This window comes from Drosophila arizonae, chromosome X (assembly GCF_054131065.1).
Source record: "Drosophila arizonae isolate 15081-1271.41 chromosome X, UAZ_ARI_1.0, whole genome shotgun sequence".
Taxonomy (NCBI): domain Eukaryota; kingdom Metazoa; phylum Arthropoda; class Insecta; order Diptera; family Drosophilidae; genus Drosophila; species Drosophila arizonae.
This window is the reverse complement of record NC_142927.1, coordinates 8,025,632-8,097,720: the sequence shown is the minus strand read 5'-3', so window position 1 is coordinate 8,097,720 and position 72,089 is coordinate 8,025,632. Positions and strand designations below refer to the sequence as shown.

Genomic DNA, 72,089 nt, shown 5'->3' with positions numbered 1-72,089 from the left:
GAAATTGATCAACATTTTGGCATTTGTGTTGGCTGCAACCACACGGATTCCATTATTGTAATCAACTTTATGCATAAAACAATAGTAAATAACAAAAGGCGTAAAAACAACAATAAAACGAGCTGATAAAACAAGAATCTAGTGCATAGATAATTTTGCGTTCTGTTTATTGCTTTTGGCTGGGCTCCACAATTTAAATAAATATTTTCACATGATTTCCAATAGTTTATTTCTCTTTTTCTCTCTCTGTCTCTCTCTCTCTCTCTCTCTCTGTCTCTTTTTTTAAAGTGCATGTGTCATCAACATGGAAATTGAAGGCAAATCAAAATAGTTAAAGGAATCACGCGTTGCACGAATTCGAATACGCTTATGTGCATGAGCGAGGTGTGTTTCAAGAGTTACCCGAATGTCGTCTGCAAAGGCAAATGAAACTGAGTGAAAGAGAGAAAACACAAAGAGCCATGAATGGAAGCCAGAAGGGAATTCAACATACTGCATTCCCTCTCAATGCACCTCGCCTATGTTAGCTTGATATAGATTCAGATTTAAATGTTCAGATTTAAATGTTTGCTAACTAACCAAACTCTAGCCAAGCTGCAGCCATAGTGAACCCTTTGTTATGCAGACTGCTTAAAGTTGAAACTGCTTTCAGAAGTTTCCCATTCAATGCTCAAGCATGGCTTGTGTTACACCTACGGATTATACACAAAAATTCGAGCTTTAACTGGATCAAATCGAGGCATCTATTCAATTGGAATCTATTGCTGCAGGTAAGTTTCAGGTAAATTTAATTGATTTGTATGATATAACAAATAGGACAATATTTCACAGAGATTGTTAGCCAAAATCTATAATCTAATTACATTCTCGATAGAGTATTTGTGAAATGGAAATGGGAAATGGGGAAACTCGAGTCCCGGAAATTGTGTGGACACACCAAAAATGCAAATTTGTGAATATAGCACAAAAATGCGCAAATAAATTTGTGGCCATGCTTAAAATCATAAATAAATGTATAAAGCCGAAAATGCGTCAGGCTTTCAGCATTGACAGCAACAACAACAAAAACAGCAGCAACAACAACAGCAGCAGAGAGCAATAAAAACAAAACATTTGCCCAGCTAATTGACTAAAGTGCCAAGTATTTCCGAATTTGTATATAAATACATATATATGCATACTATATACATATGTATATGTATGCGTGTGTATTTAGTGTATGAAATATAACTCTCTTGACCCATTTTAATGACAGTTGATGCAGAAGTCAACTATGAAATGTGAAAACAAAAATTATATAACATTTGTGTGTATTTACACAAAGAATATTTTAGTTATATAATTACACTTGAAAGCAGAAAACAAGTGAACATGCTCTAGTGGGGTGTGCTCGACTAGGAGATACGCTAAGCACTCGGCAGTGTTGGTTTTCCAACCATCCGGATGTCTTATGCAATCAAAACTAATAGACTTGTTCCGCTCTAGCTGTTGTGCAAAGGAATAGCTGTGCTCATACGGACGGATAGTTTGACCTTCTGCTGGACAGTCGGGCGGAGAGACTGGCAGATAGACGAATGTATAAAGAGCCAGTTGGTCGCATGGCAGGGCAATCGGACGGACAGACCGATGGACCGACGGATCGACACGGCTCTTCATCGTGATCAAGTCTATATATGTATATTGTGGGATTTTCTGCATAAACTTTCGTCAGTCACATACCATTTCACCCAAAGAATATACCGTAAAATTCCATGTTCTATGAGCTCAGAACATAAAAACATTGGGCTTAGTCATAAGCTTGCAAAGAGTAAGAGAAAGTTAGAGAAAGAGACAGAGTGAGAGAGAGAGAGAGAGGGACACACAGAGAGATAGAGAGAGACAGAGAGAGGCAGAGACACAGAGAGAAGGAGAGACAGAAAGGTAGTCAGAAACAGAGCGAAAACTACATTTGAAAATAAAAACGTTTGCTACACAAATTCGCTCAAAACGAATATGAGATTCATTGCAATTTAGAGTAGGTAAGGGCAGGTGGTAAATGGGTCAATCATATTTGAGGCCTGCCAAGATTAGCTTAAATTATTGAAATCATTATTGAAATTGATGAGAAATGGGATTAGGTTTCCAGATTGAGTGCATCGAAGCCCATTGACGTAAACAAAGCGAACGATAAGAGCATGTTTTATAGATCATGTAGCTGACAGAGAGAAACAGGCTCATAAAATGCTGCCAGCATTTGTTGGGCTAAAACAGTTGCGTGGGCTACTTTCTGCTGTCTGTGTGTGTGTGTGGGTGTGTGTGTGTGTGGTGCGGCGGTTGGTTGGGCATGTGTCGGTCGCTGCATATGAATAATGGAAGGCCGCATAAAAAATGCAACCGAAAAATTATGCAAATATGCAAATAAATATCTCTAAAACATTTGTTTCAATTTCCCCAGCCCGTGCCAGCGCCAGCGCCAGCAGCATGCCACAAGCGGATGCGCCACCGGATGCTCTACAAACGATTGCCAGCGTGTGTGTATTTGTGTGTGGTTGTTCGACAAAGTGAATGCACAAAAGATTTTCATGTATGTGTGTGTGTGTGTGTGTGTGTGGCCCATAAATTTACAGCAATGCCATGAAATTTAGCTGCGTGCCACACACCCAACCACTCAACCACCCAACCAGCCAACCACCCAACCACCAACCCACTATCCGACAGCGATTGTGATTTGCCTCAAAGCGGCGCACGGAGGCATTGCGTGAAGGCATGTTGCAAAAATGTGTTGCATACTTTTGTGCATAGTCGTCGATTGGCATCATTAAGTCGTAAATGTGGGCAGCAGCGGGGCGTGGCAATAGCTGCAGCCGCTGCTGCACTGGCAGCGTAGTTTGGGGCTGCCCTCGCATCGGCGGCTTGCCACATCATTTAATGCTCATTAAAATAAAAGCAACGCAATATTCTTTTGCACACACCCAGTGTACCACCACCACCACCAGTGCACCACCCCTGCACCACCCCTGCGCCAACCCAGCACACAGGCCAAGCGCACCGCTCTGTCTGCAGCAGCTCGCATCACTTGACATTTTGCGGTGTTTTAATTTGACGCACGTTCAAGTGCTTCAGAATTGCCAACGCCAGCGACAGCGACAGCGTCAAAGCCAGCTGCGACGCCAACTGCGACAGCGACAGCGGCAGAGAAACTCGTCGAAATGTTTTGCACTCATTTCTGTGCCACATGAGCCACAGCTCGTAGGCTACGAGCGCAGCGATTAATGCCATAGATTGCGATTTCGAATGTAAACCTCTTAAGGGATTACAACAGATTTTTAGTTAAGGAACACAATAATTGGCAACTGCTGCGCCACTCGCCAGCATCCAGGCTGAACAGCCAAAAAGAAGCAAAGAAGAAGCACCAGCTCAGCGAGAGCCAACGAAAAAAAAAAAAAAAAAAAACATCAAGTTACGTCGAGCTATAAAGAACAGGCAGGAAGAGAAGAAAACTGTGGATGCATTCGCTGCCTGATAAAGGAGAACGATTTTTACGATGCACTTGAAATATTAATAGAAGAGGTGGGTTCGAAGAGTTTTATGTCTGTTTGAGAGAAACTGGAAGTAGCATTAAATGATGATTAAGAGTTTATCAAGCTTGGCCGAGTTAATTTATCATCATGATAGATTCAGGAATCGATGCTAACTCAAGTGTGATCAAATGCTGTTCAACCAGACCAAGAATCAAATGAAGATGTATAGAAACGAAGCTTTATAGAAACCAAAAATAAATAAATAATGATGTCTCTAGATTAGACTTAATGTCTCTCTATTTCAAGATTTTCAAGAGAAGAATATAGTATAATAGAATATAAGAAACTGTTAAATAGATTATTCACAAACTGGATGAATATGTAACGAGAAAAAGTTTATAAAAATGAAAAATAAAACTGTTTTCCAAAGGGTAAATAGTTGTAAATCTATTAATATCAGAGGAATTTTTAACAAGAAAAAATATAGATTTATTCCAAAGAATTATCCATAGCTGATCGAACATAAAATCAAGGGAATCCGAGTCATAGCGTCTGCTTTAAAATAGTTTGTATGTGTATATAGAAACACTATGGCATGGTATATAGCAGATGCAGCTGATTCTGACAGTTATACATTTATATATTAAAGTCGTCTGTGTTGAATGCGGTCGTCTGTAGCTGTTGATAAGTGGCAGCCGCATTCAATCAACTAGCTGCCAGATGCTGGTTGCTTCTGCATCCGGAACATTCATTTATGTCAATGCCACAAAGCACAGTTCACTCTGCATGTGCTTGTGTGTGTGTGTGTGTGCCTCTATGTGTAAGCGCAAATATTCGTACTGCATTGACAGTGGCAAGAAAATTGAGTTTACGACTTGGCGCACTCCTGCGACTGTCAGTCATAACTTGGCCAGGATACATTAGCGAGATAGGCGCCAGGCTTTTGCTTTATTCATTTGAATGCCATCGACATGGACAGAGGCGTTTGTGGCTTTTGGTGAGTGTATGTGTGTGTGTGTGCGGGGGGAGGGAGGCGGAGCGCATGAGGCGCGCGAGTTGAGCATTAGGCGGCGTCTTTTTATCGCCTTTTCATCGAGGTTATCCTGCATATTGCATGAGCTGCTGCCATATGGAAATTTATGTGTGTGGGCGAAACACACATGCATTATATATACACACACACACACATGTGTAGATATATATATATATTTATATAGAGACATCGTTTAAATTTGAACGTGTGTTTCAGCACTCGAGCAGCAGCAGCAAGCCACAAACATATCCTTATCGATGCTGCTGCTGCTGCTGCTGTCGCTGCCAATTTCAGCCAGCAGCAAATGTTGCAATGCGAGTGTGTGTGTGTGTGTGTGTTTGTGTGTGTGGCCGCACTCAGTTATAGATTTCTTAGGGGACTCTGTTTATTATCCTTTTTTATATCCTTTCGCCTGGGTTTTTTATTTATTGATGTTGTACATTTGAGTTAAGGGCAAACGGCATCGTCGCATTCGTTTGCCATAACCGATGCCGTTTTTCTTTACTCCATCGCTTCACACACACACACGCGCACACACTGAGAATGAGAGAGAGCCATATATGTATATGAACGTCCATAACTAGGACACGTGGCATGGACCACAGCTCCAGCTACAGCTTCAACTTCAGCTCGGGCAATTGGGGGCTCTAGCGGCCCATATGAAACAGTAATACAAATATTGCGCATACGCCATGTTCGCCCCGGCGACAACAAAGTAGCCCTGACCATATGGTATGTATGTGTGTGTGACTGCCTGTCTGTCTGTCTTTCGCTGTGTGTCTCACTGTGGGTGAGCGAATGTGTGTGTGTGTGTGTGCGTGCTGGAAAGCGATCAAAAGTCAACGGCAACTGCCATATATATTGAACTTGCCGAGCAATGGCAGCAACCGTAACGGTTCCGGTTACGGTTACAGTTACGGCAACAGTAAAGTTGTTTGCTTTAAAACTTGTTTGCCTGCAGGCCAAGCTCCACACACCTCCCCGAACACACCGAACTCCAACTGTCTCACACACACAACAACTCGTTCGCTCCAACGCCTGAATGCAATTCCAAATGGGATTCGACACAAACTGTTCCACTCGGCAAGACGTTCCCCACACACACACACACACACACACACACACACACACACACACACACACATCCGCTCTATCTCACACTCGATCTCACAGTGCCACACTCTAAGCGATGTGCTACATAAATTGCAATATTTTATCTACAGCGCTGAAACAAATACTTGATATCGATATACATACATACATACATATATACATATATATACTATATATATATACTATATATATTGGCTGTTGGCTGTTGTAATATTAAGTTATATTTCATGAACTATCTTCCTTAGATTAGAAGACCTGTTCAAGGAATATTGCGAATTTAGAAATTTCATGGCTTAAGTATATTTATGTATATGTATGTATACATATATTTATATTTATTCAATTCTTATGTCTTATGCCAACAAATTCGAATATATTGTATGCTCTTCTGCAAGGCTGTGCAATGGCTCATCTTCGATGTTCGCCTTCTCTAAACAAAGCAATGGAGCAACGCATCTATATCATATTCTTGGACAGATGATGCCACGGCCAACATATTAGGTAGGCCTGTTCAGTCTGTGTCTGTGCTCAGTGGGAAGATCATGGCAGGACGACGCTGTGCTTCGATTGAGCAGATGAAGACGACATCGAATCTGCTTCTACTACTCAATGGCTGAGTATGAGTAAATGGGCTACTCTTAAAAAAATTTAATCTGCTTTTTATTTTTTATTTTAATTTAATTTCATTTATTTATATATTTATTATTATTATTTTTTATTGTAAAAAATAATGATTTGTTTTTTTTTAATAAAAATTGATGAGTAATAATTATTTATTATTTTATCATATAAATTAAATTTAAATTAAATACAAAATATCAATTTCATATGCATACAATGTACATAATTTAGAATATAATAAAATATATATAATATTTAAAATATAATAATAATATATTTTTAAGTGGGTCAACTACATTTAATAATTTTTTACAGAAAAAATGAATAATACGAATCAATTTTTAAGTTATTTAAAATAAGAACCATATATATACAGTAAAATCCGGTTATAATGACACTCAAGGGGGCCGTTGTTATACCCGGAAGTCGCTATAACCGTACATAAAAGTTTGTCTGGGGACCAGAACTTTCGTCGCTATAACCGTACAGAGGCATTAAGCGGAGTCGTTATAACCGAATTGTATATATAAAATTTTTTTAAATTTTTTTTATTACATTTGATACAATATAATATATTAGATTAATTTATTTATTTATTTTATTGTATTTATTTACTTTTTTTTTTTCTTTTATTTTATGTCTCAATCTCGTAGATCTCAAGAGCTTTTTATGATATTTTATTTTCTATTCTTTTTTTTTTTTTTATTTCATGATTATTATTATATATATTTATTTTTTACTCTTTTTTAGAATCTAGAATTCAAAATCCAACAATATTTTTTATGGTATTATTTGCTTACTTCGAATGAATACAATAATCAATCAGTCCATCCGAAACATACATACATATGCATATAGTTTCCCATCGACATGAAAACACTCGCTGAGCAAAGCGAAAACGTCAGCTGTGAATTATTGTCATTTCGAATTGATTATTATTGTTTGTGCACCTTTTTGGCAAGAATACAAATTCGATAAACGGAACGTTGGTAGCCAAAGCATTTCAATGAAGTTGTTATTCACATGCTCTCAAAAAAGGTGTTGCCAAACATTAATTTGCTGCAGCTTTCGCACGTCATTCAGTGCGGACTATGTGTAAATCAAATGAAATGAACTTAATTTGACTTCCTGGCAATTCAAGCAGAGGATAGCGAGAAGACGTCGGAGAGCGTTTGGTTTTATTGCATAAATATCGTGTGTCTGCTCGAAGCCATATTTAAAGTTCCTAACAATTGTCGAGTCCTGCCAATCAATCAATATTTGCTGTTCTGGCCAGGCTATTGATATTGCGAATACCAAAATCGGACAGCTGCAGGCGCTGCGAGCGCCACTGCCATTCGTCCTGATCCACTTGACATGCACTACAAATGGTGGCAAAGTCAAATTCATAATTGATTCAATTTTAATTGCAGCATTGGCACAAAACTGCATCTGAAAGCTGAAAGCTGAGCTCTGAGCGTTGCATGAAATCAAACTGAAACTGAAACTGAAAATGAAACGGAAACGGAAGCGGAAATGGCAACCAAACCAAACATGACAGCCTCGTTTGTCCGCCGGCGGCAATCGATTTCATCAATAGCACACACGCACACACACACACACACACACACACACATACTCACACACATTATATATACATACATATACACACCCACACAGACTTGACTTTCATTTAGCTTTAAGACACAATTCTTTCGGCCAAAGTCGAGGCGTTCCAGTCTAAAACTCTTAATTCAGATTTAGAAAGCAATTTAATCAGAGCGAGTATGAATGTTGCAATCAAGCCTTACCGACTGCGTAATACTCACTCTTAACTTATTATTCCCATCTATTTGACTTCAACTCTCTGCTCTCACATAGATTGATCTCTGTCATACTTAACTTCACCTCAATGGCAATATGACGTCACAATTCCACACTCAAAGAGTGTTTTTGTTGTATGTAACCAGCATGGTTTCCATTTGGCCAATAAAGTTGTTGAGTCCGGCTAACTCGTGACGAATTGAAGCGTTTACGTTGGCTACATTAAAAGTTTTTAAAACGGTTTTCTTTCTCCCATCAAGCTTCATGTTAAACAATCATAAATATTATGGAAAGTTAAGTGAATAGTTGTGAATCGCTGTGAATATGTATGAATATATATGGGGTCAGTTGATTTCAAGTGAAAACTGTCGCTAGGATTTCCATATACAGCTCGGCTATTTTCTCAAGCTGCTCTGCTTTGTTTCCTTTGTGCCAACTGAATTGAAAATGTTATAAATAAATGCTTAACCCAAACAGTTGAGCGGCATAGTTTGCACACAGTTGCTATATGTAGATATATCTAGATGTCTATAGCCACTTCCTTCGGACTCTCTGACTAACCATACTCGCTAGTGCCCTCTCCCTCTCTCTCTCTCTCTCTCTCTCTCTCTCTCTTTCGCTCTTTGTATGTGTCTCTCGCTGATGTTTGCATTTGTGCTGCAGCTGAATCACATTTAATATTGGCTTGTCACGTGAATTTAACTGTGCCACGGCTGGTCGTCGTCGACTGAGTTTTCATTTCGCTTTGCAAAATGCAAAAACCAAAAATAAAAGAAAAATAAAAAAAAATAAAAATAAAAATAAAAGAAAAAAATTCCTAAATATTGAAATATTGATATCATATTGATCATACGTTCCGGTTTGGATACTCTACCGATATATTTCAATAATGAAATGATTGAATCTATATAAGCGATATATACATATGTATAATAATTGAATAATATATAATTTATAATTATAATATAAATCGGGAAATGGAGCGTTGTCCGTAACGCCGTAATATAATATAGTACTAGTAATAACAGCAAATTTTCCTATACAAACAGATATCTAACATAAATATATATATATATGTACAGTAGAATTCGGTTATAGCGACTTCGCGTATAGCGTTCATATGTTTATTGCGACGAGAATCCTGGTCTCCAGACAAAGGTGTCTGAGCAAACTTGCTTATAACGATTTCCGGTCTATACGACGGACCCTCGAGAATCTTTCTAACCATTCAACTATACATATATCAATTTATACAGGGCTGTCCCTTTTCGACGGATCCTACAAACTTGCCTATATTCGACGGACCCATGTTTATTTATTTATTTTTAATTATTTATTTATAATTATTATTATTATTTTTTGTTTTTTGTTTTTTTTTAATAAAGTAAGAGACAAATTTTTTTATTTTGATGTTAACAATCATTTTATTTGGTTCAAGTAAATTTTTTGTCATCGCTTTTTTAATATGATATCTGTACCGCGTATTGAGCCCTTCTCTGTTTAAAGATATAGGCTTGTATAGAATAGGTTTGTGTACACCCTAGGCTCAAAGGCAAACACAGTGATCAATTCGCAATACTTTTAGTTAGAGTACTGAAATCAATTGATATTTGAAACATTGAACACAGCATACAGTGCGCGCCATTTAGTTAGTTTTATTTGTATTTTTATTTCGCATTTTATTTCGAATTTGATTGATGCAGAAATACATAGATCGATACCTTTTGCAGTTGGGTAGAACAAGGCGAACTAATTCAGGTAAATCGTTTTTAATTTGTCACCTTTTCGCATTTCACTTAACCGGACTAAAGCCGAGCGAGGCCACTGGACAAGGCATGGCCGACCGCATTAAAGCCAAATTGCGAAATGCATTAAATTGCTCAGGCAGAGTGCGCTCAAAGGGAATTTTCAATTTGGCGCCCGATTGGCAAATAGTATCCAAAGGTATGCAAGCGCACCTGCTGCTGCTGCCAACTGTCTCGAGCTCAGCTGCGAAATGCAGCGAACTTTGCTTCAACACAAATTGCACAATTTAATTGAAGTTTGCATTTATTTCATTTTACTTTATTTTTTCTTTTTTTTTTCGGAAGTTTACGCTTTAAATAAATTATGCACAGCTGCTGGACGATGTGATTGGAGCTGATATTAAGTGAAGGTATATGTACAATGTATACATACATATATATGCAGAGCAAGAGAAGATATATGTAAGGCGAAGAATTTGGTGGACAACTCGAAGCAATTCAAGGCAGTGAAGTTCTTAAGATGAGTAAGAAATGAGCTGAGGACCAAATAATTCTTTGCTTAGGTCAAAAACAATGAAAAATATTACAGTCGGGCGTAATACTCAGGAATAGCTTAATCCCTTGCGTTAAAGGAGTAAGAAATTCGTAAATTGTACCATTTGGCATTTATGGTCTACAGCTGAGGAAATTAATCGGTAATTAATCGGTAATTAAATTAATCGGCAGTATTTTGTCATCGATTGACGAAGATGAAATTATAGATATATATGAAATTATAGATTATATATATATAAGCCTTTGCGGCTCCCGGACGTGGATAAGCATTTTCCGATTTGTCACGCCCTTGGTGGGCGTATAGGAAAAATGTTAATACTAGCAGACGTGGTGCATTGAGTTAGTATATTCAAACTTTCTCTAATGGCGAAATAGTTAGCTTTTATACGGGCGGACAAACGGACGGACATTGCACAAAAATGGATTTAGGTACTCAATGAGTAAAAGACAAGTAAGAACGTTGCAGTCAGGCGTTACCGACTGCGGAATACTCATTCACATCCCTTCAGCAAAATAGTAGCTAAGTTTAGCTATTGTATAAAAATCGATTTGTCACGCCCCTAATGGGCGTTGACATATAATTTTAGAGACTGATTGGACTTAATAAAATTATACCATGCTCATGTGCAATTTTATCGTTCTAGCTAAATCGGAGATATACCCGAGTATATGCTCCAAATTTGAAGTCTCAAAAACCAATATACTCACACAAAACCAATATACTCATTTCACTTTCGTGAAAGAGTATAAAAAAGAAATTCAAATTGAAGGAATTCATAAAGAAGCAAAAAAAAAAAAAAACACAAATATACAATTCGTATATAGGGTAAAGAGGGCGTGTAAACATGAGAGGGAGGGGGGAAAAGGGAAGAGCAGTGTGTAAAACTACAAAGTGGACGATTCGTAGCAAATGGACTGCAAGAATAGATAGCAAACTTTTCAGATATGTTCGCAGCCTCAAGTCAATTGAGGCAAATAAGCTTGAGCTAATCCCTTGGAATACTTGAAATGAGCTCAATATGCAGGCAAATCAATTTATCAAACAATTAACCAGCTTTAAAACGTAAAATGCCAAAAATGAGCTTTGCATAAGCGCCAAAGGAGATAACCAATATTTTCGTACTATTAAGCTGTAAGTAGTGAAAGTTACAGAAATAGCAAATAAATCGCAAACAATGTTTAAAATTGTGTAGGTAACATCAAAAGTATTTGCAACAGTAAAAGTGAGCAAAGGACCAAGGCTAGTCAGGGCTCGATTTGGGTGCTCTATATGGCTAGCTCTATAGCTTCTTCTCCAGATATCTTTGGCAGCAAAGACTCAGGCAGCATCGAAAAAGTTGAGTACTTAAAATTTGCCAGATATGAAAAACTTCAGGATTAAAGCAACACAAAATTGCAAAAAAAAAAAAAACTTTAATTCAAGTTCAGTTCGAGTCCAATTAAATTCCGAGTAAATGGAATCTTTGGCGCATGTTGGAGAAATGACCCAAAGTTGATTTCCAAAGAGAGCGAAACAAAAGTGAAGGAAAGGCAGCCGCACAAAAAGTAGAAATTGTATTATGTGAGTGTTTTTAATGTGGGTGCAGCTGGACGGGGACGCGGGACGCGGGCTACGGAACACGGGGCTGGGATACGGTCCAGATTAGTGGGCGATATCGTGACAAAGTAGCCCAAAGCGAAAGCCAAACAGCAAAGTCAACCAGTTCGCTTGAGTGACAGAGGCTATCAGTGCGTTTCGATCACAGTCACAGAATAGCGATGTGAATGTGAATGTGAATGTGAATGCGAACCTGAATGGGATTGTGAATGTGGAAAAACCCATGTCACGACAGCTGACTGCAAAGCAATAGCACCAACAACAGCAACAACAACAACAACAACAACAGCAGCAGCAGCCAACAAGAGTGCCAAAATAAATAAATTAAATTGTTGAAAAATGCTGCAAGTTTTCGTATTTTCATTTGTTGTCGCTAGCCTTTTCCCACCTGCCTGCTGCCACCCGCCCTCGGCTGCCTCCGCCCGCCTCCTGCCCATCGAAGTTGCATACGAAATCGAAGTGAAAACGAAACTTGGCAAAGTTGATTTGCTGCACGTGTGCGTTGCCAGCAACGACGCGACGTGGCAAAGGAGTCCGCCCATCCGTGCACTCATTAGCTACATACATACATACATACATATGCGATTCAATTATTATCGAGCCCGAGAGCACGTCTCTCCAGCACAAACAAACACACGGGCCAAGCCAGAATGTCTACAGCATTTGATTTCAAAAACGAATTACACGTAAATTAATGCAAGCGAAGCAAGAAAACGAAACAAAAGCAAATAACAACAACAAAGTAACAATCGATAACACGACTCGGCGATGCCCTAGTGTACTTTATCTATCTTTATATTATATTTATACATGAACTGATAGCCTAAAACCAATTTAAAATAGACACTCAGCACATAATGGTTCCGTAATCTCTGTAGCTGCCAGCAGGAGGCGTGGCAAACCTCATAAAGTCCATAGATTTCTGAGCAGATCAACAAGTATGTATTAATATGTCAGACAGGTGAGAAACTGTCTTTTAGATTAGACGCCACAGGGCAACGACCAGTACAGCATGGATCACTCAACTAGCTAGATCAACAGACCTTCGAGCCAACCTCAACAGCAGTCCAAATGCTATATTTTACGGAGAAATTATAAAAATTTATATAATGCGGAAACTTCATACACTATATGGTTAGAGAATATTCTATAAAAATTTTTTTCTTTTAAATTCTTTTCTTGAGATTTTAATTAAAACATAATCTGTTTATATTCATCATCGTTCATTCATAAGGGCATTATTTTAAATTTATTTAAATTCTTAATAACTATTGTCTAATTTTCCCCATCTGAATTCCAAAAATAGTCATATATTCAGTAAACTTTAGATATAGTTGATCCGCATTTACAAAAATCTTGGGGTAATGCACATTTGGTAGGTCTGTAAAGACAGCAAACTTCGCAGGATAATCACTGCAGTTGTGAGTAACAAGAGATAGAGATTAACATGCTAGATCGCTGTAGCTCTCACTCATCTCAGGGCTCTCCAGATCACAGTAGCTAATTCATGTTAGCCCTGTGTACATTTGAGCTACCAGCTCAGGTCACAGGTCATCACAATTTAAGTTGCTGTGGAATCCGTCTATGCTTCTTCTACACAGTGTGAGACACTCGCAATAATTTATTCATAATCAGGGCAGACTGAGCACCATGATTGAAGCTGAGATATGCTCAGCAGTTAATTTGAATGGACGCATTATTCAATCGCCATCAATTGAGGCATCAAATTTGTTGCGAAACGTAAGCGAAATTGTTTTTCGGAAACACATGAGCGCAACAATTCATAATAATTGTGCTTGGCACGTCAACTAATTAAGTCAATTTATCATTAGCCTGCACAAATTTCAATGCAGTCGCCCATTTGCCATTGCCATTGCCGTTGCCGTTGCCATTACACTCAGACATTGACATCTTGGCCTTGCCAGCGACAACGACAACGCCATCGTCGATGGCAATGCCGATGCCAACGCCATCGTAGACGTCCTCGTCGTCATCTCTAATGGCAGCTCGTTAAATTTATTGCGCATACGCCCCCGTGTACCTGGAAGCGGTTGCGGCGATTTGTGAAGCTTCACGAGCTGCTTTAAATGTTAAACGCGCAAATTACGGCGCACGTGCCACAGCCATTGACTGCCACACAAGCTTTGACACACACACACACACACACACACACACACATACTCGCACACACACACACGCACACGCACACAGATACACGCATCCACTTATTGAAGGCGTTGCAACCTGGCAGCCTCTTGCTTTTGACGGCAAACAAATGCTTTGATATTTATTGCCAGCCAGCCATTCAGTCAGTCTGGCTGACGCACTGCACCAAGCGCGCTGAGAGATAGCGAGAAACAGAGAGTGAGAGAGAAAGAAAACGAAAGAAAGAGAGGGAGACAGAGAGCGAGAGAGAGAGAGAGAGAGAGAGAGAGAGTCAGAATGGCACTTAAAGTTTAAGTTAAGGGCATAGTTAGGTCTTTGCCATTGGCCATTGTCTGTTTAGCTTGGGGGTGTCGTGGGCGTGGCTGTGACCATTTGCAATAGAGCAAGCATAGATATACTAAATAGTTGGCATCAATCAATGCTTTTATCAATTTCTTAAATATAATATCTATGCATCTATTTAAGTCAAATCAAGGGCTTCTCTTTGAAAAAAAAATAAAAAAAATAAATAAATACATACAATTTCAAATATAGAAGAATATTTACTTCGAAAATAATAAATATCCAAGCTGAAAAGCAATAGCTAACCTTCCTTAGGTATACATCAAAATCAAAATAAAAAAAAAAAATAAAAAAAAAAATGTTTAAGGGAAGTAAAGCACAATAAATAAAAATAAATAAATATTTTATATTGAGGTAAAGGTGCAAAAGCATTTGGTAAGATATGCAATATTAAAACCTATTTATTTATTTAGACACAAAAAAAAAAAAAAATATTTTACAGGAAACAATTTCAAGAATTTTATTAATATGAAAATTGCGAAAAATTGTAGTTTTTCCAGGCGCAGGGTATATTTGAGTAGAGCAATGGAATAATGACAGCTTCGTAATCATAGAATACATGAGAGCTAGATAGAGAGATTAAGAGAGACAGAGAGACAGGGAGACAGAGAAACGAGAACTGAAGGCAATCTATTTAATGAATTTGTATTTGCATATCACTCAAACATCCATAAGCACATATGAAGCCAATATACCCTCTCGGCTGGCTCAGTGTAGGGAACGGAACAATAAACACTTGGTCGAGCTCTCAGTTGATGTGTTGAGTGATGAGAGCGAAAGGAAATGATTGCTTGTTCAGCAGTTTGAATTCACATAGATACACTATGCACTATATATGCTTGTGTGTGCGTGTGTGTGCGTGTATTACATGTATATGTATTACAGCTAGTGCTTGGGCATTAATTAGATCGTTCAACATTTTCATGCATTTTTGAATGGACGAATGGAGGGCTGGGGCAGGGAGAGCGAGAGGGGCTGCGGCGCCTGTCGACAGACCTTTTAACCCTTATCACATAACTGGGATTCGGGCAAACGGTTTAGGGGGCTAACAACGCACTAACGGGTCACGCTCGAATTGCCCTTGGCAAGCATTTTTGGTATTTTTGGTAATTTGCTGCTTTCGGCTTCGGCTTGATTTGGCGTGCTTCGGCTTCTCGGCTCCGGCTTTTGCTTTAGCTTCGGCATGGGCATTGGCTTTGGCATTGGCTTTGGCTTTGCTTTGTTGCTTTTAGCCACATTTGGAGTCCGTTGTTTGCCGTGTTATTATGTGCATCCTGTGCGTTCCGGGCCCTGTAATTTATTTATGGCCACATAATAAATCTGTGCATAAGACATTGCCCGCCCAGCGGCCAGCGGCCACCAGCCAGCGGAATGACTCTCTCGGCTGACCAGCAGCCCGGTCTGGGCTGGGTGTTTGTTTGGCTTGGCTTTGTTCGCGCTCCGTGCGTCTTCTGCTGCTGGACGTTGCTGGCGTTGTATCTTTTAATGTTTTCCTTTCTCTTTATGCTTTATTGCAGTGTCATTTGCGCAAACTGTTGTTAATAGCCATGCGGTGACAAACGAATCCGGCCAGCAGAGCTCGGCTCCGGCAGCATACAGCAGCAGCAGCAGCAGCAGCAGCAGCTGTACAGTGGGTCAAACAGGGCATACATACGCACTGAGTACGACGCTATATATGTATATCGAGTTGGGCTTACACAATCAACAAACGAAATCAGACACAAAAAATCTTCAGCTTCTATAATTCTCAAGGGAAGAAAACACAGACGGAAGAGCGGACGAATCAAACCAGAGTAATTCTCACTCCCTTCCCTGAATATGCCCTGTAGTACTCTAGATCAAATCAAGACTCCCAATATTGAATATTTGAATGATGTAGCTATAGAGTAAAGCTGAAAACTTTTGAGTCCTTCAATCAAGTTTAGTTTTAAAGCGCTTTCGCTTCATATTGCTCTCATTTGGCCTGGTTAAATACACAAGGTCTTTCCATCTAAAGCTTAAGCCAGTCGAGCAGTTTGTAGTTTTAGACAATGTTTATAATACCTGCGCATCGCTGGAATTGATTATATTGATGGGCTAGACGAAGTATTACATTGTAAATATCAGAGCATCCGATTAGCGAGCACGTGGAGTGCTTGGCTCTCTGACTTGGTCACTCGGTGACTTTGACAGCGATTCATGAAAGCCGCAGTCCAAATCGATAATGAGCCTGACTTTATTTCTGCTGACTCAGTCGCCGACGAGTGCCAGAGTGCCGGAGCTAGTTTGGACTCATAATTGCAAGTGGAGCAGAATCAACGCGCACGGTGGATCATGAGGGTGGCCCGCAACTGCTCTGTTCTAATTACTATCTTTATCATTAATCATCATCATTATCATTCGGTTACTTCTTTATGCACCACAAAATGATTTGCCTTGGCTGTATTCAGTTTTGCAATTTATGTCTACATACATATTATGCTGGTCAATGTACAGGGTATATTTGAATAACCTACACATACATATACATATGTATGTATGTATTCAAAAACAGTCTACTTCGCCCCACTTAGAAGGCAACGAATGTCAACAATTGTGGTTCTTCCCCGATTTTACAAACTCACTATGCACGCAACCGCTTAACTGATAAGAAAAAGGCGAGTCTAGCACATGAACTTATGAAACCAGTGCATTTTGATTATATGAATGTGCATTGCTATCGATGCAATAGATTGTTGCAAAATGACTCGGGAAGTTCATGTCAAATGAATACTAGTGTAGTCGTATAGCAAATTCTCTTAAATTGATATACAAATATATGTATATAAAATGAGCATATTGGTTTTGTGTAATTCGAAAGACTTTTCAAATATGAATAGCTATAGCCATATCTGTCCTGAAAATTATATACATATGTATATTAATTGAATTTCTTTTAAATTTTACAAATTTATTCTGATGTACGTAACTATAGCCTTATAGCTAAAAGCTCACAATTAAAACATGTTTTTAGAGTATTGACTGCAGTTGATAGCATTGATCAAGAGTTCTGTCATTCCAGAAGAGTATTCATAGCAGTGTTATTGCAAGTGCGTAGATCCGCGCTAGATTGAACAGATTGCACTATTGATAGGATCTATCGTATTCGCATATACACGCGCTGGCCTATAAAACGAGCTGAGCCCAGGCAGACTGCCCATAGTGCTGTTTGTAATTTGGCGCGATGCGATTGTTAAACGTTTTCATTTTAGGACTTATCGGGGTTTCCCTGCCTTTCCATAGTGCGAGTCAGAGATGTAATCTCCTTACAATTTCTCCATTACCACCATTAACAGTAACGCAGCTGGGATCAAAGCATTGGGTGTCGGTCACGGGGCCAATATTAACACTTGAAAGCTCGGAGTCTGTTGATCTATATTGCGAAAGTGGATTTAAATATTATATTCCGTATGTACTCAAAATATTCAACATATTCTTCCTAACCAGTTTGAAAAGAAATTGATCGATGTTCTTCTTTATTAAATTGATAGCTCATATGGGCGTTACGAGGAATTTAATGCGAATCGCACTACAATTAGTTGTAAGCGCAACAGATTTATTTTGCTTGACCACTCGAGCGAGCCAGAAGTTGAAAGTGTAAGTTGCCGTGACAATGCCATTTCTCCCATATTTGAGAGCCGTACGAGTATGCCGAATTGCGAGGGCTACATGAGTCTGGTTGTTGGCCGGGCTTTCGAGGAATTTGGTTCACTAAAAAGGTTCGCCATATGCTACGATATCGATAAGCAGCAGCTTAAGTATATCAGCTATACGGCATATACCAAGTGGCTTGAACCGGTAAGAGCAATGAATCGCAATGGCTTTCCGAGCCATAAATGCACTAACGCTATCTTGCCAACAGACTCAGGCTGGCCAGCTCAACCGATTGGGCCTAGACATTGAAGTGATCTATAGCCAGCATCTCTTCAAGCCGTACGGGTAGGTTAAGGCCAATGATGCGTCAGTTGATAAATTTGACATTTGATCCCGTTGCAGGTCGGAGAGCGTAGAAGCCGCGTTCCGCGACGACAGACGGCTGATGTCGCTGTTCGGTGCCAAGACATTCGAATATGCCACCCTCATACAGGATGAGCCTCTCAGCAGTGGGCAAGGCGAGTTTAAGGAAATGCTCTCAATTATTTGGCTACGCGCTCTGCTCAACGGCAATTGGCGCCATTTCCTGAATGCACTGAAGTCGGCAAGCATAAATGCTAAATATGATGTAAATGTCGGTGTCTCCGGGACCATTAGCCTGCCCACGACGATAGCCTGCAATGATAGCCGCCAGCTGTCCGTCGAACTGGACTCCGGCTACACCGTCACGGTGCCGGCTCTCATCTGGGCCCAGGTGCGCGCAGTGGCGCCCAATGCGAATGTGACGGAGGAGTTCGTAATCATAGCCCACAATTCGCCCTTCGTGAGTACACGCCCACATTCGCTGATCATTCGTTGAGGCATTAACCAATTTGCAGTTGAAGATCGACGAGCGCAACGAGCTATGCGAGAGCATGTGCCACGAGGTGCCCTGGCTGCGGCAGAGCCTATTCGGCAAGCTCCAGCAATATCCTGTCTATGGTCTGGCCCAGTGCTGTCACGTTGCGGACGTTCAACACAAACTTGAGAATTTTCCCAAGTCCCAAGCAGCGCCAAACTCGAGGGATTTGCCACCCCTACCACCACCTTTCGAAAATCTGCGTAAAAATACTACCTGATCGTCGATAAAGTACGCTGAGCCAACGATGCATGTTGAATATTCTATGAAATATTGTCAAATCCCTGATAATATATATATATGTATGTATGTATATATAGTATTATCAGGGATTTGACAATATTTCATAGATATTCAACATGCATAGTACTTTCTTTTTTAATCTTCTCTATCTTTGCTATCTCATATTCAATTAAATTTTTCAATTTAAATTCAGTAATAAAATTTCAGAAGCGCAGACACTGTTTCGATTTGCCCCTCGATAGTCCAGTCCTCGATAAGCATCGATTATTCTTCATCAGCTTTTTCTTCACCATGCCCCAATTTCGAGATATCTTCTAGTCTAGTCTTTTTGTTGGCCTAACCTTCCCTCTGACTGGGCCACGTCTGTATTAGTTTCAGTGAACCGAGAGCTATGAGCACATAGCCTTTAGGCCGACAGTTCGTTGTCAGCCATCAACGTGGCATGTGGCAAGAGCGCTCGATGGCTTTTGGCCAAGTGGCAGCCGGCAAATGCGTCAAAGTCCGCAATGCTTCAGCATGTGAAATGACAACGAAATAATTTATATGGTTTTTAATTAATTTTCAGTCAGCTCCGAGCAATCCAAAAAAAAAAAAAAAAAAAAAAAAAAAAAAAAAAAGTTAACACTGTTGAACCATAACGAAAATAATAGAGAAACTTGAAGTCGAACTGGAAAGGAAGTTTTAACCCACTAGATGATCCTCTCAATGATTGCAGATGATTATTTTAATATACATATTACTTAAGCTTTCACATATTTATAGAAAAAGTCACAAATATGACCATCAAGTTGGAGTTGATCTATAGATATAAGACAATGTTAAGCCTAATGATCTTCTGCCAAGTAGTCGCAGTTGATCTTAGCTGTTAGGGTATTGAGCTTCGGCTTGCGTTTGGCATTTACTTTCTTTCCATTTTGGTCGTTCAGTGTCCTTTGTCATTTGTCGCTTTTCGGCTGTGTTTCGTGCTTTCATTTGTTTGCTTGCTTGCTTGTTTATTTGCTTTAATGCTTGATTTATGCTTCTCAGCTAAATGAGAAACCACTTAGGCAATGCGTCCTGCTCCATTCTGTTGCTGTCCTGACCCGGTTCCGGTTGTCGGCACTTGTGCATAATTTAAATGCCTCAAGTTTATGGTAGTCTAAAGGGGGGGACGGGTAGGGGTAGCCGCCTGACATTCAGGGAGACAAAGAGACAGAAACAGAGACAGAGACAAGGGCAACGACAAGGACAAGGGCAAGAGCAACTAGAGGGGCTCTAGAGGAGCTGGCTGGATGAGCGTCGCTTAATCAAACGTAATACCTATAATATAAATTAAACAATTTGTTTTTTGTTTTTATACGCTTGCCACAGTCGAAGGTCGAGCGAAGGAGTGTGCATGCGTGTGAGTATGTGTGAGCAACTGATTGGGGCTCGGGACTTGGACGTTTTACGACTTCATTTGGCGTTACGTGATATTGCAAATAATGAAAAAATAACCCAGCAGCAACAACAGCAGCAAAAGCAAAAGCAAAAGCAGCTAAAAAGCAACAGCATAAAACCGACTGGAAAGGGGGCAGCAAGGCCAGGTATGGGAGGGGCCGAGTGGTTGGCTGCGTATTGACGGCTAAAAGGAGTGGGGAGGGGGAGGGGCGCCACTTCCGTTCGCTGGTGTCGTGGGTCGGTCGGATGTTGAGGCCGGTTAAAGGGAATTTAAGTAAAACATAAACGCAAACGGAAATAGCCAAAAAAAATTTAGCGATTTTTGGCACGCGACTTTACACGCAGGTAACACCAACAGCAACAACAAGTGCCGTACGTGTGTGTGTGTGTGTGTGTGTGTGTGTGTGTGTGTGGGTGTTAGCGTGTGTATGTATGTGTATGTGGTACAGTGACACACAAAGCGGCTACAAAACAACAACAAAAGGAAGCAAACAAACACCGAAATAAAAGCGTGCACAAAGCACAAAAGGAATACAGAACTCAACCCTGCCGGACTCGCAGATACCCTGTAATAGGCATGCTTGACAGTTCGTCTATGTATACAAGATTTGTGCTTAACAAAAACTTAGGCTGATAGCAATTTATCGGCTGGATAGCCTTAAAGTGCTATCGATTATAGGCAATTAATCTATAGCGACGAATTTGCGTAATCAAAAGTTATGGACAAACTAAATGATTTAAAAACTTAGTAGTCAGCTATCGATAAATTACGTTTCTAATAATAACAGACTATCGATCAACAATAGCTGTTTAAACAATCATATATTCTAACATACTATAGATCAACCAAAAATGGTCGATAATTTATCGATAATTTATAGACGCATGCCAGCCAATTTTAAAAAGCAATATTTTAAATATTTTTGTATGTATGTTCATAGGTACAGTTATGTTGATTGTGTACCTCATTTTATGGAAAAGCCGTCCAGCTGACCTTTTTCCAATAAGTAAGACGACTTTCAAAGCATTGCAGGGTATACAAAAATACCGGCTAAATACAAAGCACAAAAAAACTGAAAGCAGACACAAGGCGACTGACAAGGCGTGTGGGGGCACAAGTGATGGGCGTTAGTGTGGCTGTGTAGGCGTGGCTGTTGCTTGTTGTGTGCCAACAAAATGCAGACAGCAGAAGAAGAAACGAAAATGCCAAAACGTGGGCGTTGCACGGGCCCAACGATTGATAAACAGAACGCCAGAGAGCAGAGAAAATCGGATAACTGTTAACCGTTAAGAGCTCTTTTATGCAGAGAATTCTCGAAGCTGGGATGAAGCAGTTGTATCGCTTTTCTTTATGGACCATTGAAACCGAGTTAATATCAAGAATGTTATCGAAATTGATCGTATATGAAAATGGGCAAAGAAAATATAAAAATGAAACGTTTTATATAAGCGTAGAAATTAATGTTATTGAAAAATAAAAAAAATAAAAAAAAATCAAAAATTAACTTTTACAACTATCAATATGTTATCGACTTTGATTAATGTAGTTAAGTACTTAAAGCACTTACATAAATTAAGCTCCCTAGTTAGCTTCTCTTAGTTAACTAAACTTTAAAAAAATTGTTGTTCATACAAATACCTCAATAGAAATCGATAAAATATCGATAGTAGTAAAAGTTAATTTCTAAGCTAATTAGAAAGCCTCTGCTGATCCACTTTTTAGACTATGATATATTTCGTTTTCCAGTTTTTAGTACAGTTGTGTCGGCCATCGATAATTGTTAGGGACTGCATTGTTTGGCATTCGGAATCGGATTTTACATATATGTTTATGCATATTTATCTGTATATATGAAGAAGTTTTGGCTCCAGCTGGCAGTAAGCCCGTTTAGTGGAAGTCCACATGGATCCTCACGCTTCCTGCTCCCCTGCACTCACAGCTTGCGTCACGCCCGCAACGTAAAGCGGCGCGTGCTCAACTGCAACACTCAGCAAGGCAAATACACACACAGATACACACACACACATTGAGAAGGTAAGCGCGATACGGGATTCATGATGTTTTCTTGTTGGTCTTTTTACTTTATATTGTGAAGCTGCGGGGAGGTTTGAGTTTTCTTTTGCTTTCGGGTTTTTAGGTTTTTTCCTTTTCTTTCTATTTTTTTTTTTTTTTTTGATACATGTACCGCTATTTTCATTCGTATTCAGTTGAGAAAGGTATTAAACCGGAAAAACACGTTGCACATCGATGTATTCCCTGTTGGCCGCAACGGCCACCTGTCCCCTCCCACACAGCTGTTCATGTCGGGCTTTAGCTACGTCTCCTTCGACGTCCGCTTTGGCTTGGACTTGAGCTGCGGCACGTGTATTTACGTGAAGTCGTCGACGCGAATGACCAGACGGCAGTGATGTGAGGTGAGACGAACGATGGGCCGAGAAGGGGGATGGTGAAGTGAAAGGGGAAGGGGAGAGGTAACCATTGGGCAGCTTCAAGCATGTCAACGAAATCAAATGAAATTACGTCAGCCAAGTGCAGAAGCAGGCCTGATAAGAACTTAATTAAAAGTGAGCGTAGCGTAGAAATTAGTTAATTAATATTAAATTCAATTTGAAGGCGCTCGGAGCCGGACCCACAATTAGTTTATCAAATGAGTGCCTCGAGTCTCGAGTCACTTGCAATTCGCTCGCACGTGACACCATTAAAGCCAAGTGGAACGTGGCCCACGTCTTGGCCTGGAAGCCACAGCGCAAGGCACCGCCTGGTAAGCGGCATTTGCATGTATCCAGCAAATCCATCAGTCCCAAGAAACTGAACGCAGTTCATGTAACTGTAAGGCGACATGCCTGATGGAGTCTTGCAGAAATGTGAATGCTTTGAGTGGTATTCGGATAATCGGAGAGACAAAAAGAAGCTACTTCCAGTAGACAACACCGAATGCATTCAATTTACTCAATTCAATGGGAGAGGCCATTCATTCGAGTTGAAACTCTACTTAATCTCAAGCTGCATACGAAACATTCAGTACAAACACTCTTACGAGTGCTATAAATAAACTATATATACGTTTTACTCTGCTCAAACACTGAGATTCCTCAATTCAAACATATGAATGTTATGATTTCTTAAGATATTAAGAGTTTTGTATTCATTTCAGCTGAAATTTGACAAGTTATTACAAAACATTCATATGATATGAATGCTCTATGAATGAATAGAAACATATAATTATATTCCAACAATCATATCATTTAAATATGATTAAAGCATTCATTACATTCATATCATTTAGCTGGGCTAATGCTCGATGCTCCAATTTAAGAATCGTAATACATTCAAGTTTCATATTTATGCAGCTCCAGTAGGGGGCTCTGTTCCCAAGAGAGATATAAAGAAACTCTAAATGAAATGCGAAAATAATGCATGCCTGCCCTCAATTAAATTGCTCAAAGCACTTATATAAAATGTGCTACAAATTATCGACTTGAATTTGTCTAGCTGTGTTAGATTGATCAACGAATTGCAGCTGCAACGCCTACGAATGCCTTTAAAGCATCAGCCTTATAATATATGCCTATATATATGTATGTATGTATATGTATGTATGTATAAGTGTGTGTATATAATCCAATGCAAAAGCAGCTTGTGCTGTGGCTTTGTCAATTTGTTTATTGCTTATTCCTATGGCAACACCTTTTGGCCAGCCTTTTGCCTCTGCCTCTACTTCAGTCCCGCCGGCATTCATATGCATTCTTGGTCTCTTAATTTCATTTACAATTCAGCTGATACGTAAATTTGCAAACTCTGCACACATTTTAGTATAGCATTTAAGTTTGTAGGTCACTGGGCAGCATTTTCGAATCACAGGAAAAGAGTTGAAATTGACTCACGACGCTTAAATACTCTGAGATGACAAATCCAAATATCGTAAAGTTAGCTCAAATTTGATTCAATGGACGAATTTTGATTACATTTTATCGAGGGTGAGTATTGGAAAAAAAGTTCAAATAAATAAATTTAGAATACATATTTTTTAACTATTGTTCATATTTGTATGTTTCAATTTTTGACTTACACTCGAGGCAGCTCTTAAGGTGTATTCAATCTCAGCCGCTATACTACATCAGTCATCCTAGTCTTTTACCAGATAGCTTAGCTCATATGGTATGTTTCAATTAATAGCTCGAAAGTGTCTAAATTACGAGTCAGTCTTTCAGCTTTGAGTCGACATCTTCAACGAAAAGCTTTCCCACTGCACATTGGAGGCCAACGGTAATTAAGTCGTGCTACCTCTCGTGTGCATAGGGTAGTCAGACTCAAATTGAAAGAGCTAACAGAGCAACCGCAAATTCGAGTAGCTACGCTTAAAACGATTTTCATAAAATAACCAACAAATAGCAGCTCAGAGCACTGAGCCAAACGATTCGTAGCAAAATGTTTACAGCAATTTATAGCACTTATGCCGAGAGACTTCGAGTAGAGCCAGCCTGAAGTCCCGTTCGACCGTTCGGGGCTGTGGGCGGAGCAGACAAACGTCAAATGATGTCCAATTGCCAGATATTATTTACATATACAAATAGCTCTATTTGATTTAAATGATTCGCAGGGAGCTCAGCTTAGGGCTGGCTCACATCGAGTTCACAGAGTGATTAAATTTGACGTAAATTTGGATTACAAGCAGTTGAACTCCTACAATCAGTTGAATATTACAATTAATTCATAAATGATGTGACATTTATTCAAATGCAAGAAGAACTAGTTCGCTAGTGAGTTAAATTGACTGAAGCTGGATCTACATGGTAATTAAATAATATAAAGTCAACGGCGAGCAACTTAATTCAAATGAACTAGTTCATCAGTGAAAAGAACATCGAAGGCTTGACTTTCATTACAAGTTAATTAAATCATACCTAATGTATGGCTAAAAACCTTTATTCAAATGAGCAAATGAACATCGGAGTCTTGACATCCATTACAAGTTAATTAAATCAGATCTAATGTATGGCTAAAAACCTTTATTCAAATGAGCAAATGAACTAGTTCATCAGTGAAAATAACATCGGAGTCTTGACTTCCACTACAAGTTAATTAAATCATACCTAATGTATGGCTAAAAACCTTTATTCAAATGAGCAAATGAACTAGTTCATCAGTGAAAAAAACATCGGAGACTTCCATTATAAGTTAATTAAATCATACCTATTGTATGGCTAAAAACCATTATTCAAATGAACAAATTAACTAGTTCATCAGTGAAAAGAACATCGGAATCTTGACTTCCACTACAAGTTAATTAAATACCTAATGTATGGCTAAGCCCTTTATTCAAATCAGCAAATGAACTAGTTCGCTTGAGTCTCAACTCGACACTTCATCCACGTGATAATTTAGCTATAATAAAAACTGGTTCAATTCTGAACCAAATATGGCTCACAATGTCTAAGATCTACTTTGGGTTTATTAAGTAAGAGTATTAGTCTTTCGCATTGTCGCATTCACATACTCGATCACAGTGTGAAATGGGAGTAAATTAGTACTTTGAATGTTTAGTCGATACGATCATATCTAGGTTAGCCCGATACTTAACATGAAATCTGAAATATATTATTGCTGATCAAATTGTCGCATAGAACTATTATATTATATATCTATTAAAGAGAAAAAAGCTTTTAGACGCGGCTCAAAAAGTTGTTACCTGCTTACTCTATAGGATATATAGGATCTATAGCAAATAAAACAAATATTGATATTAAGTTTAACTGAGCTGGCTTTAAAATGTGGACGAGTATTGGGCAGTCGGCTGTGGCCGATTACAAATATCTGTGTAAACATTTTAGTTAGAGCTTAAAAATGAATCAAACCGACTTCAAGCAGCAGCGAAACTCTACAAGTGATACTAGTGTGAATATGTACGTGTGTATTGGTGTGTCTGTGTGTGTGTGTGTGCGTGTGCATTATTTAGCTGCAGTACGAGGCAAGCAAAAAGGAAAACAAAACACTTTGCTGCTTGCATTTGTTCACTTGCATTTTGTTTACAATGCTTGCTGTTGTTGTTGTTGTTGTTGTTGTGGTTGTTGTTGTTGTTGCTGCAGCTATTGCAATGAATATTTGTTGTTCAATTTTATTGCTAAACTAAAGCGTGCGGACTTTGCTGCTTCGTTTGTGAATGCACAGGGATAATCAAAGGGATTTGCGCCGCATGCACATGAAACAAGCTCCTGAGTTTCTCAGTGTGTGTGTGACAGAGTGTGTATATATCAGTGAGTGTGTGTGTGCGCACACACGCGCGCACATATGCACTGGCATATCTTTATATTTGGTTTACACAGCCACAGAATGGCTGTCATAAATATTTTAGTTTCATTTAGAAACGTTACATTACAACCAAAATCTTCAAAACGAAAATGTGTTACTTTAGATGTATGAAAAAAATAAAATAAAAATAAGTTTGTAAAAATCAGGCAAAGACAAAGCAAATGTGCGTGACAAATGCTAGCATTAATATGACAATTATGTAGCACAGTGTAACAATTGAGTAGTGAAAAGTGTGCTGAGAGAAATGACAAAGTAGTATTATTATTACATATTTTTTTATGCGACTTTTGTGAGCTTGCTTAAATGCAAGGCAGGGGGAGGTGTGACAGAGATCATAAGGTAAATGTCTGAGCTGAGCTCAAGCTATGTCTTAGTACTTGAAAGTTGAAAGATTCCATGAATACCATTGTAGTCTATGCAGTAATTATATTTCTTAAAATTTGAACGAATCTAATCTAGTCTTGAGTAGTTATATGAAGCAAAGAGATGGACTCGGGCATGCCATAAGGTATAGTAAGTTACAGTGGAGTATATATATATATATATATATACATAGTACATGATAATGGCATGGACATATCGTAGTATAATAGTATATAGTATGGGATGGTGTAGTACACTATGATCTAGACTATGATATAGTGACTTATATTCTAGAATGATATATGGCTTAGTATTACCAAGTGCATATACATTATATGATATAGCGTAGAATATTGTGATATAGTATGTTAGTATATAGTATATAGTAGTATTACATGAAATATAAATGTGAATATTATTTAATTATAAAATGCAAAAAAAAAAAAAAATAAATAAATAAATAAAAAATTACTTTCAACTCAAATCCCAAGGGCAATTTTTTTTTGGCCAAAATAAAAATATGCCACATAGCTGATTGTCGTTTGAAGCTTTAACAAAAAATAAAAGAATTTACCTATGTGTGTGTGTGTGTGTGTGTGTGTGTGTGTAGACTTATTGCAAACTATTGCACTGTGTGTGTGCTGTGATTCAATATTTATTTCGTATTTTGACTCCATATATGTATATTCATATTTACATATGTTTCAAATTGCATTTATGTTTGTGTTTCGTCTTGTTGTTATTGTTGCCCTGCCAGCTTGACAAAGCGCATTTCGCCAGCGACCTTTCGCTCGCTCTTGTTCTCTTTAATTACTCCCAAAGCTGCAATTATGTATATTTACCAAATAGCATTGCTGTTGATTTTCAATGAAATTGTTCAAAAAATGTTTCATTATAATATATATTGGCTATTTGAAAATATATTTGTACACTTATACATTTTGTTTGCGCATAAATAACGTATAGGGCATGCTTAATATACGCACTATAATTCTATATTTTCAATAAAACATGCGAACCCAAGTGAAGTATTTAGTAATAGTATAAAGCTTAAATAGTAAAAGAGATGCTACTTCGTTGCTGTGGCAAGTATTTTATGGTAAATATATATGTATATTTGTATATGTATATATATGTTTTCATTATTTCTTTGTACATCTGGCAACGTTCTCTTAGATCTTAGCTCGATGTTATTGAAAATACTAAATACTAATGTAAAGCAAAGACAAGTTGAATCGGTCAAGTACATTTCGATCTTAATCATCTATACTCTTGAAAGTTCAATCTAAAATGTGTGTGTGTATGAATGAGTATGCGTAAGTGTATTAGCTATGCGTGTGCTTAGATAGAAACAAGAGCTAAGCGCAGAGGTAGAGGCACAAGCGGTTCGATCTAGATCTGTCTTCTATGTTTCCTTATTCACAGAGTGAAGAGTATTTGTGATTCGTTGCAGCTGAGCTGCAGCTCGTTAGTGTTAGTAATGTGGGCAGTGGCAATCTGTAAAATGCATTTGATTATCGTGCATGTTAAATGTGCACTTTACTATTTATGCATTTATGCAAACATTTAGGCTGCTGCTGCTGCTGCTGCTGTTGTTGTTGCTGTTGCAACTTAAGTGCATAAATAAACACATTTTAATTAAATTAAAATAAAATGCATATCGCATGCATTTATTATCGATGTCCACATCCGACAGGCCGACAGCAGCGACGATGAGCCGAATGCTATTTTACAATGAATAAATTGATGCAATGTGCGTTGCCTGCGTTTTTGGGCCACCCTAATGGAGCAACGTAGGCGGCTTTAGTTTTCAAAATCGAATTAGACCCTTGGGCCAAATTGTGCAACATTTTCGATTTCGATGGCACCGACCAAGTGCAGTCCCAGCGGACAAGTTGAACTCATTTAGACGCTTTAGCCGCCCAGCTAGGGGCCAGGGGGCAGAGGATGGTTGCTCGTTGCTCGTTGCTGGTTGCCTGCAGCTGCCACTAATATGCCCAGCCTGCTGGCTACACTCTCTCGGGCTGCGAGCAGCCGCCCTCAACCTTTAATCAGGCATGAGTCTAAAAGCCAAACACACACGTAACTCCAATTATCGCCACACATTGCAATTCACATTCCAATGAGCTTGGGCAAACGTTTATGCCCGCCCAGAGCAAGCAAATGAGATTTCCATCGGAGACCCATCGAATGATGCAGCGAGCCAACAAACACAAACTTGAAAACATCTCTGGCATCAATTTGATTTACTAATATTATGTGCTTGAATATCTCATTATGATTTATTATATTTGATTATTTAGTGATGATTTCAAGTAAATCTTTGCAAATCACAGCAAACTGAAAGGCTATATAAAACAAATAACTGATATACCCGCTTGCTACGCTAAAAGTGAGTATATTTGCTTTGCACAATATGCAATATCCTTGATATGCACACTCACTATGGATAATATGTGTGTATATATTTTAGCTTTTGCTATACTCCATATACAGATTGCCTCTATATGATCTTACAGCTGGCCTACTAAGGTTAGGTTATCTTATTAGCCAATCAGTATGCCTTTTTACCTGCCAGGGCTGAGCCAGGGCAGTCGTAAGATGTCTGTAGACTATCGCACCCACAAGCCCTCAGGGCACCTAGAGTTCCCTACCAGCTCACCAGATTGAATGCTTCAAATAGCACGGGCAACCTGAAGGCTCTCACGTGTCCGATAGATAGGCCGCACGTTAGCCTCCTCCGCTCTAATGAGTTGGAATGCGATCATGTTCGTCTGTCATTAGCAGTGCGTCGAGCACAATTGGGATCGGGCTCATATGCTAGAGCTCGCTCTTCTCAAGCCCCCCCTTCAGCTAGGCCCTGACACCCGACTCCCATGTGTTCTATGCCATTAATGACTCGGGAGAATCGCAGCCTCCTCGACGCCGCCTGCACCATAGACGCTACCTGCCCGGCTTAGTCCGTCCGGCAGCTTGTGGGCCAGGCCCTAATGTGCAATTTGATGCCTGTCAGTTAAGCTTTACCGACGGGGCATGGTGCAGCATATCTGCTACTTTTTAATAGTGAACCCAAGCAAATCTTTCAGTTGAGTCATTGTTGAGCTATTCAATAGAACCAGGTTTCGCTGCATGTCATAAATTTTCAAATGACAAACAGGTATTCAGCCGTCGGCTAATCCCAATTAGTTTCATCATATGTTACTTGATTATCTAACATATTTTCGAAATTTTTTATTAAATTTTCTTTTATCATTATCTAGCTCTTATATCTATTAGATCTATAAAGCCATTTTCGATTTGTTCAGTTATTCAAATTTGCCTTATGCACTCATCAGCTAACACTTACCTTTTGTTTTTCCGCGAAAATCGTTTGGTTTTTCAATATTCGAATATTCTTGAGTTTGTATTTGTCATTTAATCCCAACAAGATTTCAACGCGAGCCCGATTGCTTGGTTTTGTTTTGCATTGTTTTGTTTCTGTTTTGAAATATTTCATCAATGAGTTTTGAGCACGCACACAAACACTTGACTCACTCAGCAGTGGCTCTTGGTATTATCAAAGCGAATTTGAGGCAGACTTATATAAACATATATTTATATATGTTGATATGAATATAATTTATATAGACACAGAAACAAAAATGTAAAAAAAAACGAACTAAAAAAGAAGCGCGAAACACAAATAATTCTGAAAATTCTCGACGCTCGCTCGGTGGGAACAGTGCACGGGGCTGGAGGAGGCAATTTGGAATCACAACAAACAACAAACAAGAAGCACGCGGTACGCGGTCGTGAATGCGGCAACCCGGTGAGAAAAAAAAAACTAACAAGAAGAAGAGGAAGAGGAACGCAAAAACCAACAGGCAAAGGAAACACTCACAAATATATGGCGGTAGAAGATAAAGATATGATAGTATTTGGCAAATACTAGCGAAAAGCACGTTTCAACCGTAACGCTAGTCACGACGATATCGTCGCTGCCCGGCTCTGTGGGTCACTGAAGCAGCCAGTTGCACTGCCAGTTGCTTGGACCTGCTCCACACGCACACACGGACGGCATGCATGCCGCACAGACAGTCGGGAGACGACAACGACGACAACTACGACAACGACGACAACGACGATGAGGACGACAACGATACGTTGCCCACTGCTGCAAATACCGACAGAGACTGCATTCGCTGATGTTTTGGCTGGCGAATTTAAGACGCACACACGCAACAACGCGCCAGCATTAGCCGAGCAGGGGACGAACAGGACGAACAGGACGATGCGAGGGCCAACGACAACGCACGAACCGTCCGACAGCTGTTCCATGCAGGCAAAACAATTCAACTGTGACTTGCGCATGACCCGTGAGCAGTGCGAGCCGAACCGAAACCGATGCGAGCCGAGACGCAATCGTGGCTAACGCGAAGCACGCCGCAGCAGGGCGAAGGATGCGGCCAACAAGCCACAAAATTGGCGCGCAATTTCAATTAGTTGATGTCCTGCCGCCTCTCTCTCTCTCTCCCCCTCTCACGCTCGCGCTCGCCCTCACCCGCCCACTCTCCCTCTCCCTCTCTCTCTCTCTCTCTGTCGATACTCTGTTCCTCTGTCTCCATCTGTCTGTCCGTCTGCGGCCCATCAATTTCTTAGCGTGCGGCTTCGGCCTTGCCCCCTCATTAGTTGAAGCGCCGAAGTTCACGGACTGACGCTCTGTTTAATTTGGCGTTCAAAGTGCCCACGTCCTGCCACTCGTCTCGCACGGGGCACACAAATACAAAAATCTGATCAGAAGCCAAACCACTTGATGGACGTCCAAAGTGTTGTCCGTGGCGCGTCTTCACATTATTTTCGACCGCTTCGCTTGCAGCGGATTTTGCTGAATGGCCAACGGGCATATTGGCTCGCAATGTCCATGTTGGGTATATTGGCTTTGTGTAAGTCTATGAAACAAGTGCATAGATTCACTTGTACAGTAAATTAAAACTAGACACTTTAAGCCCTGCATATATCCCTCATATATTGTTTGATAACTTTTGCAACTTTTTGATTGATACAAATCGAAATTTGTAATTGGATTTTTTGAATACCTTAAATACCGCAAAAGATGGAAACAACCAAACTAATAAAGGTACTGAATATTCATTATATTACGAGAAGATTATTAGAAATAGTATTCATTCGAAAGGAATGATTGAATGAATGAGTACTATGAATAAATGAGTACTATGAATGAATAAATGAGTACTATGAATGAATGAATGAATTAATACTATGAATGAATGAATGAATACTATGAATGAATGAATGAGTACTATGACTGAATGAATGAGTATTATGAATGAATGAGTACTATGAGTGAATAATTGAGTACTATGTATGAATGAATGAGTACTATGAGTGCATAATTGAGTACTATGAATGAATGAATGAGTACTATGAATGAATGAATGAATGAATGAATGAACGAAGGAGTCTACGAATGAATGAATACTCTTGCGAGTATGTAATGAATATACTTATTCTGTACTTTATATGCAATAGTTTATATTTTCATATATTTCACATATATTCATATATTTTCCCACCAAATCTGCGATTTCAATTACCTTGGCAAATGCATAAATGCGAATGTTATTCCACTCTGTAGTGGATTGACAAGAAGCAGCTATCTCTTGTCCTGAGCCATCTCTTATCTCAGCTTACATCTAAGTGCATTTAGGTTAAGTTTAGTAGCTCAATAGCTGCTACACAATTTTCTGTTATTCCTCATGGCTGCAGCATCTATCAAGCTTAGCTTTCAGCTCCCTTTAGTCAAGCAAAACTAACATGGAAATTCTGTTGTTCCCAGAGATGAAATGTGAAATGCAGCGTTGACACGTTTTCAGAGCAGCAGCCCGACGTCAATGCTTGATTGAGAACAAATACATATAAATATATATATATATATATATAGTTGAATATATGTATATATACATGCATATATGTATATGTATGCTGGTTACACTGTCTGCGTTGGCACTCAGTGCTGAGTTCGAATAATGAAAAATTGCGACTGATAGCGTTAGTAGTGAAGTCGCGAGTGGGTTAGAACAACAGACTAGTAGCTTCCCGGCTCCCGGTTGGCTTGGCAGGCTGGCATTCAGAGTGTGGCAGAGGCAGCAACAAAGCGCGCCTACGATTGCCATTCAGCTGGAGTAGTTAGCTCTCGGTTGGGTCATTGACAAGCAGCAGGAGGGGCGAGGGGGGAGGGGGGGCTTGCAAGCGGGCAGGGGCAACAGATCTATGCTAAAACAAAGGAGCCACTGTGACTGCTACAATGACGCGGAGGCAACTGCAGAAATACACACAAAAAGGCGAACGAAGCGCGCACAATGGCAGGCTCCTTCAAAATGCCCGCCCTCTAAGCCACCGCCGCCCCCACATGGTGTGAAATGTGGCATTAAAATAAAGGAACACTCTAATAAGGCAGCCTTTTGTTTTCGATGCGAAAAAAAGATGATGAAGAAGAAGAAAACAATCAGAGCAACAACAGCAGCGTAAAGAAAAAGGCAAAAAAAAAAAAAAACAGAAAAAAAAACTGTCGCAAGCAACTGCATTTGCGGCACCTTTCAGGTTCAGACGTAGGCTCCACTTCGCACCGCCGTACCGCCCACTTCCCGCCTCCTGCCCCTCGCATCCGACGCCTGTGCGAAACGTGCAAAGAAAGGAACAAGAATTTTGTAATTTCCGGCCAAATTGTGAAAGAAGCTGCTTTTTAATATCAACTGACAGATGCGTTGCATCAGCCCAGCCGGCGGAGCAAACCTACGCGCGCCACGAGTTGAAAGCTAATTCCCGCCCGACACAGAACTAATTAGCATTCCACTGAGAAGACAACACAATTCGCTTTCAGCTTAGCTGCGGACTTGGCATGTGCAGCTCAAGCTCTGCCCTCGACTCGGAAAAAATTAGTGAGATTGTAAATGTTATTTCCTAAGAACTAGATATTCCCTGTATTGTATGTGTGTATATGTGTATATATCCACAAATAATAATAATAATTCTTGCAGAGTATTTTTAGTATGGACTTGGATGAGAATATACTACACACACGGTCAACAAAAGTGCGTATGCTACAGGATTATTCAGAAAAATTATTTATTCAATTTTTGAACTCTAATATATCTATAAAGGATACGAATAGTTAATTAGCTATAATCTTGAAAAAAAAAAATAAATAAAATAAAATAAAATAAATAAAAAAATAAAAATTATTATGACTTGTTTGAATCGACCCCTTATATATTCCGAAATAGAAAGGACAGCTATGCTTGGAACAGATTATCCTTCTATCCAGTGATTGATAGGGCTGACAGTCTAAATGATTCAATCAGGCTATCAAAAAAATATCTTTTATGGCATCCATCGATTCCCATTTCGATACTTTGCCCAAGTCGATGCCTTATATAGGACAAGAAACAGCGAGAGTATTCAATAAATATTTTATAATCTATATAATTGAAGCTCCTCTCAATGTACAGATGTATGTGCGGCTTAGGGTATCTGCTAGCCGAGCACTTCCTATTGACTTACTCTTGACTTTTTGCATTATTTACTTGTGAGCAACATGGAAATGCTTTTCAATATTATCAGAGCTTGAAGCTCGACCGGGCACATGTGTAAGCGCTAGAGCCGGGCGTTGCCGGAGAAACAGGTTTGCTTTTAATTAAAAGTTATAAATCCACTTTTATGTCTTCGAATGCCAATTTAGCATGTATTGTAAAATGTTTAGTCGAAATCCAATCGGGGGGAGGGAACTGAAAAGTGTTTCGGAACGGCATATATAAATCACCTTTCGGTTCGTAATGCTGCTGCGTTGACAACTAAATGCAAATTGACAAGAGTCGAATCGCATGGCAGACTAATTGGAAATTAAATCAAAGCAAAGCCTTTCACAGTTGATTAGTGATCGATATGTTATCGACAATGTTGCAACGACAATGGCAACATGTGAACAATGACTATTGCTCGACTAACAAGCCGAAATTTCGATTCAATGAGGCTTATGGCCACATCCACCCACCCACAGATACACACACACACACACACATAGAGAGACAGAGGTAGGTCAATATTTCAATAACATTGATTAGGACCGAGCTGTGACAAAGGTCAGGGCGTGAGTGCTCGAATGTAAAGCCAATAATCAAACGGTAACGCAAAATGCAATTGACTTGCTCTAAGACATTTGATGCGCAGTGTTAATGCGCTTACACGTATGCGGATAGGCGCGTCTAAGCCACTGTCTCTGTGTGCGTGTAGTTAATGCATCTAAAAGCAGCCAGCAGACACACACACATACAGAGATAGACAAAGATATCCTAGAGCGGCGCCTGGAGGGAGGCGCGCCTCACGTATTTGTATGAATGCTCATAATACTCGCCCAATGCTAATAAACATTTATGTCTCTGTGCTACTAAGCCAGTTGTTCTCATTGTGTGTATGTGTGTGGGTGCTGGTGCGAGACTGAGTGTGTGCCTGTGTGCGTGAATGAATGTGTGTGTCCGTGTGTGTTCCAGAAAAGAATTCCCCAACGAATAGTAAACCCAAATGTCAGTCAATTCCATTTTCAGCAAATAAATTTTAACAGCTCAGACAAGATGGTTAGAGCGCAAGGAACATATGGGAATGAAACAGAGCAGCTGGAATAGGGATAAATCGTTCAGCTCTATATACTACATATGTGGAGCGTTGGAATGATACGATGTAGAGATTCTTATTGAATACATCTATGATACGATGATTTAATTTGTTAAACTCCTTTTCAATTATAGCGTTTAGTAGTAGTAGTGAAACGCTGGAATGAAACACCAAATTCAATCATGATATGTGCGTGAGAAGCTTTGCATTTATGATACAAGATTGTTGTTGTGTGAAACGAAGCACATTGGAACGCTGGAATGGTACAATAGAAATACTTGTAATATAATGGTACAAATGAGAAACTGTAATGAAACACTGCATATATTTATAGAATTCATGAAAGGCAAGTAAAGCATTTAATTAATGCGCTAATTACCAGCACATACATTGAAAGCAGGGAAGCGTGTAAGCGGAACGGCGGAATGAAACGGTAACCTTTAGCAACTGCTGCCAACTTGTCAACAACACACGCACAGCGCTGTCAATCATACGCAGCGAAAGTCGACTCATATTTCCAAAGGTTAATTGAGCTATATATGTATGTATATATACTATATATACATATACACATATATGTAGATATATGTATATATCGAATTTGTATGTTAAACCGATTTAATAATGTGTTTTAGCAGTGAAACTTAATTTTAGATGAAATCGTTGGCTGCTGCATTTAAGAACATAGCGAATGTACATGTGTAGAATGCGTATGTGTGTGTATGTGTTGATATGTGCTGGTGTGCATTTTAATCCCCATAGTTACATAGACGACAACGACGACGTCTGCTGTCGCTGTCTGACTCGGCACAAAATTCGCCTTAATACGCTTCAAAATTACATTTTATTAACGCACGCACACACAGAGAGAGAGAGAGAGAGAGAGTCACCCACACACGCACTCACACACTCACACACTGAACCCACTCAGACACTTGTCGTGCAGTTGGCAACACTTTCACTAACCTCCCAATCACTCTCTGCTCTCACCTCCCTCGCTCTCACCCTCTCTCGCTCTTTCTGTCGTTTCGTCCCGTTCCCGCTTAACATTTATTTTGCTTGTTATATCTTTGCCTGTTTCCCAGCACTTTATTGCGATTTAAATTCTCATTATCTCGCTCGCATTTGCTCTCTATGTGCGTGAGTGTCTATGTGTGTGTGTGTGTGTGTGTGTTTGTGAGTGGGCGTGCTACTGCCCCAACTTTAGCCACCTAATGATAAGTTATCTAATCTGCTTGCGTCTGTGAGAGATAACAACTGTGATAAATTTGCGCAAAATAATTTAATTATTAACGCAGCTTAGCAAAAAAAAAAAAAAAAATAAATAAAAATTAGATAAACGGGTGCTCCCGACTGCATAGCACCCGCTCACGCACAAAAGAGAGATGAATCGCTTTTGGATAAATCTGATGAGAAAGTCTGCAGCAGTTCTCAAATCCTGAATTGTTTAGTTTTTGACTGATTTGCCACGCCCCTAATTGGTGACAATATATGTACTATATATGTATGTATCCAATATGTCTAAGCGAGTATAATATCCAAAGTCTCAGGACTTTTAACTTAAAGCGACTCTCATCTCTACCGATTACCAATTTGCCACGCCCATAGAGGGTAGAGGTAGAGTACTGTAAGATTCTTTATAAGATGAGCATACTAATAGGGTATGCGATCTAAGTCATAAGTCTTTAGCTTGAAGGCTAAACATCACAGACGAATATTAGAACAGGTAGATAGGCGGAGATAAGGAAAGACGGACAAATGTATAAACGGAAAATGGGCATTACACAATGCCAATATGTATACTCTTCCGTTTCTGGAATGAGTACGGACAGCCAGACGAACATTAAGCCAATATACCCTTCTCGCTGAGCTGAAAGAGTATAAAAACTTTTAGAATCATGAAAAAATTGTGCACAAAATTTGGAATCAAACAGAAAAAATTTGTGAACCAGCATCATCCTTTGTTCATTGGCATGTCTTTGTTGCAGTTGTTGTTGTTGTTGTTGCTGCTGGTGCTGCTGCTGGTGCTGCCAACGTCATTAAAAATTTTGCATATAATAGTTTCAATTGTTGTTGCTGTAGTCGCACTTGCGATGCTTCTATATGCCAGATAGAGTTGGGTATACTGATGTTCTGAAACGAAGGCTGAAGGCATTGACTAGATAACGAATCCTTCTGCAGTTTGAGACTCGCTTGGCTTTGGCCTACAGTTGTGAAGTCGTGCGAATTGTCATTTCCAATATTGGCTATAATTTATTTATTCACATTTAAACTATATATTAACTGAATGTACACACCACTTACAATTTGACAGCCTTACAGTTTGACAATTAAGCAAAATTCGCGCTTTTACAGTTGTGAAGCCACCAATTTGAATTCCCCTTAAGTGAATTGAATCAATAGCAACACAGTTGAAGAGCCAGCCCACACTTCCCTTACAGTTTAAGGGACAATGGAATATTTTAGTTGAGCTTTGCCGAAATTTTCATTATAAAACAGGGTATATAGCAGTCTAGCCTACACTCGACTCTCTTCTATTAAGTTGCTGTTGTAGTTGTTTCTCCTTCGTTTTTTTTTGCTTTTGGTGTTATCGCATTACGTAATAGTTTCCAGCAGTGTCTGCAGCCGCGCGCTAATTAATGACGTAAAATATTTGTACTTCATCATCATCGCCATCGTCTGAGGCAGGAACTATGAGCCAGAAGCTAGGCGCCAGAGCCAGAGGAGCAGACGCCAGTCCCCGAAAATGCTGCGCATCACATTTTTGCATGTCGTCAATTATGAAAACTTTTTAGCACGCTCTCAAGTGTGTGTGTGTGTGTGTGTGTGTGTGTGCGTGTGTGTCTCTTAACTGGCAGACAGCTCGTTAGTTGTTGCCCAGCCGATGCTCAACAAGTAGCAAACGCAGACACACACACACACACACACACACACACACAGGGCGCATACTTGATCTTATCTCAAGTGCTTCATACCCTAACCAAGGGCATATGACAAAGAATGAATGCATTTGATACGCGATACACGAAATGTAAAACTTAGCAAGGGCTAAACTTAGTTAAAACGGTATATAATTTAATAATATGTGTATTACAGTATGTCAAATTAATTAGGAGAGAGAGAGAGAGAGCTAAGCTTATAAGTAACTGTTGTGCTATCGATAGTTCAAGATGGTAGAGGAGCCATACAAAAAATTCATTTTGTCATACGAAGCGGAGACGAGCAGCCGCATATTTGGCTAGATGATTATAAATACTGCATATATATTTACATATGCATATATCTATAATTTTGTAAGAGTATTTCATATTCGTTAGAGCTAGAGGCATTCTCCACGCTGCTTTGGCACGTGTGAAAATTGTCATTTTGTTCATTCTTTCGGCCACTTCAGCACTTTCCCTCTCCCTATCTCCTTCAGTCTCTCTTGTCACTCTCCCTTTTGCTCTCTCCTTCTCTCTACACATACACACACACACATATGTATATGTCTCGTGTTTTTCTCTTTCTGCTGCCAGCTAATCACCGAGTGGCACTGAAATTTGCGTGCTTCATATAGTTAATGCCTCTGATCCCTTAAGCCGGGGCCAGCGATAGGCATCGCCTCTCGCATGGGTTTCGGAGCTTACTTAAGCGCTCAGCCAAATGATTTTGTCCTTCCAAAAGGGAATTTGGCTAAAAAATAACCAACTTAACGAAAGAGAGCTAGAGAGTGGGAGAGAGAGAGACAGACAGAGAGAGAGAGGGAATAGCTGGCAACTTGGTTATGTGTTGGTGTCTTAGAGCATTATGTGCTGTTAATTAAATCCAAGATGCATTCTAGAGATATTCAAGTGGTTTTTTTATACAAAATATTCAATGGCGAGAGCTGTTTGAAAAGTAGTGGGAATTTTGATAGTGAATAGATACATAAATTTATTTCCTTCCATACTTTTTGCCTCTATATTATATACAATGGTTATTCAACTATATAAGTATGTATGTATGTATGTAAGTAAATACACACATACATAGATACATATGTATATGGTTTAATGACGTACTTATATATAGGGAATACTTTCATATTAATGCAAAATTTTAGTGACATATTTAAAAATTATTCTATGCCGTTTCTTCTCAAAGAATAACTTAGTTTGGTGATAATGATGTGGGATCTCAGCGAAAATCCAAACATATGTATTGTTATATTTAATAAAGATTTTCTCTTGAAAACCCACATTTTTGCACATACTTTTGCAAGTTAGGGTCAATTAGGAAACCAATCCCTAACCAAGCTAACCCAAAGCTTGGCTAACTAATACTTATATCTGAATACATAATGTAGATATTTGCATGGGTGTGTGTGTGTGAGTGTGTTAGGTAACTCTGAATATTTGGAATTCTAGCATAGCTGTCGACCAGGTGGCACATTGTGGCTGGAATAACTGCAGTTGCTGTGGCGCCACCGCATGTGTGTGGCATGTAAACGTAATCATAATTGTAACTGTTTGTCATATTAAGTTTTATAATTGTGTTGCATGGCATATGCTGCAGGCACGCACGCACTCACCCACACACCCACACAGTGTATGTATTCAAGTGTGCGTGTGTGTGTGTGTGGGTGCCTCAATTGAAGCAGAAGCCAAAGGCAAAGATGAAGCCAAATCATCATCAGATGAAATCATTTCACACTTTTGCTGTTTACTTAAGCGTAAGTCAACTTTATGAATGCTCAGCGCTCAGGCAGCAGCGCAGCCACTAAGGCAAATACCAAAAGTACTTACACACACACACACACACACACACCCACACACATGGAGTACACACAGCAGCGGGAGCAGCAGCAGCAGCAGCTGCACGTAGCCAAAGTCAGAAAATTGCAATAATTTTTGGGTAAAATTCGTCCACGGGAACCGCAACCAAAAGACAATTTTGACATTTTCACACTTTATTGCTGCAGTGGGCGTGTGGGGGCGTGGCAGCCGCAGCACTATGAACAAGCGGCAGTGGTAGGTGTCTAGATTAAGGCAAGACATAACTGCATTGCTAATGCTTGCGCAATATGTATTGCGCAATATTGGAATGTGACTATCAAAGACTTTCGCATGGATGATTCGACTCCCGCATGCTGAGAGAGAGGGAGAAGGAGAGTGTGAAAGGGATAGAGCATGTGAAACCATATCATTAGAAAAAGTGAATTCCCATTAATTTGATGACTTCTTTATTTGTATTATTTATTTTTATATTATTTCATTATTATACTTATTTCTTATTTCATTATTATACTTATGAGAACAGAAAAGAATTGAATCAATTAGAAATGTCGAGAACTTAGTCAAGATATGGGCAATCGATTGCGCAATAGCTGCTGTAAGAGAAGCTTAAGAAAAGCATGTTCGACTAGCATGCTATGGCATGCAGTACATACGGCTTGTATATACCCTGTAAGCAGCAAAGGGAAAGCAGGCCAGTCCACTCTTTCCATTCTGTCCTTGGAAGTCTCATCTATATCAACGTTTCGCTCTCGTTTATCGCTGGACAAATCTACTTAGTCTTGTGCTTATCGCCGTCAACTTAACTAATCCATCATACGTCTCGCATGACACATGGTATTGAAATCCTTTAAGCAAATGCACCAAAAATCTAACATCACAACTCAAACAATTCATATTTCCACACACACACACATGTGTACCCATCTGTCTGCGTGTGTGTGTATGTGTGTGTGTGTGTGTGGGTGGGTGGATGGTCTAGGTGTGGCCTGAACACCTGAACACCTTACGCACGTAAGCAAACACGTGCACACGAACCTTCGGCTAATCAAATCGACTAACAAAAATTGATGTTATTGTTCGAATTGCGGATGAAAGTGCTCAGAATTGAGCTCTTAGAGCTGTTTCCTTGACAGAGGTCGAAAAGGGGGAAATTACGGTTCTCAGGAGCTTTAATGTTACATAACAACAGAGGGGATTGCTTAACATAGTCTTTAACTAAAGTTGTACTGATAAAACTTGCTGCGATATAGTTTATAAGAGAGCTCATCTAGATTTAAGTTCGATTCTGATATAGAAAAGCGATGTCAATGAATGGAAAGTATGCTAACAAGAAATGTGAAAAAGGGAGTGAGACAGAGACGGAGAGTGTGAAAGAGAGAGAGAGAGACAGAGAGAGACAAGTAAGACTACAGCTGATTGGGCAGGTGCAGCATATATCAACTATCATTCAATAATATCTACACACACACACACACACACACACACACTCTTCTGTCATCGCTTCGGCAAACACGTGATCGATCTTTAGAGAGATGCACGAGAGATGCCAACGACTGGAAGGGTATTGTGCATAGAGATTGGTTAAGAATGAGCCGTGGGCTCTGTCAGAATGCGCCGAACACAAAACTTGGCCACGTCTAGGCCAAATAGTGATAGATGGGACGAGGCGCCACTACACACATAGAATGGTCGGCATGGGGCTGCGCCTGTAGAGAGAGAGGGAGGGAGGAAGGGAGGCCGAGTGAGAGTGGGGCAACACACGCTCAGGTGTCTTTTAGACCAAGTTTTCCGTGCCAAAGTTTGCACAGAACAAACATCAAATGCTGCGCCCAGCCTTTGTCTCGCCCCGCGCTTCATGTGCCAGAGCGAGAAAGAGCGGCAGAGCGAGAGAGATAGGAAACTGGAAATTGAATATGCTAGGTTCTTTTTTGTTTTCCTTTTTTTTTTTGTATATCCTATGAATTTGGCGAGGGGTTGCCTAGATATGGACATAAAATAAATCTTTCTTCTATATGCTGCTAGAGTTAACATCAACTCAAGGGTTTTGCTGGTCTATCTGTCCTGCCTATAGCGATAGTCCTAATGCCAGAGCTGTTGAAACTATCCATAATATCATTGATAATATTGATGGACAATTGATTGACTTTACTCTATGTGGATATAGGGTCTCATTTAGCTGAGACTGCATTGTCCACCTGTCGATTGAAGATTCTCTGTCGTCTCACCTGTCGTCTCGCTGGATCAGGGCTCATCGGTGTCACCTGTGCAGTTAGCTACGTTTTAAGGAGCTTGAACAGTTATCAGTAGTGAATGATAATTGAACTTTTTGTTCCCATTTCCAGTTTGAATATTCCAGGATATCTATTAGTTCGGCCAACTTGCTCGATTAGCTGCTATTGTACTACATATGTAGCACTTGGGCCGCTTTTCATGTTGTCTGTTGGCTGGTTTGTTTGTTTGCCTGTTTGTTTGTTTGAGTTGCTGTTAGAATTATTTTTTCCACTAGCGCAAAGCCGCGCCGCACACACACACATACACACTCGAACACACACACACACACACACACACATGACAGCTGTTGGCTGCATATGTGACGTTCGTCCTGGTGTGTCCTTGTTTGCAAATACATATGAAAAACAAACAAGCATAGATTTAATGCAGCTCAGTACTCTCTCTCCTCTCTCTCTCTCTCTCTCTCTACGTCTCTCTCGCTCTCACTACCTCTTAGACGGCGTTCTCCTTCTGAACATCCTTTGAACAATTTTTGACAATCGCAGCGCATCCTTCCTTCCTTAAGCTGTGTGTACGTGTGTGTGTGTGTGTGTGCTTTGAATGGGGTCTGTGACCCGAGTGCCTGCATGCGCCTTTAAGATTTCAAATATTAGCTCCGCACGCGCCTCGTTGAGCTCCGATTTCATAATGGAATTTTGTTGTGCAACTGCCTTAGCTAACATTTTTATCATTTCAGCCATTCCATCAAATAAAATGATAAAGTTAAACATCGTTAAAGTTAATATGAACTCCTGCTCGGTATTCATAGCCAAGTCTTTATTCATAGAATCTCTGGGAACATTGAGCTAACTATTCTGCCTGGCAATTTCTATATTTTTTACTATCAATCAATCGATTGCTTATTCAAGCTCTTATCTAATCAATACCTTTTGCATATTGCTTGAGTGCGCTTTAATCAATCAGTCAAACAATCATACGTTCCCTCAATCACATCAATCACATATACGTGAAATAGATTTACCAATTCAGTCAAATTAGTTTTCTTCTTGGCCTTACCTTGAGGCAGCCAATCAGTCCATCAATCACCACATATATCTCAGCTCTAACACACTCAGTCAATCAATCAATGAATCAATCAGTCAATGCTTGAGCCCCGCAACTCTACTGCATTTTGCCCGTTTTCTGCCTGCACATTGCTCAGTCAGTCAACCAGCGAGATCCACAGACAATCAGCGTCAATCAAATAAGCAATTTTAATATGTTTTATTTAGCTGCGGCTATAATCAATCAGACTTTCAGCTCATGGGCTCAATTTGCACATATGCATATGCACATGCATATCTATCGAATACAGATGTAAATTGATGTCGGATGTTTGGTTTGCTTGGCATAGACACCTTGATGGGGGATATGTGTATGTAGATATGTATAGATGAAGTGCTGCCAACTTGTTTTATGCATGCATCCAGTGCTGTCAAGTGTCAGCTGACACATGACTTTCTCCTGCAGCCAGCCAGCCGCATCGAACTCTCTGTGCTCGTCTGCAGGTCGTTTAAAGTTTACATGTCGTTGTCGACGCCCAGGACATGGACACGGATCTCGACATACCGCACACACGCACACACACACATACGCACACATTTCTGGCATTCGGTTTGACTGATATATAAAGTTGGCTGCCCCAGCTCCGGCTGAGGTGGGTGCTGAATGATATAAACTTAATTGCGGAAATTGGGTTAAAAAACTTTGACACATGTGCGGGTTAAACAAATTTATACTTCTATATGCGCCTTCCCACAGATACAGATATACATACATACGTATATGGGCATGTGTGATAGCGTGTACATATAGATATTCATGTGTGTGCGATGGCGTTCATTGACTTTACTTAAGCCAGCATTTCGCAGCACTATAACGGGAGCCTGGCGAAAGTTTTTATGCCACGCGTCGCACGGCTTACCCCAAGCGCGCCCCCGCCACGCCCCTTGCGTCAGCAGCCATACCTAACGGCAAGAAGCGCCCTTGAAGCATTCACGCTCCCCGTTTTGTGCCCGTTGTAATGCAATTTTATTTCATTTCATTGAAGGCAAAGTTTTCTCTTCGAATTCTTTTACTTTACTTTGCTTTCCACTCTCTCTGTCTGTGTCTGTGTCTCTGTCTCTGTGTGTGTGGTATAACATATATATTACTTCTTCTCTGCTTCTTTTCCGTTCTTTTTTTTCACTTTCCTTTGTAATACCGCATCTCCACCAACTTCTCGCACTTGGGCTTCTGTCTCTTATGCCTGGCTCGCTGCTGGTTGGGCCAACGACAAATTTGGCTTAAATCGCATACGCCTAACCAAACAGCTAACCTATAGGCTGCCCCGCCCATCCTCTCGCCCACAGCGCCCAATATATGCAAATCTTTGATGTAAGTAATAATTTCCTTCCCCTATGCTGCAAAAACTTTCGCATTGTAAATTATGAGCGTGCGAATATTGCTTTCAGCATTGAAAACTGAAAACTGAAAACTCTCAACTCGACTCTGATTTTATCATGCAAATACATATACACGGAGATATGCGTATGTAAGTTAACATATGGATAACATGAAGAAAGCGGAGCAAGAGATTGAGCAAATGGAAGAGGAAGAGAACCTGTATCCAAGGCAGACATAAATTATAGAACAATAAACGTGTCGCAGCACTTTGTTTTGTTCACCAGTAATATTTCCTTTTCATTCGATTTACGTTTTCCATACATATGTGAAAACTTTTTAATCCAATGTAATCGCAGTGCTTAGATTTTTGTTTCATTTGAAACTGGATCAACTGACAACCGACCCAACCAGCCTGGCTGGGGCGTTTAGGTACTGCAGCTTAAAGATATGTAAGCCGCAGTAGAAATAGAGGAGGATACTCGGACTCAAATATCTACTGGAACTTTAATTAGTGCTACTTACACCCCATAGCTCCATCTCTCGCCTAGTTAGGTATTCTATGCTCGTTATCTGACTTTTATACATATGCATATTAAATATATTATACATTATAATTATATTAAATTAATAATACATATTCAATTGATTTCTGCTTTAATTAGATTGCATAAAATGTAGCAGAACGCCTTATTCCACAAACAACAAGTAAGAAAACATAAGTAGGGTCTGCCAGACTGGAAAGTTTTAGAAACATACTCTGTTAAGGGCGGAAATGCTCCTCCATCACATTGCCTGGTTATGCTATTAACAGCATTATGTTAATAGCATAGCTACTGGCTCTCTGTACTCGGCACTCCGCTAAGTATATATACTTCTATCTTTTTTACCCTGGTCTGCTGAAAAGTCTTTTTTCCTAAATAGAGAAAAGCAGCCTTAAAGTTGAAACTGAACATCAACTGTGTTTTTGCATCATCTCCACTACAACATTCCCTGCCCATAAGGTCTGCTACGCCTTCTTCTGTCTGTTAATCTAATTTGCATACATCTAGACAAGAGCAAGCTACTGCTGCTTAAAGGGCTTTAAGTGCTTGATAAATGTCCAGATATATACATAAGTATATCTTCTTGTAAATAAAGCTTCGATTTTGTAGTATTGTCACAATTGCGTGGCATACCATACCTACGTATGTATGTATGTATGTACATAGCTCTTCGCCTCAGCTTATGCATAAATACATACATACATACATACATACATATCGGCTAACTGGGATTATTTGGCATCAATCGTTCGATTAACGAACGTCTCGAGTGCGGTCTCATGTGCTTTGTAGCTCGTCTGGCAGCACCGTCAGTCAGTGCTAAGTAACAGCTAAATCAAACAAGTTATACAACACTGATGTCATAGATGACTTGCAGTTTAACTTGAAATTCAATCGCAGGAGGCATTGAGCAGAACATCTCTAGTTTGCTCGCTGGCCGGCAATAGTTCTCAGTCTGTTTGATTCACATTCTAAAGCAAATCGATGCACATCAATAATAAGTTTTGTTTATTTAGTAATTGATTCAGAAAGAAAACTGTCTGTACGAGAGAACTAGAGATAGAGCGATAGAACGATGGCCAGCATCACATTCAAGGGTCGTCCCACCGTCGTATTGCGCACCTATCAGGTGGTCCGCATCGGCAACAATGCACAGGACAAGAGCTTGGACTTTTGCCTCGAGGACAAGGTAACAATTTGAATAAGCGTATTTGCCTAAGCCCATCTACATGCATAAGCACTGCGACTCTCTACTCCGCAGTCTGTGGCTAAGCTGCACGCGACTCTGACACGAAGCGAACGCGGCCTGTTCCTGGTCAACGAGAGCAGTTACGGGACAGTCAGCATGAATGGACAGCGCTTTAGCGGCCCCATTTTGATAACCTTCCGTGACGCTATCAATGGCATTGTCTATTTGCGTTTTGGCCGCGTCGAGGCCTTCCTACGCGTCTCCGGCAGCCTGGGAACCTAAGTATTGGGATCGTCCCCAAGCTTGAATTTGGACGAACACTTGCAGGCTCACTGTTCTACAAGTTTAAATTTATGTTTCACTGCGTCGTAAATGTATGTTTCACGAATTATATACACACATATCATCGTTCGCCTCCTTGCCTTTTAATGATGACCTGAGCTATTCGATATTTACATATGTATATACACTTAAGGTCTCTTAGGCACTTATATCAGACTTATATCATAGGCGAACACTAAACACCATGCAAATGTATCGTTCCTTTCAATTGTTTACATACATATACATATACATACATAAACAAGTACATATACATACATATATTCATACATCAAACTTGAATAAACCTGAGCAAATGATCGTAATCCATATTGTGAACATTTTATTATAATAGCAACTCTTAAGTCAACCTAGGTCTTTAATGAAAAGTTATTCAGATTCTAGAAGTAATTACTACGTATAAATCTTCAAATCTTCAATCAAAGATCAATCACAAATCATGAGCATCTATCATGAATCAACAATCAACAATAATCACTTACTAATCATCGATCTACTCCCCAGGATACACCTGTGAACAATTCTCAGAAAGCCAATATGCCCTTCAACAGACCATCAGAAACTACCCAAAACTCAATTGGAAACATGCTGGCAGCACTCGAATGTAGCTTATAGCCGCGGAAAACGTGGCTCAAGCCACGGGACATGAGCAGGGAGTGCTAAAAACAAAGCAAAAAGAAGAAGAGGAAGAAGAGAAATGGAAACGAGTTGGCAGCTTCATCAAGTGGCTAGCGGAGGCTGTTGGCCAATGCAATGCTATGGCATGGCATGTGCCTGTGGACATTTTCGCACTCGCATAACTTTGACAGCATTTTTGCAGCATTACAATTAACTGCCTAGTCGAGGGGCGGCGCGTGGGCGTGGCAGCAGCAGCTGCTGCTAGTGAACTGCATTGCTTGGACAAAGTCGGAGTCTTGCTGGGATTTTGAGCCGCAGCGCCTACAAGCGGGCGTGGCACACATAGTGTGCATGTGTATGTGTGTGTGTGTGTGCGTGTATATGTGTATGTGTGTGTGTGTGTGTGTAAAATTTGTTCCATTTTACGCTTTCTACACAAAAACAATAAATCGCTCACAGCGTCACGTCAACTTTCCTAATGCAACGGACAAGGGCGCGGATCAAGAGGATGGAAAACAGTGAGCCGAAGGGGCGAGTCACAGAGAAAGAGAAAGAGAGAGAGCGAGAGTGAAGGAGAGAAAGAATACGAGGCAATGGGGAGCAAAGCTCACGGATGCAGTCGGATGCAGCAATTGAGGCTGAAGCCATTTTAACTGCCACTTGAATGCTAAAAACAATGAGCACAGCAACTAAATGTATACATATACACACACACGCACTCACCCACACACCCACACACATGAAAACAGAAACTGTAAATTGTAATTTAAAAACTTTTAGTGGCTGCCCTTGCAATAAATGCGCCACGTAAATCAGTCCATGATGTGCATGATAAAAGGTAAGAGCCTTAGGTTACAGGCTTTGCCCGTAAACACACACAAACACACACACACACACACACAGACACACACAACTGCATTCTTCCTACACTCACACACACACACACACATCACCTACTGCCCTTCTGGTTGCCATGCTACCAAACAAATTGGTGTTGACTATCTGCGCCACAAATATTTTATTTTCTAATTGCCAAAGCCAGGCCAGAGCCACTTTCCCACTCTTTCTCTCTATCTGTCTCTGTCTCACTCACTCTTGTTATCTCTCACTCGCTCAAACAAAAGGCATTTTATATAAATGCTGTGTGCTTTATGCACAAGCTGGCATTCGGCAGCATATTTGGGTCAGCTCTATAAACTCAAGTGTGGCTTATTATGGGAATTCCGACGATCGACCCTGAGTTGCCTTTGCAGTGCTTTTCATAAAAAATGTTGAAGAGACTCGTAATTGTTATTAAAAATATTATGAGATATTAAACTCGTTGTCGAAGTTTGAGCTGGAGGGACGGACGAACGGCTAGACAGATGGATGAAAAAATGGACGTATGAACGGGGAAACAGACGGAAGGCTAAACTGAGGCATAAACGGGAGAATCGATATATGGACGGATGAATGATTAGACAGACGAAAGGATAAGCTAACGGACGGACGGGAGAATGAATAGACGGACGGATGAACGGGTAGACAGATGGGAGGATAGACTAATGGACAGACGGGAGATTGGATAAATGGACGGTTGAGCAGGGAGACAGACGGAAGGATAAACGAAAGACTGGATAGATGATGGAAGGAAGAATGCATAGACAAACGGTCAACCGGATGAATAGATCCCGGACGAATAGCTAGATCAACTCATCAAGTTTTTCTGATCAAGAATATTTATAATTTCTACTAAATCTCCATTTTCAACATGAATGCATTATATTTCATATATCTAATCCAATAGTTAAATAGTTCTACTAACTTTCCTTAGAGTCCTTTTTCTGCTCAACCAAGACACTGTACTTCGTTTAGATATATGCTTAAAGCGTTCAAGCTGCGCTTAATGTCTTTTCCGCTGAAAAAAAAAAAACACGACACAAATCAACAAATTCTTTTTTTTTTTCTGCTTGCGCCATGTCACAGACTTTTTTTTAGCCTAGACTGGGTAGCAGATGTCGTTGTTGTTGTTGTTGTTGTTGTTGTTGTTACTACACCTTTGGCAACACACACACACACACATACACACACACACACACACATAGGGAGAGAAATGACTATACGTATGTTAAGCAAAAGTGAAGAAACGTGATTGAAATTTTATCTTTGGTAAAAAATCGAAGAAATATGTATGTGAATTGGGCTTTGGCTGCCGCAGCTGCCCCATCTAACACACACAGGCACACACACACACATATGCTAGGGTGTGTGTGTTTGACTTTTAAATTCCTCAACGTTGGCGTTAACCGTCGCCGTGGCTCTGTGTTATTTGCATTGAAATGTTGAGTAATTGGAAAACCAATCTGAAGCATCTGCACTTCATGTATTGCATACCTGACTGACAGACGCCAAACGACGCGACGCTTCACATTCGCTGTTCCCGTCCCTCTCTCTCTCTCTCTCTCTCCCTCTCTCTCTCTCTTTCATGCGCTCCACTCTCTCTCTCTCTCCTTTTTTATACTCGTATGTTTTTTAGCTGAAAATCAAGAACAAATACAACACACACACACATGGACACACCCACACACACCCTGTACATACCACACATCATACACAGGCACCGCGACAGGTTGATTTTGCTTCTGGCATGGCAGTTGTTAAAAATAAATTGTTTTTAAATAGCTCTCACAACGGTGCAAGCGCTCCCGGGGCTCAAAGTTCTATGTGTGTGTGTGTGTGTGTGAGCTTACCCTTCTCTACATCATGCCGCTAGTCGAACAGTATAAAAAAGATGCCGTTGCACTAGAGTCGAGCAGGCTCGCCTCTAAAATATCCCTCACCTTTTATACACCTATTATTATATTAAATTCTCATCAGAATTCACTCATTGCGGGACTTCCAATTTCCCCAGCTGCCTAAATATCGTCGGGAATTCTGTTATCTATTAGGCTTTGCTGCCCTTCGCCTACCTGGACATGGTACTCCCATAAGTTCTGCCTGGCATTTGCTCTACTCTCTCACTCTCTCGGTGTCTCCCTCCCTCTCTCTGCTGCTACTACCCTTTAAGCTTGCTTACCCATTTTACAGGGTATATTAGCAACAACGAGAACAACAGCCAAACGCCTGGAAAACGCCGACAAAAGCTAACAATGAGCGTTGGCTCTTCCGTTGGCGCTTCCTGGTTCCTGAACTTATTTGTTTTCAATTTTATTATGTTTTTTCTTCAATTCTTCTCCTCTTTTTCACTTATTTCCCTCTTTAGTCTATGTTTTTGTTTCGTTCGCTCGACAGGTTTGCAGCGTGAAGCTCGTGTTTTTATTACCATTTTGTAGAAATTACTTCGAATAATTTTGCATTCGTTCACAAGTGTCTTACTGCGGACGGGCTTAGCCCCAATCCCTATCGAGGTGTCACAGCTTGCCACGCAAATTGTCTCAATATGCTCCAGCTATTGGCAAGAGAAGTTAACTTTATGCTGCGCTGCGAGTCAGCGTATTGTTCGGATGGAGAATGGATTCCAAAGCAGTTGACATAATAGAAAAAGGTGCAATTCGGACGGACGCTTAATTGCCAATCATGCGTCTAATATCATGAGAGTTAAGAAAGAACTGAAGCTAACTCTTAACGATTTAATTTAATCAATTTAAGTTTGAATAAATTCGATTTGATAAACTGTAATGAGTTTTGCTCAGTTTGTTTTGTAAATCATGAACTGTGTGTCGTATATTGTCATCGTATATCATACATATATCAAATAGCGTATATCTTTTATTGAATATCATAGATAATATGTAGTATATCGTTTATAGTACATCTTATATAATGTATGTATGTATCGTATGTATATAATGTATGTATCGTACATAGTAGACCGTATATCATATATTAAGTTTTGTAAACCGTATATCACATATTCTATATCGTATATGAAAGCAGTATAGTACATTAGATATAGCATATCTCTTGGGATATACTATTAGATACTGTATAACGTATATCATATATCAAATATTGCACATATATTATGTATATCTATTGTCACGGTTACGATATCTACTGTATACTATATATCGTAGACTGTATATCGTATATTGCGTTTGGTATACAGCATATCACATATTCTATATCGTATATATTGGAAGTATATTTTTTATCGTACATCGGATATCATATATCGTATACCTTTGAATACTGTATATCGTATGCCAGAAAATCCTATATCGTATATCAATGATAGTATATCGTGTAGTAAACATTGCCTATTGTCAAGGTTATGCTAGTATATTATGTTTACTAACAACCAACTAAATATTAAAGCAACATCTTTTTACTGCACTTCCAATTTATTTATACTCGAATTTCGTTAATTTTTTCAGGCTAAACATGTATGAATTTATAAATATTTGTGTGTTGCAGGAAAATCTACCGTGAGAATGTGGCTCAGAATGAACATGACCATGAACACGTTCTATGAGTGCGTGAACATAAACTCTATCGGTTAGTATTACGACTTCTCTGTTTCGCACTGGATCGCGTATTCCCATTTACGCCACATGTGCAATGACCTTTTTGGGGAGTTTTGGGTCTCGGTTTTGGAGTAGCTGGGCAATCGTTCGGCTTGGAGCGCACCGGCTGAGGCGTTGGCGGCTCACAGTTTTCTGGCCTCGAATTGATAAGCTCGTCGAACGGCGCATAGTTATCCATTGAATCAAAGCCGTGGTATGAACCAGTTGTATCCTGCGTCTTATTTGTGGATTGAAGAGACGGCCCAAAGCTGGGCTCAGTGATGTCCGAGATCGCAGTGCTGTTCTTACGATTCGATTCACGAGGCGATTGACTGATGGGTGTGCTCTCGAACTCCGGCATCGATATGTCATTTATGGATTGAATGCTCTTCTTACCCGCATTCGAATCCCGTTTTTTGCTGTCCTGGGCACCTGCAACCCCCTGCCCAGAAGTCGAAGACTTCTTAGCCTCTACATCTACCGTACTTGGGCATGGACAATCGGTTGGCGATTGTTCATCTTGATTGTTCCGCTGGCCGGTTAGAGCACTACCCTCGCCTCTCTTCATACTAGGCGATGAATTCGTAGCTCTTGGATCGCTTTTGTCAAGCTGTCCCCGTTCCGAGGCGTTACCCTCCTCAGCGCATACATCGCTGCAAAACATTTCACATGGCTCACTCACATCCATGATATTTGACTCCACATTCGAATAATGCGAATCCATTCCCGATGGTGCGCTCACATCCGCCAAATGTTGACTGGCTTCCCTTAATCGCTCGGATACAATTTTACCGAATCTCGCGCTATTGGTCAGTATTGATGGCTCTGTAACATTCTCGATGTTCTCGCAGTTCAAGGTGCAGGTGGTGACTCGGGTGGTTTGCTTGGACTGTGAACGGTTTATGCTATTCGCATAGGATGGTGCACTGACATCTTGTAGCATTTCGCTAGGATAGGATTCTTCGTTAGTTAGTTTCGAGCACAATGTCGAAAATTGTGATTCCATTCCGGATGGTGCGCTCACATCCGCAAGACATTGGCTTTGCTCCGTAGCCATTTGACCATACATCGTGCTATTGGCCAACATCGATGGCTCTGTAATATTTTCGACGGCTTCACAGTCCAAATTGCAGTTGGTGTATCGGCTGCTCTGTTTGGACTGAGAACGACTTTTGCTAAATGGATATTCGGTTGGGTAGGGCTGACCTCTCGAGTCCAGTTGGCAGTCTACCCGACTACTGACCATTGAGGGGGCAGATATGTCGCCGATATTTTGTTGACTGATGCACGGAAAACTACGAACTTGTCGTGCCGCCGTGCCGCTGTATACAGAATTGCTCGAATTAGCCGTCGGTATCTGATATATACTTTTCATGGCCTGACTGTTGAAGCCAAAGCTGGGAGCACTCTCGTCCTCCAGAGCATCGCATTCATACGACGGCTCAGAGCGAGGCTTGCGCAAATTGGCTGACGATTCAAAGACCGGTGCGCTAATGTTCCACAGCTCCTGTGTGTTGCCACTGCGACCAAAGGAGGGCGGTGTCACGTTGCTCAGACACTCGCTAGTCATTGGCAAGTCTCGCCGACTCGAGGTACTGACAGTTGAAATGTTGCCAAACGATGGCATTGTTACATTTTGAAGGCATTCACTTTGAACTCGGCAGGAGTTATTCATAATCGGCGATTGTTGAACTCTGGAATTGGGGCCCTGCGATTGACTTCGTCCCATACTCTTGGAAGTCATGGTCGCAAATCCACTGCTGTTGTAAGAAGGCGCTGATATGTCACAGATTTGTTGGGACTGCATTGTCGGGCAACGAGCGCATGAGACACCCGATACACCAAAGGAGGGCATACTAACGTCCTCCAAACATTCCCTAGTGCCTGGGCTACCGCGCATCGAACGCTGTTGTCGGCTCAGTGTTCGTGCTCTCGAGACGCCCGATACATCCGCGAATGAAGGCATGCTCATGTCCTGCAGCCGACATTGATCTGAGCGATTCTGGATAGATCTTTGCGCGACTTGTGATGGCATAGTCCTAGTGAACGATGGTGCGCTCACATCGTTCAAGCACTCTGACGGCATGGTCTGCTGTCGTTGCGATGAGCCCGATACTTCCGCAAACGACGGCATGCTTACGTCGTATAAGCACTCATTGGTCATTGTATTTCCACGTCCACTGCTTGCGTACGATACAGGTGAGATGTCACAGATATTTTGGGACGGCATCGAACACTGTTGTTGCTGCTGGTTGAGGGTACGCTGCCTAGACGCACCCGATATTCCTCCAAATGATGGCATACTGATATCCATTATGTAGCCATTACTCATGTCTCCTGTGCCCGATTTGCAGGCATTCGAAAGTGCCATTTGCTGACGATGTGAACTTCCGCGAGAAATGCTCTGCGCAAAGGAGGGTGCACTAACATCGTTCAAGCATTCGGAAGCACAAGTGTTTGGCCTTGAGCACTCCAAGGACGCACCGTATGACGGCATTGATATATCATTCAAACATTCATTTGTCAGTCCTCCTGTTCCGCAGCTTTCCAATGATGGGGCAGAGATGTCACAGATATTTTGAGAGGTCATCGTTTGTTGCCTTCGTTTTGGTGTTTGCCCTCTTGCAGCTATACATTCAGCCGTACTATTCATTGGTCCACGACTACGAGATGCTGGTGTTGAGCTCTTACAAACAGTCTTCGTTGTTATCGATCGCTTTTGACGTATTGGAGTTTTCGCTTTTGAGGATCCCGATACATCGCCACAGGTAGGCATGCTAATTTCATCTATGATCTCAGAAGTTGTCGTTGTCGTTTGACATTTTTCCCCGCTATCATTTTGCCTTGACCTTTGCCGACGTTGCGGTGACCGGCTGCGCAGCGTGCTGTGTGCAAACGACGGTGCACTAACATTGTCCAAACATTCCGCGATTGAAGTCCGTTGCCTTCTGGATGATGTCGATACCGCTACACCTGATGGCATTGTCACATTTTCCAAGCATTCACTTTTCGATGCACAACGTCCACTGCTATTAAAAGATGGAGCTGATATATCACAGATATTCTGAGTTGCCATTGACTGCTGCTGGCGTCCGCTACTAGCAAAGGACGGTGCCGATACATCACAGATATTCTGAGAAGGCATCGATTGCTGTTGCTGCCGCGTTGGAGTCCTGGGTCTTGAAGCTCCAGACACTCCACCAAAGGATGGCATACTCATATCCTCCAAAAACTGACTATAAGAAACTTCTTGATCACAGCATTCGTTATTCATTGTCCCACGGCCACTACTAGCAAAGGACGGTGCCGATACATCACAGATATTCTGAGAAGGTGTTGTCTGTAGCTCACGTCCACTGCTAGCAAAGGACGGTGCCGATACATCACAGATATTTTGGGAAGGCATCGACTGCTGCTGGCATCCACTGCTAGCAAAAGACGGTGCCGATACATCACAGATATTTTGAGAAGGCATCGACTGCTGCTGACGTCCACTGCTAGCAAAGGACGGTGCCGATACATCACAGATATTTTGAGAAGGCATCGACTGCTGCTGGCATCCACTACTGGCAAAAGACGGTGCCGATACATCACAGATATTTTGAGAAGGCATCGATTGCTGTTGGCGGCCACTGCTGGCAAAGGACGGTGCCGATACATCACAGATATTCTGTGAAGGCATCGATTGCTGCTGACGTCCACTGCTGGCAAAAGACGGTGCCGATACATCACAGATATTTTGAGAAGGCATCGATTGCTGTTGGCGTCCACTGCTGGCAAAAGACGGTGCCGATACATCACAGATATTCTGTGAAGGCATCGATTGCTGCTGACGTCCACTGCTAGCAAAAGACGGTGCCGATACATCACAGATATTCTGAGAAGGCATCGATTGCTGTTGGCGTCCACTGCTGGCAAAAGACGGTGCCGATACATCACAGATATTTTGAGAAGCCATTGATTGCTGTTGCTGTCGTGTTGGAGTCCTGGGCCTTGAAACTCCTGACACTCCACCGAAAGAGGGCATACTCTCTTCTTCCAAGCACGGACTATAACAAACCTCTTTACCCGAGTATTCGTTACTGATTGTTCCACGTCCACTGCCAGCAAAGGACGGTGCAGATATATCACAGATATTTTGAGAAGCCATTGATTGCTGTTGCTGCCGTGTTGGAGTTCTGGGCCTTGAAGCTCCAGACACTCCACCAAACGACGGCATACTCATTTCCTCTATAAACTGGCTATAAGACACCTCTCTACCGCTGTTTCCATAGGAGGGTTGGGTGACGTCATCTAAGCATTCATTAGTCATTTGTCCCACTCGGCTACTTTCATATATTGGGCCTGATATATTACACATATTTTGGGCTGCCATCGAGCGCTGTTGACACGACGGTGTTCTACCTCTCGATGCACCGGATACCCCGCCAAAAGAAGGCATGCTGATATCTGTCAAACACTCACTGGGCATCGGTCCTCGTGTAGAGTTTCCAAAGGACGGCATAGTTACTTGATCTAAATATTCTTGTTGATCGTTTTGAAAGCACGGCTCCATTGAGCAGCACATCGATTTCGCCGGCATCGAATACTGTTGACGTGTCGGTGTTCGCCCTTGGGATGCATACGATACTCCACCAAATGTCGGCATACTAATATCTTCAATGAACTGATTATTTGTGGAACATTCAAACGATGGCATCGTGACTTCCTCCAAACATTCATTTGTCATTTGTGCTCGTCCACTGTAGCCATACATTGGCATTGATATGTTCTCCAAGCATTCACCAGAACCTGGACCCTGTCCATACGATACGTACGATGGGGCTGATGTGTCACAAATATTCTGCGATTTCATCGAACGTTGCTGCATTGATCTAGCTGTAGCACATGATGTCCCCTCGAAGGAGGGCATACTGATGTCGTCCAGAACTGTTGAGTTTAAATTACTCTGTGCTAGCATCGATCTTGGTTGGCTGCGATACACTCTACTGCGAGCAGGACTAGATCCAAACGACGGAGCACTGACGTCGTTTAAGCATTCACTGGTCATATAGCCTGCTTGCCTATTCGGTACTCTGGACACGTTGCCAAATGAAGGCATTGATATATCTTCCAAGCGATCATGCGACATCTGGGTAACTTGTCGTCGCGATGCACCAGAAGATCCCATACAGCTTGGCATCGAGACATTGTTCAAGCATTCATTGGTATATTGCGTTGGCTGCCGGATCGAGTCACCATTCGCACCACAAATGCCACTCGGCATGGATACGTCTGCCAGATTGCTGTCGGCGAAGGAGGGCGCACTGATATTTTCGAGGCAAGCACTTTGATCCATCGACCTCTGAGCTATACGAGTGCTCATCGCTGGGTGGCTATTGTCATAGAATGGGGGCATTGAGATGTCTGCTAAGTTCTCGCTCTGATCTGGCATATTGCAAAATTGAAGATGTCGTCCGGCTGCAGGACCCTGTCCTGGACAGCACACAGGGGTGTTATCCAAATTAGCCCCTTGATCATTGGATACCGTGCTCGTCTCCTCAACACGACTTGTCACCTTTCCGGATTGATCCCGTTGCGTCGTAATTGTGCGAACCGTGGTAGTTAAGATATTATTATTCTGTGTGCCAAAGGATTTTTACTTTTATTTAAAGTGAATGTCAACTAGTAAATTGCGAAAGTCTCTAGTCGGCACTGACCGACTAGAAGATACCCGCCAAAAGCTGATCTCTAAAGTTCAAATGCTAGTTCACACAACACGGACGGACATGACAGATTTGTGAATTGTGAGCACCTTCTCTCTCTCTCTCTCTCTCCCTCCCTCTCTCTGCCTTACTATTTCTCTCTCTCGGTTAGACACATTGACAAAAAGTCAATGTACCCTTAGCTTTGGGGGTAACTTTTGTACTATTGTTACCTTTTCTGTGCTGCATTTGTCGAACTTTTGATCGGGCATTGAATTTTGATCTGGATCTCGGCAATTCCCTGCTGGCAATAGATCATAGTCGCAAGCGCTCAGCTGGCTAAAATCATGCACAACCCTCTGCTGTATGCTACCCGAACAGTTATTGCTATCTTTTTCACTCACACTCGAGTCTGCCGTGGTGCACAATTGTGGCGGTGTTACATTATCCAGGTATTCTCCACACGAACCAGACATTGGCGATGGCATACTCATTTCGAACTGCGGCGCCGAGACATCAGCCAAACATTCGTCTGTTAAATTGTTCACAATGGAAGTTTCAGTTGGACGATACATGGGTCTACGCGGTTGGGCCATCCGCATCGCATTCATTGCCTCAGCGTCAGTTTGATCTAAAAATCGTTTGGAATGGTCAGTTTGGTTCGGAATACTCTAAGCAGCTCTACGGACATGTCATGTTGCGAAACATGCGGGGATTACGCCATTCCTCGTTGCCGGTCAAACCAAACTCCCGGGGATCATATTTACGCGGTTGTCCGCAGTATCCGGGATGGAAATGCTCTGGCGTATTCACTAAATCATTTTGTGGCGACTGTCCGCTGGGCGTTTTACAATGCGGATTCGACATGGTAACATGCGATGCTTCCAAAGAATTTTGCTATTGAGTTTTAGCCTGAAAAAAAAAAAAAATTACGAATTCTTTGCCAGTCGAAATTTGTGCTGAATTGAAGTGTTTGGAAGTACTCGAAGTGAGCAGAGAAGCCTACTACAATTTCCATACATTCTCTATTACTTGTCTTGCTCTACCGTTCTTTGTAAGTCATAAGTCATGTCAATCAGGCTATCAATCATAGTCAATTAGAGTTATAGATACTCAATCAGAGTCACTCGGCTTAATACTTAGTCAGTGTATCGCTCAAAGTCAGTCGATCAGAGCCAGTAAGTAAGTAAAATTCTGTCAGACTCAGTTAATGTCAATCAATCAATCAATTAATCAGTCAATCAGCTTGTCAATCCCAGTCAGGCAGACATGCTCAGTGCAGTTGCACACTCAGTAGGTAAATGAGTGTCAGTCCATTAACCCATTAGTCATATCAAATCGGTCAATCGATCAGTCACGCTTAATCAGTCGAGTCAGGCATTCAATCAGAGTCAATCAGAGCCAATTAGTTAGTCAAAGTCAATCAGTCTATTAGAGTTGGTCAGCCAGAGTCAGTAAGTCAATCAGACTAATTCAGTCCAGATTCATTCCGTCAGGTAGTCAGTCAACCATTCAGTCAGTCAATCTCTGCGAGCCAGTCTCAGTCAATCTGCCAACTAATAAGCCCATCTACGCTTCATTCATTCAGAGTCAGTAGGATTCCATCAGTCAGCCACTGCCTCAGTCATTTATTCAGTCAGTCATGCATCTCCGTTGGCTACCACAAATCCAATTAATAGGTGAATAGTTTTTCATTTCTTTTCCTCAGGCACTTCATTTACAGTTTTCTTAAACTTGATTGGCTTTTAGATGCCTGACTAGCATCCAATTCTTGAGAGCTCGTCTGCCTCGTGTGTGCGTGTTCGTGTGTGCGTGTGTGTGTGTGTGTGTTTAGTGGTCGGCTTGTGGGCTGGCAAGGCGTCACACGAAACCGCTTTCATTTCCGCTAAACACAATTGCATCATTAGCGATGCAATCTCCGTTACTTAACGTAACCGCAACATGCCGGAAATGAAATCCGAGGCAAGCTGGCGCGCCCAGCGCTAAGCTCGCTAAACTTTTCCAACGGTGAACGACTCGACAAGTGCGCCAAGCAAAGCGCAATGAAAAATAGCAAAAAAATACAAGAACAACAACAACAGCAACGGCAACAAAATGAAAGAGAACCAAAGGAAAATAGTACGAAAAATAAAGGTGGCGCAACAAAAAGGAAATATGACGTCTCCGCGTGGCATAGTCAAAGAGCAACTCGACTCGAGTCCAGGAGCCACTCGCACAAGGCTAAAAAGGAAAACAACCGGAAAGCAAACGAAATGATGCTGCTGCGCACAAATAATCGAATAATGCCATAGCTGCCATCATATGCCCACGACTAGCCGAGTGGCGCAGGTGAAAGGCAGGTGTAGTCGCTGCCGGCCAGCCCGGACGAGCAGCGCCCACGCAATGACAAAGGCGGCGACGGTTACGCGGTGTCGCTTCATTGGGCTTGATGCATATACTTGAGCAAATATTTGAGGAGGCACACGGACACGGACGAGGGCTGCTTAAGGAGTACAATAGAATATGAGAATAATATGATGTATCCATACTCATTCGACGTTTGCAATGGGGTGTATTAGTTCATTCAACTATGTAACATTTATCAAATATATTTTACACATCCCTTCTTTACCTCAACATACACATAGCTTCGAGCTACCCTCGCAACATTCACTTAATATGGTGTCAAATGAAATGTTTTCTCTTTAGCTGCGAAGGTGCAGGCAATCAGCTAGATATTTGCATATACACATGTGTATGTGTGTGGTTGTGTGTGTGTATGTGCACACCTTTCAAGCTGCAGATCTTCTGGCTAAACGGACCACGCCTCCGCTTCTAAAGCCCCCCTCAAAATGGCCAGCGGTACGGAGCTGAATGGAGACGGAGCCATCGAGTTAGCTGAGTGTACCTCAGGTGACTGACATCATATTCATGCACACGTCTCCTCTGGGTCAGGCGGGCGAGTGGAGCGGGCCGGTTGCCAGAAAGGAGCTCACACAAAAGAGTTGCCAAGCCTCAAGGCCACAGACATTGGTAGGCGGAGCAGCAGAAGAATGAGGCGAAGGAGTGGCAGCAGGAGGAGGAGGGCGGGTGGCAGGGCGACAAAGTTTGGTAAACGTTTAGCTTGCTTACTTTTCAATTTGAATATGCCTCGTTCGCTGGCCTCTCTCTGTTTGACTTCAGTGGATGGCTGGGCGGCTGGGCGGCTGGGCGGGCCTGGGTGGGGCTAATGGGGCATGACAGCATAATGCAATGCAATAATACAAAGAGCTTTCTTTCGCTTAAGCTTCAAGGCGATTAGCAAACATGTTAAAAAAAAAAAAAAAAAAAAAAACAAAAAAATAAATAAATGATTGCCACATCGAAGCCAGCGCACAGAAAAATTACAGCAGCTCTGTAATAATGATATCATGAACTTCATTATGACGTTAATTTTTATTTTTACTTAATAATAATTTAGTAAGACTAGAAAATGCAATGCATTTCATATTTATTCATATATATTTAAATGAGTTAAGAAATATATTTGAGAAATATAAAAATGAATTATAACACAAGTATATTCATTGAGATAATTTATATGCCATATACCATAATTATAATAATATAATACATATTCATATAAGTACACAAACTGAAAAATATTCTATTTAATTTGTAATATATTTATAAGATATAAACAAGTAGATTTCATATATACATATGTTTACATATATATGTATATTAATTATTTAAAAACATATTTATTTTCTTTAAGTATTTAAAATTAATACCAAATAGTTTTTTGTTTTTTTTTTTTTTTTTTTTTTTTAATGGTAAATTTGAGCGTGGAAATTTTGTATTAAATAAAGGTGAATCAAAACAAGTTCAAAAGAGGTATTAAATTTGGGACAAGACGCCATCTAGCGATAAGTTTTCTAAGATTGAGCTTTTTCGAAAACAGACTGTTAGCCACAGCTGTTAGCGACAGCTGTTAGCGACAGCTGTTAGCGACAGCTGTTAACAACAGCGACTCCTGTAAAGCAGCTTTTATTGAGAGCTGTTCTAAAACAGCAGGGAAAATGTTAACTTAACAGTTAATTAACAGCAAATGTTGCCAACAACAGAAAGTTAATTTTTCAAAAAGAAATCAGTTTAAGTAATACGAGTTAATTTTTGTAAAAGTTTCCATTTCATTGAAATGCATTAACATTGGCTACGTGTCTTAGCCATGGCAACAGTTAAGGCCACAACAAAAGGGGTTGCCCCGGGCAACGAGGCGGCCAAGTCAGCTGACGGCCTCAGTGGCTGGTAAACAAAACAATTGAAGTCGTGTGAAAATCAACGTCCAAAATAAAGCTGAAACTATTAGAGAAATTCAAATCAGATCTGGAGGGCAAACCATGTGCTAAATGGGCCAGCTGAACTGCTTGCCACGCTGGTGCTGCTCCTGCTGCTCCTGCTGCTGCTGCTGCGAGAGGACGCCGCAGCTGCCGCCGACAGCGCGCTTCAAGCTGCTGCTGCTGGGCGTCGCGGGCAGCGGCAAAACGCAGCTGGGGCATCTGCTCAGCGGCGAGGAGCGCGACGCAAACGACATGGGCGCCACGAATGGCGTTCGCTGCTATCGAGTGATGCATCCGGAGGCGAGTCTGCTGCTGACTGAGGTGGGCGGCAGCGCGGATATGCAGCGCATCTGGCAGCATTACTTTGCCACCTGCCACGCGCTCGTCTATTGCTTCGATCTGAGCGCCAGCTACGAGCAGCTGTTGGCCAGCTTTGAGCTGCTGCGGCGCTGCCTGCAGCATGCCACGCTGCGTGGCAAGCCCGTGCTGCTCGTCGCCACGCGGCACAGCGATGCCGTGCAGCTGTACGATGTGGAGAATGCCTTCGATCTCGAGCAGCTGAGCCGCTCCTCTGGCTGCCCCCTGCACATCTGCCACATGGCCGGCGAGGAGCTGCAATTGGGCGTGGCCTGGCTGCGACGCCAGCTGCAGGAGCTGGCGCCAGCGCTAGATCAGCGCATCAAATATGATGTTAATATGCAGGTACGGGCATTCGATCTGTCTCTCTATATCTCTACTTTTCTCTCTCTCTCTCTCTCTCTCTCTCTCTCTTCCTCTCTTTTACTCATTTATTTTTCTCTCGCTGTAGCTAACAGTCTCTTTATCGCTTTCGATTTTCGCCTACTTTTATTTAGGGATATTGCTCTCTTACTTACTCACTCTCTTTGCCTCTCTCTCCCTCCCTCTCTCTCTCTCTCCCTCTCCCTCGCGCTCTTTCTCTCTATCTCTCTGTCATTTTTTCTTTTCCTGCTGCCTCTACCTCAATCCCTGTTTTTAATTTTCTGACCTTATATTCCTTTATCTTTCTCTCTTTCTCTTATTTTTTTTATCTCTCTCTCTCTCTTTCTCTCTCTCTCCCTCCCTTTCTTACTTTCTATCTCTATATCTGTCTGTCCTTTCCTTGTGACGTAATGTCTTCCATTTTCCGATTCTCTCTCTCTCTCCCTCTCTCTCACTCTCTCTCTCCCTCTCTCTCTCTCTCTCTCTCTCTCTCTCTCTCTCTTCACATGCTTCTCTCGCTCGCTCGTTCATTCGCTCACTCACTCTTTAGACACCTAGTCTGTATGTTTTCCTTCCGACAATTTTCTAGCTTCAAAAGCTTTCCGCTCTTCTCTCATTTCGTTTCTTTTCTTACACTGGAATTTCTTCAACTCTCTCCTTCTCTCCTCACATGACACACAGCTTTACTTCACTTTCTTTCTATTCCACCAACTCACTCTTTCAGCACTCTCCTGTTCATTAACAATTTAATCCACTCACTTCCTCTCTCTCTCCCTCTCTCATCTTTCCAACAGTCGTGGGAGCGACGCAACCGCGCTCTGCTCTCTAACGGTAAACAGACTCAGCCGCATCGGCAACGCTTTCGACGTCGCCATAGAAAGGTAACGTTATACATACGATCGACTCTATTGCTCTCGCTCACACCGCTTTCTCTTCTCTCCCTACAGCTGTGGCCCATCCAATTGGCCGGTGACGTCACGCAGCCGCGTCCATCAACGGCGCCGGCAGCCATTTTTTCAGTGCGCCCCCCATGAGAACTGCCTTCGATTCAATGTTCAGCAAGATGTGCCAAAGATCCATTTTTTTTTTTTTTTTTTTTGCTATCATAGGATTACAATTAGAATAATACTAAAGCAATAAGATCTGTTCTTTTTTTTTTTTTAATTAAATAAATAGTAAATGCCTGTAAATGCTGCAATACTTGAAGTAAACTCAGCATGTAGCAAATATACAATTTTAAAGGTGCTGCGGCATCAAATTGCTGCATTTGGCATCCAGCAGCAAGAGCTGGTTAGCTGGTTAGCGGGCGGATGCTTGCAGATTCTCCCACCCGGCTAACTGCCAGACGATGATGTATTGCAGCGCAGCAATAAGTAAACCACAAGAACACCTCGCACACACACACACACACACACACACACACATGCACAGGCATATTCAAACAATTACAAACACCAACAAAGATTGCAAGAGAGAGAGGGAGAGAGAGAGAGAGGAAGCGGAAGAGGAAGGGAGGTACGTAGAGCGCCGTTGACATTGATGATTGCGGCTCGTCGTCATCATCAGCGTCGACGGCGACGGCGACGTCGGCGGCGGCATCGGCGGCGGCTTTATTGTTGTCGTTGGTGTCTGGAGACGCTCGAACGTGTGCTCATAATAATCCCGATATATAAGCCAGCAAAAAAACTCGCCGAGGCAAACACACGCACACACACACACACACATACAAATAGAACATGTGTCGCCGTGTGTTGTTACGAAAAGTGTAAAATAAGCATCAATCATCGCTTATTCGAGTTGTCATCAATCACACACACGCTGCACACACACACACGCACACACACATACACAGGCAGTGCAAAAAGTACAACAACATGAAGCAACAAGCGCCGCTATCCTTGGTGGTTAGCTCTTGTCGAGCGTCGGCCCTCTCCCGTTCGCTCGCTCGCTTAGCGTTTACAAATTTGCTGCAGCCTTTAAATTTGCAACCCCTTTGCCTGGACACAGTCGCCGGCCGCCCCGCAGCACTACCCCTAGCCCTAGCTGCAGCCCTATATCTAATCAGCTTTGCGGCAGTTATTAAATCATCAGGTTGCACGATCGGGCGCCCATCCGCTGTCACATGTCTGTCAACAGTCAGCAAAGGACACTACAACAACAACAAAATTGGTATAAATTTATATGCGAGGGTAGGCTGAGCTGTTTGCGATCTACAGCAAAAGTATTTTCATATACAAAGTCTTATATTCTTACATATTTTTGTATAGTTTTTTTTTTTATTATTACATTTTAAGTTTGAAAGAATTTTGTAAACAATTCTGCGAGAGTGGTCTGAACAGTTTCTGTAACAAATTTCATTCAAATTATAGTTTTCATATATTTATTTATATTATTTATTTATTACTAATAAAGTAATTTTCATATAAAGATTTTTGTTGACAGATAAAAAGATTTATACATTTCACTTAAGTGAGGTCAGATTAATGAGTTTCAGACTAACATATGCTGCAAAAATAAAGAGCATATTTATATTAATTTTTTTACATACAAGATATACATACATATATACCTAAATATACAAGTCACATTTACTACAGTACATTCAGTACTCATATCAATTTTTTTTAAATTTTTTTATTTGCTTTTAGCTGGAAATTTGTCGAGCAGACCTCGCATGTGCTTGCATATGTTTGCATGTATTGTGCGTAACCAAATATGTTCTGCCCTGGCCCTCTGCGTGCGTCAAGGCGGAAAATAAAGATTTAATCGGCATTTACGTATAATATTTTTAGGTTTTTATGATAATGCGCTCTTCTTCTTCCTTTTTTGCTTTTTTTTTTTTTTTTTTTTTTTTTTTTTGGCAGATATGAAACTCAACGAGCGACCCTTCAAACGATTGAGCCTGTCATTTGAGCGTGTGTGTAGAAACCGTGCTCAGAGCCAAAGAATGGAATATGCGAACTTTTATATATTTCGAGCGGTATTTGATAAAGAAAAAGTATTTTATGTCCCTCTCTGACGGGGGTGGGGCAGCAGGATGGCTGAGGTAACTGATTAACGTGTCCCAATATGCCCGAGCATGAATCACACTTCAACTATTTGAGATTACAGGCCAGGATTGGAATGACCAAAGACAGCAAAGGGTACAAAGAACAAGTAAGAAAGCTCTAGTCGAGACTGCTCGACTACGAGATCCCCTGAACCCTTGGAGTGCTAGCTATTTCAATAATTTTTCGCGTCTTTCAGCTTACACAAGAAACACACACACATACACAAACACATACACATACAAGCACCCACGCATAAACACGCATGGGCTGCAGTGTGCGCTTACTATGAGAACTTAATTGTTTAATAACTTTTTTTGTGGACGTACGATCTTCATGAAACTTTCAGATTATGATTATAACATGAATATGCATGTAATTGCCAAAGCACAAGTCTCTAGTATTTGAAATACGCGTTTTACAAAAGTGAGGGTGAGGGGGGTGAATTTAGAGGTGGGGGGTAAATTTTAACAAAAACCGAAATTGTATAAATTGCATATAAGCATACATTCAAAATTTGGAGACTCTAGCAATAAAGGTGTAGAAGATATAATTTTATAACTGGTTTTCGATAAGGTTTTTCATCGATAAAAAAAGATCGGGATGAGTTATCGAATTTTAATGATAAACTCGATATCCGCGCTGTAATTACGAACATTTTACAAAAAATTTGAAGTCTCTAGCTCTTATATCTTCGGAAATCGACGCGTTCAAACATACGGACAGACGGACAGACGGACAGACGGACAGACAGACAGACGGACAGGGCTAAATCAACTCAGCTCGTCACCCTGATCAAGAATATATATACTTTGTGGGGTCTGCCACGCCTCCTTCTGCCTGTTACATACATTTCAACAAAACCATTATACCCTGATTTCCCATTTTCAATGGGTTCAGGGTATAAAAAGGAAAAGAATGATAGCGAAAAAAAGAGAGATGAGCAGAGTGAGAGATCGAAGGAAGACAAAACGAGTAGAGAAACTGAGAGAGAGAGAGAGAGAGAGAGAGAGAGAGAGAGAGAGAGAGACTAAGAAATAGAGCGAGAAAGAGAGAGATGCAGACTGAGCAAGAGAGCGAGGGAAAGGAAAAAGACAGATATTAGGATAAATGGAAACACATAGAGAAATGAAAAGAATACAAAGAGAAAGAGAGACAGAAACAACAAGAATGAGAAGCAGAGAGAAGTAGCGGTAACAGAGAATGGGGCACAAAGAGTCAATTGCAATCATTATATTATCATGCCATCCTTGGCTAGTTGCCATGGATCGAAGCATAACAATGGCCAGCCGAAAGGGCAACGAAAGGTGAAATGGGTTTTAATTTCAATTTGTACAACAATCCCGTTATATCAGAAAAGCTTAGGGCTGCCGCTGTTTTTATATAATTTCGTATGCGGATCTAAAAACAAAGTAGAAAACCCGAAATGCCAACGCAACTGGGCAGACAATCAAATAAAGTCACGCCGCTTTAACATTTGCGGTCGGCAGGACGATGCGAGGGACGAAGTGATGGACAGTTTTAGCTGTGGGTAACACGATATGCACACACACACACACACACACAACATAGACACGGCCACAGAGGCAATGCAAAAGGCTGCAGGACATGTACACGAAATTAATTTGCAGCGAAGGGCATGGCACGCGCTCTCTCTCTCTCTTGCTCGCTCTTTCCCTCTCTCTCTCTCACACACACACTTTTAATCCAACATGATATGATGCTACAGCAAAATGCAAAATGTAGCCGGAGTCCAGCTGCTGAACCTGAACCTGAACCTGAATATGCCGCCACGCCCCCACGCCACGCCGACTGACTGCAACAAAAATCAGAAAGCGGATTAAACGTATTCGTGAGAATTCGTCAACGATTTCACACCTGTTCGACAATCGCGCCAGCGAGTGGGTGTGTGTGTGTGTGTGTGTGTGTACGTGCGGTTGTGGGCTGTAGGCGTGGTCCGGCATAAAATGCCAATTAGAATTTCAAGTTCGCAGTCCGTTGGGCTACGCCACGCCTTTGGGCAACATCCCCGACTTTTTCGCCAACGCAAATTGTTTATCGCCTTCCGGGCGCTTTATTAACTTTACGGCTGGCCGAACTCTGACCCGTAGTCTGAGCAGGGATCTCAACTCTCTATCTCTCCGTCCCTCCCTCTGTCTCTACTCCGCCTCTCTCTCTATCTCTCTCTCATTCTGTGGTCTCTCCTGGTCAGCGGCATTTTACGGACTTTCGATTTTCATGTGTTTCAATTCGATTTGCTTTGGTTTCGGTTTCGCCACTTCATTCCGCTTTTCCTTGTTGTTGTTTTTCTCTCGCACCTTTCTGGAATCATTTCCTTCCTTTACTTCCATTTCATTCAATTTGTTGTTGCTGTTGTTTGTGGAACCCTTTCCCTCCGGCCGAGCGGAACGCGGAAATGCACTCAAAATATTAAATGCTTCAGTAGTTTGCAATTATTGTGCGCGTTGGCCTTGTGCTTAATTTATAATACGACTCCGGCGTGAGATTCTGCTACAGGAGTCCGCCGTACTCGCACAGCTGTCCGGCTGCTGACCATTTGCTCCGCCACTCGCGTCCCTTTGATGATTTCACATTGAGCACACGCACTTTTTTAAAGCATTTACTTAAAGTCAATAGGATTGATGGCTAGTTGGGAACAACTAGGACTGGGACTAGAGAAGGACTAACAAGCTAATATCTAAGAGTTACTAATATGCGATAGTAGTGGGTGATGTCCTGCCAGAGGCAGGGGCTGGGCTAGGCAGAGGTCCATGGCTCGGGTAAATCGAAGTCAAAGTCGAAGTCGAAGTCGAAGCCAAAGTAGAGGTCAAAGTTGCCCTCAAGTTGTCTGGCGCAAAACTTTCAATTGCTGCTGGGTCTTATCTTTATTATCGTCGCTTTTATTACGCTGACCATACCTAAGGAGGGGGCGTGGCAGACGCAACCGGAGCAGGGGTGTGTATTACTCATAAAGTATGTCATGTGTCATAAATGACAGATTCTTAGGCATGCTTCATTGATCCTTTTTTGGCCGCAACGCTTTTTACGATGCCACCACAGAGGCGAGCAGAGATACGACACAAGATGCTGTGTATGTGTGTGTGTGTGTGTGTGTGAGGCAGAGAGAGCGAGAGATAGATGCTAGCTAAATTGTTGCAGTATCTGCCGCACACACACACATACACACACGCGCGTGTTTGAAGTTTGCTTTTGATAAATGAATGGATTTTCAAAGGCGACGTTAATGAAATACGCACACAACACGAAGCACACACACACACATAGCTCAGACAGAGGATGTTGGCCAGCTCGGCATGTGTTCCGTGTGTGTGTGTTTGTGTGTGTGCTTCTATATATCCTTCAATCTATCAAACTCACGTGTCCGTCGTGTCTCAATTTACTCGCTTAGTTTATGCTCAACTCGAGGAAGGCTTCTGCCTGCTTGCCTCTCTGCGTTGCCAAGTATTTTGATAGAGTCCGTTTGGCATATTTATGAAGTCAACGCAGCGGGCATTGAAAGGACACGAACAACAATGAGCAGCAGGAGTGAGCACAGAGCGAAAGGCGGCAAGAGATAGATAGATATAGAGAGCTACAGAGAGGGGTGGCCATCGAAGCAATGAACCCAGTTGGCCTTTTAGCTAATGCTCTTGATTTTTGCATAGCAAAAATTCCAAAGCTAGAAATTACTCTATTTGCATCCGAGTGAGAAGTGGGATTGAGACATGAACACAAGCATGTTCTGCTCAAATGAACCAGTTCAATTGATTTTAATGTCGAATGAGCTACGGACAGCATACATAAATCTCAATTTGCTACAGTCAAATCGTAGATATGCATTTGAAAATATGTTATCGATATGAACTATTGAGAAATCATTAGTTGTTATCGCTATCGATTAAAATTTAAATTTCTATTCTGCTACCCGAGCAAGTGAATGTTATGTGCACCAGCTACATATGCTCATATCTTTGCTATCAACTATCGATAAGTGACATAAAGGTGTTTCTGTAATGGCTATCGACTGTTATCGAATTGATCTGTCATGAATCTTCGTTAAAATTGCTTAAATTAAGTAATGTCTACTTATATGTTTGCTATACATAGAAACCAACTTCGTTATCGACTATCGATAAATCTTGTGTAGCTTGCAACAGCACTTAAATTGCCTTGCCACAGTTGGAACGGGTTTAGACTCTCCCTCTCGCTCTGTCTCTATCACGACCTCTTTCTCTTATGCTCTCTATCTCTCTCGCTCTCTCTCTCTCTGCGTTTCACTCTCCTTATCTCTGAGGCAATCCAAAAATACTTAGCAGCCACGTCAAATGTCACTAAATAATGCAGAGAACCAATTACCAAGGCGAAGGCGAAATCAAGTGATCCCACTTGCAAATCCGCATTGCTCTTGTTGGTGTTGCAGCACTTCTCTTAGCTGCTGTTATTGTTGCTGGAACTGAAGCTGAAGCTGTTTGCGCTTTGTTTTCGCCTGCGGTGCCTGGGCGCTGAAAAGTATGCCACATCGAAAATCGAACCAAAAAGCAAAAGCAAAAGCAAACGCATTAAAAGCAACTTAATAATTCAGATCGAAGTCAGCAATCAGCGCCGCTGACATGTTGACAAACGACGCCGCCAACGACGCGGGCGATGCGGGCAAACAGCTTACAGCATACAGCATACAGTATACAAGCGGAAAAAAGTAAAAGGGGGCGTGGCTGGGCTGGGCTGGGCTGGGAGGTGGCGGGGGTAGGTCACGTGAGGATGAGGACAAGAGATTTACATTTTCAAAATCGAATGGCGACATAAGCCACCGCAAAGCAAAAGACACGCAACCACAGCCATAATGAAATCCATGATAAACAAGATAAACGAACTCAACAAAAAGTACATGCACACACACACACACACACGGAGAGAGAGACACATACTGGCGCACACTCTATCAATATTTATGCATGTGTGTGTGACGAGAGAATATCGCACGCTTGTCATATACTCTACTTAAAAACATGCGTAGTTGCTTTACATATATTTAAGGAGAGCTTGGACTGAGTGAATCCTTTCGACTAATCTTAAATGAATCATTTCGATGAATCATAAATTGATCATTTCGGTGAATCATATATGAATCATTTCGATGAATCGTAATTGAATCATTTCGAGGAATCATGTCGATGAATCGTAAATGAATCATTTCGATGAATCATATATGAATCATTTCGAAGAGGAATGATATATTAATCATTTCGATGAATCGTCAATGAATCATTTCGATGAATCATATATGAATCATTTCGATTAATCATGTATGAACCATTTCGATGAATCATATATGAATAATTTTGATGAACCATTTGTGAATCATTTCGATGAATCATATATGAATCATTTCGAAGAGGAATGATATATTAATCATTTCGATGAATCGTAAATGAATCATTTCGATTACTCATGCATGAATCATTTTGATGAATCGTCAATGAATCATTTCGCTGAATCATATGTGAATCATTTCGATTAATCATGTATGAACCATTTCGATGAATCATATATGAATCATTTCGATGAACCATTTGTGAATCATTTCGATGAATCATATATGAATCATTTCGAAGAGGAATGATATATTAATCATTTCGATGAATCGTAAATGAATCATTTCGATTAATCATGCATGAATCATTTCGATGAATCGTCAATGAATCATTTCGATTAATCATGTATGTACCATTTCGATGAATCATATATGAATCATTTCGATGAAC

General features: G+C 41.1%; 5 protein-coding genes across 14 annotated transcripts in view; 3 read left to right on the top strand and 2 right to left on the bottom strand.

Annotated features, from left to right (window-relative positions):
• Ten-a (Teneurin-a transmembrane protein) overlaps positions 1 to 31,497 on the bottom strand; it is a 308,074-nt gene extending 276,577 nt beyond the window's left edge. For 4 of the 7 annotated variants that reach the window (XM_089474227.1, XM_089474225.1, XM_089474232.1 and 1 more), the window contains exon 1: positions 30,670 to 31,497. The gene's annotated coding sequence lies outside the window, so the exon portion shown is untranslated. The remainder of the gene's footprint in view (positions 1 to 30,669) is intronic. The other 3 variants (XM_089474226.1, XM_089474228.1, XM_089474229.1) reach the window with 3 other exon arrangements.
• Positions 17,642 to 19,442, top strand: LOC108620242 (uncharacterized). 2 transcript variants are annotated; one of them, XM_018017148.2, is made up of 5 exons: positions 17,642 to 17,901; positions 17,985 to 18,291; positions 18,356 to 18,432; positions 18,490 to 18,910; positions 18,972 to 19,442. In XM_018017148.2, the coding sequence occupies exons 1-5, from the start codon at positions 17,678 to 17,680 to the stop codon at positions 19,203 to 19,205; spliced, it is 1,263 nt and encodes a 420-aa protein (XP_017872637.1). In that variant the 5' UTR covers positions 17,642 to 17,677; the 3' UTR covers positions 19,206 to 19,442. The 2 variants fall into 2 exon arrangements, with proteins under 2 accessions (XP_017872637.1, XP_017872636.1); XM_018017147.2 differs by having other exon boundaries at positions 18,966 to 19,442.
• Positions 31,498 to 46,765: 15,268 nt separating the features above from the next.
• Positions 46,766 to 47,782, top strand: LOC108620252 (uncharacterized). Of its 2 annotated transcripts, XM_018017162.2 has the most exons (3): positions 46,766 to 46,895; positions 46,959 to 47,131; positions 47,204 to 47,782. In XM_018017162.2, exons 2-3 carry the CDS (start codon positions 47,018 to 47,020, stop codon positions 47,411 to 47,413), a joined length of 324 nt encoding a protein of 107 aa, XP_017872651.1. In that variant the 5' UTR covers positions 46,766 to 46,895; positions 46,959 to 47,017; the 3' UTR covers positions 47,414 to 47,782. The 2 variants fall into 2 exon arrangements, with proteins under 2 accessions (XP_017872651.1, XP_017872650.1); XM_018017161.2 differs by having other exon boundaries at positions 46,818 to 47,131.
• A 4,612-nt stretch (positions 47,783 to 52,394) lies between these two features.
• On the bottom strand, positions 52,395 to 59,271 carry LOC108620163 (uncharacterized). Of its 2 annotated transcripts, none has more exons than XM_089473847.1 (3): positions 58,949 to 59,271; positions 58,493 to 58,890; positions 52,395 to 58,195 (listed from the first exon to the last, which is right to left on the bottom strand). In XM_089473847.1, exons 1-3 carry the CDS (start codon positions 59,124 to 59,126, stop codon positions 52,562 to 52,564), a joined length of 6,210 nt encoding a protein of 2,069 aa, XP_089329973.1. In that variant the 5' UTR covers positions 59,127 to 59,271; the 3' UTR covers positions 52,395 to 52,561. The 2 variants fall into 2 exon arrangements, with proteins under 2 accessions (XP_089329973.1, XP_089329975.1); XM_089473849.1 differs by having other exon boundaries at positions 58,664 to 58,890.
• Positions 59,272 to 62,139: 2,868 nt separating this feature from the next.
• Positions 62,140 to 64,470, top strand: LOC108618088 (ADP-ribosylation factor-like protein 15). Its single transcript, XM_018013995.2, has 3 exons — positions 62,140 to 63,262; positions 64,075 to 64,161; positions 64,228 to 64,470. Exons 1-3 carry the CDS (start codon positions 62,630 to 62,632, stop codon positions 64,312 to 64,314), a joined length of 807 nt encoding a protein of 268 aa, XP_017869484.2. The 5' UTR covers positions 62,140 to 62,629; the 3' UTR covers positions 64,315 to 64,470.
• The last annotated feature ends 7,619 nt before the right edge of the window (positions 64,471 to 72,089 follow it).

Excerpts from the sequence above, each read along its gene's own strand:
- LOC108620242 (XM_018017147.2), top strand. The coding sequence starts at position 17,678 with ATGCGATTGTTAAACGTTTTCATTTTAGGACTTATCGGGGTTTCCCTG. Across the intron at positions 18,292-18,355 it reads ATACCAAGTGGCTTGAACCG|ACTCAGGCTGGCCAGCTCAA; the intron begins GTAAGAGCAATG and ends TCTTGCCAACAG. Across the intron at positions 18,433-18,489 it reads CATCTCTTCAAGCCGTACGG|GTCGGAGAGCGTAGAAGCCG; the intron begins GTAGGTTAAGGC and ends ATCCCGTTGCAG.
- LOC108620252 (XM_018017162.2), top strand. The coding sequence starts at position 47,018 with ATGGCCAGCATCACATTCAAGGGTCGTCCCACCGTCGTATTGCGCACC. Across the intron at positions 47,132-47,203 it reads ACTTTTGCCTCGAGGACAAG|TCTGTGGCTAAGCTGCACGC; the intron begins GTAACAATTTGA and ends TCTACTCCGCAG.
- LOC108620163 (XM_089473847.1), bottom strand. The coding sequence starts at position 59,126 with ATGTCGAATCCGCATTGTAAAACGCCCAGCGGACAGTCGCCACAAAAT. Across the intron at positions 58,891-58,948 it reads CATGTTTCGCAACATGACAT|ATCAAACTGACGCTGAGGCA; the intron begins GTCCGTAGAGCT and ends AACGATTTTTAG. Across the intron at positions 58,196-58,492 it reads ACAAATGCAGCACAGAAAAG|AATAATAATATCTTAACTAC; the intron begins GTAACAATAGTA and ends TTTGGCACACAG.
- LOC108618088 (XM_018013995.2), top strand. The coding sequence starts at position 62,630 with ATGGGCCAGCTGAACTGCTTGCCACGCTGGTGCTGCTCCTGCTGCTCC. Across the intron at positions 63,263-64,074 it reads AATATGATGTTAATATGCAG|TCGTGGGAGCGACGCAACCG; the intron begins GTACGGGCATTC and ends TCTTTCCAACAG. Across the intron at positions 64,162-64,227 it reads TTCGACGTCGCCATAGAAAG|CTGTGGCCCATCCAATTGGC; the intron begins GTAACGTTATAC and ends CTCTCCCTACAG.